The 72,089-nt window shown below is 47.4% G+C and overlaps 1 long non-coding RNA gene across 2 annotated transcripts; it reads right to left on the minus strand.

Annotated features, from left to right (window-relative positions):
* Nucleotides 1-14,736: 14,736 nt before the first annotated feature.
* Nucleotides 14,737-27,334, minus strand: LOC144230605 (uncharacterized). Of its 2 annotated transcripts, none has more exons than XR_013334823.1 (4): nucleotides 27,271-27,334; nucleotides 24,589-24,730; nucleotides 15,482-15,630; nucleotides 14,737-14,796 (listed from the first exon to the last, which is right to left on the minus strand). It is a non-coding gene; the product is annotated as an uncharacterized LOC144230605 (long non-coding RNA). The 2 variants fall into 2 exon arrangements; XR_013334822.1 differs by having other exon boundaries at nucleotides 27,146-27,334.
* Nucleotides 27,335-72,089: the final 44,755 nt, after the last annotated feature.

Genomic DNA, 72,089 nt, shown 5'->3' on the forward strand with positions numbered 1-72,089 from the left:
GCCTGACAAACAGGGGGTGTTTTCTCGAGGGGGCACCAACCGTCCTTTGCTCCAACTTGGTTCCCATTGTTTTTTTTTTTTGTTTTTTTTTTTTTTTTTAATTTATTTCTAGGAGAGAGAGAGAGAGACAGCGTGAGCAGGGGAGGGTCAGAGAGAGAGGGAGACACAGACTCTGAAACAGGCTCCAGGCTCTGCGCTGGCAGTCAGCACAGAGCTCGATGCGGGGCTCGAACCCACGAACCGTGAGATCATGACCTAAGCGAAAGTCGGACGCTTAACCGACTAAGCCACCCAGGCGCCCCGGTTCCCATTGTTAATGATACCATGTGGAGCTCAACAGATGCCTCTTCTTATAGCCAAAGTGCATTGCCTCTTCATTCATATATTTTATGCTTTTGATTTGATTTGCAGTTTACGTGCATTTCTCAGCTACAACATGCGCTGCTCCAACCACGCCCTGGGTACAAGGAAGCCTGGGTGGAGCGGCCCTATGCAAGGAGCCTCCTCGGGATGGAGACCTTGTCCTGCATGCATGCGCTGCTCTGGGGCACACTGGCAAGTGCCAGACACGGGTTTGCTCTGCCACTAATTTGTATTCCTTGTATCCGTGTCGGGGCTTCCACCGTGAAGGCACAAAGGGATGCCTGGCCCTGTGCTGCAGCTGCCGCCCGGCGCTGTCGCACATGCTGCCGTCGGCCAGCTGGCCACGCGGCATCGTGAGCGGTGCCTTCTCGCTGGACACGGGATTTCCCTCCAGGAGAGATGCCAGGCTCTCAACGGTAAGAGCTGCTAGAACTCAGTTCTTTCTCTCAACTACTTAACGTGGAACAAACTAGTTTCAGTGTAAAAATAATCCGTGTCAGTGAGTGTGAAGGCTTGTAATACGCAAGTGATTTCGCTGGACCAAGCTCTGTTTTTCGTGCACCGGAAAGCCAGTCCCGAGAGCAGCACGTGAGCTCCCAGCGGCTTTCTCGGTGCAGGTGGGTTAACCCGGGCTGCTGGGCATGGGGAGCGCTCAGACCGGGAGTCACACGCACCCAGGCTGGGGGGCTTGGCTCCGTCCGACGTCCAATTTTGCACTTTGCAGACAGGCCTCTGGAGCCTTCTCCATTCCATCTTCATGCTCCTTCTCTCCACCCACGCGGATCTGGGTTCCAAGCTCCAAGACTTGCTTTTGCTAAAGTCACTGATGACATGTGGTTTCCCAAGTGCATGCAGACTCCTCAGCCAGGAATCTCTGACTTCTCAGCAGAACCTCCTGCGGGTGAACCTTTCCTCTGCCTGCTCGTGGGACCCCACCCAGCCCTCCTCACCGGCAGCCCCTCCTGATCCCCCAGAAGTTTCTCTAGGTCCAGCCCGTGCCCCTCTCTTCCGTGCTCACAATACCCCATGGCATTTTGGGCTATGTCTGCAGAGGCCACAGAGTCCTCGCCAGAGCTGCTCTTCAGAATGCGAGACTCACGCAATCAGTGCTGCTCAATCCATTTCCCCTTAATCTCAAAACTCAAATGTCCCAAAGGGAACTCAGCTTTCCACCAAAACCTGTTTCTCTCACCATGTCCCCTTCTTCCAAGTGGCCCACCAGTCCCAGTCAGAGATCTGGACCCTCCCTCTCCTCTCCTGACTTCCCTGCAGTGAACGAGTGCCAGGAGATCAGTCCTGCAAAGACTCACCCCTGCCTCTCTGTCACCTGCAGGGCACGGCAGCCTCCTTTCTGGTCTCCACATCTGTCCATCTGTCCCTCCTCATCTCCTGTCTGCATGGGGCATCCTCACTCAGGAGAGAAAATTGCCATGTGTATCTCGATGTGCGGTGACTTTCAGCATCAGGTCTTCAATGCACGACACGCCCGCGGTCCTCGGCCTGGTCTGCGAGGTCCCCGTTGGTTACCCCGTCGGTGTCTGGCTTGACCCTCCCATAAGTCTCCTCCTTAGCTACTTGGTAAATTGGGTGTGTGCATCTCACCAAGTCCACTCCCTTCTTCAGACGTGGCTCTGGCCACAGGGCAGTCCTGGGGACATCTTCTGCTTGCCCAGCACATTGTCACCAGCAGAATTCTCAGCCTGGAACAGGCTCGTGTGCACATACACGCCCTCACACACCGACACACACAGTCATCCCTCCCAGCTCTGCCCACCTCTTAGTGCACAGCTGACATGTGGCTCCCAGGTGAGGGTCCCCGGGCTGCTCTGGGCGGGCCAGGCGTGGCTTCCTGTCCTGGCTCCCTGCACCTGTCCCCACACCATTCCTCAGCTCCTGGTGGCACCATTCACCATGGGCTCCCTGAGGCTGAGGCTGACTTGACATCATTCCAGACCAGAGCCGCAGGAAGGAGCTTTCAATCTGTCACATACGTGAAGGGACTGTTCACACATGACAACATGGGGCCTGCATCCCACAAGTGTCCCGGTAAATGTGCAGTGGGTGTCCTAGAACTGGAAGTGGCTAAATGGCCAAATTATGAGTAATTTATATGAGTCAATTATAATACACCCATGAGATGGAAAAATAACCTGACATTGGGCATTTTGTCCAGAGAGTTTTGAGTGACCTGAGAAAATGATCACAACAGGTTGAGGAAAAAAAAGAAAAATAAAGAACCAAACATATACTGCCTAGCATTTATTAAATAAATGCCAAGATAAAGCTTAATTTGATAAATACATATTATGACATATTAATGTAATACATCAAATAGTATGGCATGAGTACCAGGTACATAAATATCAAAGGCAAGGATCAAAATATGATTTTTTATTGCACTATTTTCATGATCAGAAGGAAGCACAAATATGTAGAGAAAGAAATTCTTAACAAAAGAAAACCTTAGGGTATATCTTTTTCTTTTTAATTCCGGAGCACTGATGCAGAAATATTATGTAACCCCGTCATCCCTGAATATCCACNATCCACACCTGTGCCCCACACACCCACACCCACACTTGGTATCTTTTTGGAAAACACAATTCAGTGAACCAAAGTCACTTTTAAAATGTTTGTATCTGTTGACACAGCAAATATTTTCTTCCAAGAAATTCATCCTAGAATATAGATAACATTTTATATAAAATACAATCCATATAGAGTTATTTATAGCTTCAGAAGCTAAAGTAAATGCAAGTAATAGTCAGATAAGGGTTACAATATAACAAACATTTCTTATGGTCATTAGAAATTGCACCTCAAGTCGGTGTGTGAGCCCCCTGCCCAACCCAGTTCCAAGATGTAGTAATGACAGAAAATATAAGAAGGAAAAATTAAAAAGATGAAGGCATACACAGACCCAAGGAAGGTCCACACCTCCTTGGACCCAGGAGAACAGGATGCCAGGCAGCGAAACAGACTCAGGCTGCAGCCCCCCCCCCCCCCCCCCCGCGCACACACGNCACCGCCACTAGAAACTGGGCACAGGAGGAAGGAAAAACCCGGACGAAGCTTGTGCCCAGAACTGAGCCCAGTCCCAGTGAGTGTGGTAACCCAGATGGGCCTCAGGTCGCACTGAGGTCCATGGGAGCCCACACTACAGCAGACACGCTGCTGGCCTGGCAGAGAGCAGGGGCCTGGACAGAACACTCCTCTCTCAAGACCCAGAATGCAAAATACCAAGAGACATTTGCACATACCCGGTGCTAAAAGAAGCAGGCAACACAGTCATTAAGGTGAAGATGCATTTGCTCCAGATGAAATTAGAACGAGAGAATATATGAACAAGACCTTAAGACCAGCATGTTTAGAACGCTCAAGTAAAGAAAAACCATCTACTTTTAGAAGGCAAAACGTATGAAACAAAAGGGAAGACTTCAATCAAGACTAGCCATGAAAAAAATGAGCCAGTTGGAAACCTTAAAAATGTAATGGACAGGGGCACCCAGGGGGCTCCATGGATTGGGCATCCGATGTCACTTCAGGCCATGGTCTCACAGCATGGAGTTTGAGCCCCGTGTGGGGCTCTGTGCTGACAGCTCAGAGCCTGGAGCCTGCTTCAGATTCTGTGTCTCCCTCTCTCTCTGCGCCTCCCCTGCTCACACTCTGTCTCTCTCTTTCAAAAATAAAGAAACATTAAAAAAAATTAATGTAATGGACAGAAGGAGTCTTCTCAACATCAGTGAATGAAGCCTAAGTCTGCTGCAGGCCTGTCTTGAAAGGGCTGTGAGAAATCATTTGTCAGCCTAGGTTTCTGCACCCAGCTAAGTAGGATTCAAGAATGAAGGAAAAATAAATATACCTTCAGATCAACAAAGACGAAAACTTGCCACTCAACAACCCTGATTGAAAGAGCTGCTGGAAGTGTGACTTCAGCAAGAATAAAGGCAAACCCGGAGGGAAGGGAGGGTGTAAGAAATATTGATAAAACACATTGGTAAATTTAATTAATTATTGACAATGAGAAATAATAATTAATTATATGTGTTTTGTACAGTGAACTCAACCTTCGGCAGCCTTAGTGAGGAAGGGGAGGGGCGGGAAGTGGGTTGCTGGGTCCTGAGAACATGCCTCCTCTTGCTCAAGAGGGAGATGGAGATCCGGAGTAACCCTGACACGCATGTTCAGCTAATGGCTACACAGCACTGAAGCAGAGGTGATGGCAGAAATAGGAGTGCAATCTGTCAGTGGGTTCCAGCAGAGGAACATACAAATACAGAAAAAAAATATTGAAATCCCTCAGGGAAGGGGCACCTGGGAGGCTCAGTCATTGAGCATCTGACTTCAGCTCAGGTCATGATCTCATGTTCATGGGTTCAAGCCCTGAACTGGGCTCTGTGCTGACAGCTCAGAGCCTGGAGCCTGCTTTGGATTCTGTCTCTCTCTCTCTGCCCCTCCTTGCTCACACTCTGTTGCAAAAATAAACATTATTTTTTTTTTTAAGAAATCCCTCAGAGAAAATAGAAAGACTACAATTAAATGTTGATAAAAGGGGCCCAAGAAGTAAGATAATCATGATTGTAAATGTGTCCCTTATTGCCGAGAATATAGTAGATTAAACCTACATATTAAAAACTTTTTAATCTAGATTAAATTTATATATATAAATTATATACATGTATTTATTATATATCTATATATATTTTCTACTATATATCCTATATATATTTCCTAAAAAATATATATGTATATATATATTTATTTCCTACAAGAGTTACATCTAACATTGAATGAACAAGGGGAACCTGGGTGGCTCAGTTGGTTTAACGTCTGACTTCAGCTCAGGTCATGATCTCATGGTTCATGGGTTCAAGCCTCACGCTGGGCTCTGTGCTGACAGCTCAGAGCCTGGGGCCTGCTTTGTATTGTGTCTCCCTCTCTCTTTGCCCCTCCTCTGATCCCATTCTGTCTCTTTCTCTTAAAAATAAATTTTAAAAAATTTTTAAAAATTTAAATAGAATGGGGAGCCTGAGTGGCTCAGTCGGTTAAGCATCTGACTTCGGTTCAGGTCATGATCTCATGGTTCATGGGCTCGAGCCCCGCATCAGGTTCTGTGCTGGCAGCTCAGAGCCTGGAGCCTGTTTCAGATTCTGTGTCTCCCTCTCTCTCTGACCCTCCCCTGCTCAAGCTGTCTCTCTCTCTTTCAGAAATAAATAAAACATTAAAATTTTTTAAATTTAAATAGAATGAACAAAAAATATTTTCAGTTAAAAAATGGAAAAACATATCTCAGAGACTGAAAGAAAATTCTTTTAATTGTATTAATACAGAAAATATAAAAATGTAAGGTGAAAATAAACGTTATAAGTCAAGAACAACGAATGAAGAAGATATTTCAATAAATTTAATTAGAAAATAGTAAGTCACATTTTGAAAAATAAAAGATTTGCTAAACAAACCCTAGTTTAAGAGGAAATCCTTAAGTGGCAATTAAAATTATAAAATAACTGGAATGAGGGGCCATGACACAAATCCATAGAGATATTTGGCGGATGTGTCAAAAACAGTATTTGGAGGTAAATTTATAGCCTTGAATACATTTATGAAGAGAAAGAAACATTGAAATAAGTAAAAAATCAAAGAAAGGAATAGTAATATCAAAAGCAAAAGTAACTGAAATACAGTAAACACAGAGACCTAAAGATGGTTCTTGAGAAAGACTAATTGGACATAAAGAAACAGCAAAAACTCCAACAAGAATGAATGAGAGAAAAGGAAAAAAAAGGTGCAAGAAATAAAGACGTTAAGAATGGACAGGAGGCAAGGCACCTGGGTGGTTTAGTCGGTTAAGCATCTGACTGTTGATTTCAGCTCAGGTCATGATCTCACAGATCATGAGTTTGGCCCTGCATCAGGCTCTGTGCTGACATCATGGAGCCTGCTTGGGATTCTCTGTCTCCTTCTGTCTCTGCCCCTTCCTGCCCCCTCCCTGCTCACTCGCTCGCTCTCTCTCAAAAATAAATAAACATTAAAATTAAAGAGTAGAAAGGAAGCTTAACTACAGACACAAAATGTTCTAAGCAACTTAATGTCAAAAACTGTGAAGGTAGACAAAATGTATAACTTTCTAGAAAATATCAATACATTAATAAAATGTAAGTAAATAAAAAGAAGCTTAGTAAAAAAGAAAAAAAAAAAGCCCCCCAAAACACTCTTCCAGACATTTTAGAGGCAAAGATAGCCTTATGAAGGAATTTTTCCAGACCATCAAGAACAGGTAATCCCAGGGGCGCCTGGGTGGCTCAGTCGGTTAAGCGTCCGACTTTCGCTTAGGTCATGATCTCGTAGTTCGTGGGTTCGAGCCCCGCGTCGGGCTCTGTGCTGACAGCCAGCTCAGAGCCTGGAGCCTGTTTCAGAGTCTGTGACTCCCTCTCTCTCTGACCCTCCCCTGCTCACGCTGTCTCTCTCTTTCTCCCAGAAATAAATAAAAAAACATTAAAAAAAAAAAAGAACAGGTAATCCCAACTTTACATGGTCATAAAGACTAGAAAATAATCCAACATCCACCTAACTAAGGTTTTTTTCCAGGAATGAAAAAATGGTGCTACATCTATAAGTATCTATCCCACATTAACAAGTTAACAGAAAAATAAATTTTAGATGTGATCATCCTAGTACTTTCAGAAGGTGAATAAACCACCATTCCTGTTAAGCAAACAATTCTTAACTAACAAGAAATAGGAAGAAACTTTTTTCAAAAATTTTTAATGTTTGTTTATTTTTTTGTTTTGTTTTTTGTTTTTTTTTAATAGTTTATTGTCTAGTTGGTTTCCATATAACACCCAGTGCTCATCCCCACAAGTGCCCTCCTCCATGCCCATCACCCCCCTTCCCCTCCCCTGTTTATTTTTGAGAGACAGAGAGATGGAGTATGAGCAGGGGAGAGGCAGAGACTGAGGGAGACACAGAATCCAAAGCAGGCTCCAGGCTCTGAGCTGTCAGCACAGGGCCTGACGCGGGGCTTGAACTCATGAACTGCAAGATCATGACCTGAGCCAAAGTCAGACTCTTAACTGCCTGAACCACCCAGGCGCCCCAGCAGAAAACTTTCTTCACCTAATGAAAGAGACGGTTCCTAAACAAAAAGCAAGCCTCATCCTCAGTGGCCACGTATTATCAGCACTTCCTTTAAGGTCAGTTACAAGGAGAGAATATTCCAGATGGTCAATGCAATATGAATACAGCAAAGCTTGAAAATGGAAGGAGTGGTCAAAAGGATCTTATCTGCGGATAGTGTTATATCTGTCAAATGGTAATTCATAGGAGACACCAATGGGCAATTATCATGAGAAATCACTCATAATCTGACAAATGTGAACCAACACAGAACAGTGTCTTACATGTCAGACTGACAAATATTTTAAGAACAGAAATCAGTGCTGTTAAGTGAACTCTAAGATGGTACTCAGGTACTCCCTAAGAGGGCACTTAACTTGGTGTGGCAATTCTGGAAAGTAACTTGTAAATAAATATTTGTCTTTATTTATAGGAGTTAGTGGGGATATAGACTTTCTGAGACAAGGAGTATGGTATTAACATCTTAAAGCTTGGATGCTCATGCCCTGGAATATTAGCAGGCACTTCTCAAGCCTTGTCAAATGAGTAAAAGAAACACGCACCAAAAGAAAAAATATTTACAGGGTTAGAATGCATTTGCTGCTCTGTTGCAAATATTTCCTCAGGGTGTGACTGATCTTTTCTCATGTCCATGGTAGTCTGTTCTCTCAAGGTCAGGCAGCTGGAGAACGGAGGAGGTGGGTTCCAGCCCAAGCGTATCCTAGGGAAGGGTCCATGCCCTCATCCACAACACTTCATTAGATGTGAGGGTGTGGGAAGGAAGGGGCCAGACAGGTAGGGGCCAGGGAGACCATGAGATTGCTAGTAGCCTCAGCTAAGGGTTTGGGCTCCGCGTAAGAACTCCTCCAGGTGAAGGGGGGCAGGGGGTGTAACAGGCTTGTGCCTGGCAGAGGAAGGAGGTTCTGGGGAGTAGTTTTAACTTAATCATTTTAAACAAGAGAATGGCAGACTCAAGTAGGTAGCAGGGAGGGAGGTGTGAAGAAGTGGATTATAGAGAATATTTAGGGCGGGGAAACTCTTCCGTCTGATACCTGAACGGTGGCTCCCTGCCATCGCACATTTATCTAAACCCGCAGAATGCACAGCACCGCGAGAGAACCCTAGTGTAAACCGCAGGCTCTAGTTAATCATAATGTGTCAATATTGCTTCCTCAGTTCTAACAAACGGACCACATTAATGCAAAGTGCTTCTTAGAGGGAGACCGGGGAGTGGGGCCACGCTGAACTCTGTGGTTTTTCAGTCATTTCTCTGTAAACCTAAAACTTTTCTTTAAAAATACACTCTATGTGGGGCACCTGGGTGGCTCAGTGGGTTAGGCATCCAACTTAGGCTCAGGTCATGATCTCAGGGCTCGTGGGTTCAAGCCCCACTTCGGGCTCTGTGCTGACAGCTCGGAGTCTGGGGCCTGCTCAGATTCTGTGTCTCCCTCTCTCTCTGTCCCTCCTCTACTCTCACTCTGCCTCTGTCTCTCTCTCAAAAATAAACGTTAAAAAAGTGCACTCTGCGAATTACAATTAAGCAGGCCATTCTAATGATAAAAGAGAGGCTGATGGGGCGGGGGTGGGGGGGGCGGAACCCAGTGGACTCATCTTCATGTCCTGTGCGGGGCTCGCTGCAGCTCCTGCTGGCACTCTTTCAGGGGAGCCCGTGAGATGGGAGCAGGGAGGGAGGGCTGTGGGATTAGGGTGGCCTGGTGAGCTGTCATAGGGACACTCAAGGAAGTCTCTTAGGAAGGGATGGGAAGCCTTGTGAAGGAAGGGTCTCAGCTAACCCCGCTCAGGGCGAGGGCTACCTGGGGACGCTGGGATCTCTGTGTCACGAGTGCAAATGCCAGAAGCACCAAACTGTGATGGGACCCACACCATGGAAGAGTGGAACCAAGATGGTTTTTGTAAGGACGGGGTGCCGCTTTGGCAGGGGAGCAGCCCACGCAGCACATTTAGAGCTGTGCCCTACTGCTTACGGAAGTGAATGGCATTCAGAGTCACTCTGGGCAGTCCCCTCTCCCACCTCCACCTGATAGAAAGGCCTGTTGTAACAGGGATCTTCAGTCTTCCAGAGATCGGCAAGAAAACTAATATCAAGTTCTGGAGGAGTCCACTTTCCCTTAGAGCCTCGTCTGTGGGGGGCCCAGGGGCCCTGGCTTGCTGTAACCACCTCCAGTCTCCCCAGTTTCCCTTGGAAGACTTTCCATTAGAGTTGTTTATACTTAAAAAAAAAAAAAATGGAAGTGAGTGGGTATTTGTACATTACATGTCATTCATTATTCTAAATGTAATTTTAATCAGTTCGACATGAAAGCATCTTAATATTCTCAATAATGGCACTGGTAACTTTAAATATTAAAACCCACATTAGGAATTCCCCTGCCTCTGTAAAAATTGCAGTATTTGCATTATGGATTGTGAGTTTGACCCAGTCTATACTTTCTGAGCTCAATTTTAGATGATCCTTAGTGCTGGGTCCCAAGCCCACAGCAAATGCCAGAGAGATTAGTGGTAAACAAGGCCCTAACACATCAAAATTAAATGTTCCTAATTATCAACTTTAAACAAATCCTCATCATGCAGAAGGGCTAATTCCTCACCACGTGTTCGTGGCACTCAGAGAAGGCTTTTAGGACACACAGCATTACCATAATTTTTTCGACTGGAGTCCTCACAGGACATGAGATGAAGTCGCTACCCTTAATTTTAATTGCATAGGCTGAATTCTTAATTAAAAACTGTACAAATGGATTTTATGCCATGCCAAAAGAAATCCAAGTTCATTAGTCGTAAAACCTTTTAAAAATTGATGCAAATATGTGAATTCCTTAAAAGTTTGAACTCAAAGTCCTCATTTTATGTTGAGTTGCTTTTAATCTAGAGAATAACGAAGTCAACATAAATTAAGGGTTTTTTTTCTTTCTTTTTTTTTTTTGGTTGGTTTCTGTCTTTCTGATTTTACATTTTTCCTTGTCAGATGAGATTCATTTTAAATTCAAATTCTTTAGAGATTTGTAAGGGGGGAATCCTTGTTGACCTTTTCTCCCTGGGTTTCACAAATGAAAGCTCATAAACCCTTTAATAATTTTGCTTATTAAGACACAATTACATCATCCTCAATGACAATAAAAATCAGACTTGCCAGCCTCTAAAATGAAGAAAAGCCTTCTCCAAATGCACATGATTCACTGTTTCTTGTAAACCTGTAGTTTCTAATTTAAGTATTTTTACTCCAAACTGCTGTCAAAGCCATGTACATTTCATCTTACAACTTTTAAACAGAGACGCTCAAAGAAACTGCATGGCTATTTTCTGTTGTTTTCAATGTGTTTCGCCAAGCAGGAGACCGTCTAACACAGTGGGCGTTGAACAAACACATATATATGTGGAACATGTGAGCACTGGCTCCCGCTGACCAGGAGGAGGCTTATCTCTTACAGACGGAAGTTCAGGCGGTTGGGAGTACGGAAGTTAGATATGACTAAATCACAGCCCAATGTTTCTCTGAACCGTCTCGGCAGTATTTGTTATAGCAGAAAACAGAAAACAAAAATTTAAAGATATGCATCTATACCTTACAGAGAGCGGTACTGTCCCGTATACTAGCCAGTGGTCCTATGTGATTATTTAAACTTAAATTGAAAGTAGTTAAAAGGAAATGAAATTTAAAATTTGATTCCTCAGTCAAACCAGCCACCTTTCTTTGTTTTTTTTTAACTTACTGAAACAAGATTTTATTTGGTTTATTTTTTTCTTATTTAAATTCGAGTTAGTTAGCCAACAGTGTAGTCTCGGCTTCAGGAGTAGAACCCAGTGATTCTTCTCTTACATACGACACCCAGCGCTCATCCCAACAAGTGCCCTCCTCAGTGCCCGTCACCCAGTTAAACCACTCCTCTCCCAACACTCCTCCATAAACTCTCAGTTTGTTCCCTGTACTTATGAGTCTCTTATGTTTGCCTCCGTAGCCACACCGTCAGTGCAGAAGGTTAAGCTGGGCAGCGTGGGCGCAAGGCGTTTCCTGCACTCGTGTGTGCTCCATTCTTATCTGTCTCTAGAACGTGGCTCCAGTCGTGTCCACCTTAGTCCTCACAAAACTTAAAACCTTAACATCATTCAGCTCCTAAGAAGTGTGCCTCCCACGTGAAGCCCTCCCTGACCTCTCCCTCTGTTTCTATCATGCCCTCACCCCTGCAGCGCAAGGGCTCTGCCTCCACCTCCCCAGCCACGTGGTGGCACTTAATGGAGAGGGGATTTGGGGCACTTGGGCAGCTCAATCGGTTGAGTGTCTGACTTGAGCTCAGGTCATGATCTCACAGTTTGTGAGTTCGAGCCCCACATCGGGCTCTGTGCTGACAGCTCAGAGCCTGGAGCCTGTTTCAGATTCTGTGTCTCCCTTTCTCTGCCCCTCCCCTGCTGATGCTCTGTCTCTGTCTCTGAAAAATAAATAAATGTTCTTTTAAAAAAAAATGGAGAGGGGGTTTTCACAAAGCATGTCTTATGTGAGGGTCACAGACCTTTCCTACGTCTCTTCAAGCCAATTATTCCCCTGTCTCTAAGAGCGGGCCATGCCAGACACATCAGGACGCTGTAGGTGTGACCTGTGTGTGACAAATGACCCTTGTCCCCACTAATGTGATGGAGCTGCCTCCCAGCCCTTCTTAGGTTAACAGACGAGGCTACGGACAGCAGCCAGCCCTGCACTTTCCTCTCCAGAAGCTCCTGAAGGTAAGTGGCAACACTCATGCCATCTGAGAGCAAACGTCTAACGATCACCAGCACTTACCTAATCAAGGATGAGTTTCATTACCCTTTCAAGGAGATTTAGCAGGAGAAAATGCAAGCCCTGGTCAGGGCCTTGAAAATCTGAGTGAAATTATGGGCCTACTGGGTAACCAGGGCAAATGTGCACATTCTCCCTCCCCATACTTCTCGAACCTCAGAGAGGCTGCCACATATATCAGTCAGGCACTGTCCCGATGCCTGTCATAAAGCAACAGCAATGTTTATGCCCGAGAGTCTGCAGCTCAGCGAGCTGCCCAGCTGCTGTGGACGGCCTTGGCTAACTCAGCTGGGCATGCTCTCCTGCCAGCTGCCTCTGGTGGCCTCAACTGGGATAAGGCTGCTCTGTCTCACAAGTCCCTCACCTTCCAGGGGGCTGGACTGTGAAGCCTTCATGGTGAAGACAGCAGAGTAAGGGAGTGAGCAAAAGCCTGCAACACCTTTGTAGAAGTAAAGCTCAGAACTGGCATGCCATTGCTTCTGCCATGTTCTGTGGGCTAACCAGCCTCATGAGGTAGCCCAGAGTCAACAGGTGGGAGAGCGGACTCCATCCCTTGGTGGCAAGAGGTGCAGAGTCACGTTGCAAAGGGCATCAATCCAGAGACAAGTGAAGGACTGTGGTTATTGTTCTCAATATAACAGCTTTATTGAGATATAATTCACATACCGTACAATTCACCCATTTAAAGGGTACAATTCAATGGTTTTGGTGTATTTACAGAATGGTGCAATCACCACCACAATCAATTTTAGAATATTTTCTTAACCCCAGAAAGAAATCCCATACCCATTAGCAATCACTCCTCATTTCCCTTCAACTTCCCCGCCACCCTCATCCTCAACAACCGCTAATCTACTTTCCATCTCCATAGATTTGAGGGTTGTGGCTATTTTTGCAATCCATCTACACACACAGCCTCTCCCTCTGAAGGACTGATATGAAATATGCTATTCCATGAACGAAAGAACTCTGGTCTAGTTGGATAAATAATCCAGTTTCTGCATCTGTTGCCCCAGAAGGGAGGTTGGGCTAATGGGTGCTGAGATGAGAACCCACGTCCCCTTGCCAGGTAGCCTGGATGTGAAACAGCCATCTGCTATCAGAACCTCCGTGGAGGGACCCCCGTACGTTTCCTACGCGGACACATCTGGCCTCAACCAGGAGCAGTCTGGCTTGAAATTCCATGTAAAATCTGCACGAACTTCTAGGTTAAGGAAAGTTCAACCATTTTTTTCCTCCCATTTCCCCCCTCTACTCTTCTCCCTCTGCAAAGGGAAACAAGAGTGTTGAAATGTTGCATGGAAAAAAAAAAAGAAAGAAAGAAAGAAAAGAGAGAGACGCTCGTGGTATTTCTGATCCAAGCAGAAGCAGAAAGTGCCAAGGGATCTCATGGGAGGACCTCTTCTCAATGATTTTCAGTTGAATTTTTACAGGCCCATGAGGTTAGGATAGTTAAACAAACTTTGGATAAATGCCGCTGGCTTTTTATTCATTTATGAACTAACCCTTCAATTCTTTTGAGGTTCAACCATCAGCACTTTCTTCAGAGCCTGAAAACAAAATGTTTCAATATGATTGGAATACACAGTGTTCAGAAAATGTCATAAGATGGAAAATAAAAGCCTGGCATTTCATTTAATAGAATTATTCAGAGACTTCTTCATAAAGTTCGTTTGCACAGAAATCCATTTGGGTCAAGCTGAGTAAATCAGCAAATTAGCTAGGCTAGTCCCTGACTTAATTCAGCAGCATTTCAGAATTCCAAACTTTCTGCCCAGTTGGCTCTGTCTGCCTGCGGATTTCAAATGTCTCACCATGAAGAACAGCCAGGAGAAAACTGTAAATCCGATCCTCTGAGTGAGAGAATCTACAGAAGACCCGCACTATCCTATCGTGGGCCCGACAAAGCCCTGGAACGAAATGGGGTCTTATGAATAATGTCAAGACTGTCTCCTCAAACTGACCCCCCACCCCCGTTTTCCTTCTGCTTCGAGGGGAAGGCAGCTGGAGCCAGACAAACTCAGAGACATTACATCAGGGAGAAACAGGGAGGGGAGAGGGATGGGGAAACAGGGGTTGAGAGGGAGAGAGAGAAAGAGGCGGGGAGAGAAAGAAGGAGAGAGAGGGAAACGGAGCAGGGGTGAAGGGGGAGAGAAACAGAAGAGGAGAGATATGGGGAGGGGGAGGGAGAGGGGAAAGTGAGAGAGAGAGAGGGAAAGAGAGATGAAGAGAGGTAGAAAAAAAGGAAGAGAGAGATTGGGAGGGGGAGAGGAAGAGAGAGGGAGAGGGGAGGGTTGCCAAGCCCTGAGCACAGTACATTGCGTCTGTAAATGTGCCTTTTTCCAGAACTATTCGATAGGGGGAAAGAAGCAAGGAGGGAGGAAAGAGAAGCGGAGATGAAGCCTCAATATAGCACCTATAAGTGTTTTATTTGTTTCAACAGAGAAAAGCTTCANGGGCAGGCTCCTCTCCCAAACCAGCCTTTTCTCTGTAAAGCTTTTGTTTCTTCAAAGGTGCCATAAAGCCTGAAAGGAAAAGCAATGAGGAGCTCGAATGTTATTCTTTTCAGATCTTTCTCCCTCTGTTGACTTTGATTTCCGACTGCACAACCCGCCCACCTTGGCTTCCCTCCTTTCCCCCACCCGCTTCGGTGCCGCGGATGAAGTCTATCAGCCCGCAGCGGGCTTGTCATTAGCAAGGCAGGTAATAGCCTACACAGAATGCATCTGGATGGATTCCCTTACACCTTGCAAAGTGACATCTTGTCCTGGACTTCCTGATTTCAAAGACGTACTTGAGACTGTCGTGCAGAATCTGGAAAGTGCGGGAGTCCTTGAGGACCCACAGAGTGTAACAGTTAAGCCATGTGCCAGAAAGAAAAAAAAAATGCATGCAATGGCAAAACCTTCTTGATTTGTCCTAGAATCTTAAACTTTACCTGAGAACTTTACACTCCTTCTAAATATACTTTGGCTCCTTCCCCAGGAAGAAGAATAACAGGGAAAGGTGACTCGTTAAGGACCACGTTTTCTCTTCACCCCTTCTCCCAAGGTTGGATGATCAAAACCAAAGTAAACACCTCCGTGCAAGTTCTGCTCTCATCTGTTCTTGCACTTTCTCTTCCTAACCACAGCCCCCTTTTCTTCCTGCATGTGCCAACCCCAGGTCCTTGATCTTTCTAATTCACCTTTGGGTTTGATATTTGAGTACCTGTGATTCCAGGCATTGTGCAAGGCACTGAGAGTGTCTGCATGAACAAGACACAGTCCGGGTCCCCAGGCATCTCCTAGGCCAGCGAGAGAAACTGCAATACCATGTGATACATTCTCACCGGAGGTGTAGACGCAAGCTCCCGGTGCCTAGAGAAGGAAAGCACGGACTTTATTGGGGAAGTCAGAGATCATTTCATGGGGGAGGGGTGATATTTTCACAGGATATTAAATACGAGGTAAGGGTTTTCAAGGCAGAGAAATGAGAGGAAGGTGTTGTAGGAAGAGGAGCAGGGGCATGGCCAGTGCAGATGGGGGGTCCGGGCAGCTCACACTGCTCAGGAGAGAGTCTGGCAAGACCAAAGCTCTGGGTCTGCTGCACAGAGTAGAGAATAAACCCAATGTGGCCACCTGAAAAGGGTCCTGTATTCCTGGAGAAGGCGTCTGGGCTTTTTGTACATACCTTAAATTTTTAAATGTTTTTTATTTATTTCTGAGAGAGAGAGAGAGAGAGAGAGAGAGAGACAGCATGAGCTGGGGAAGGTCAGAGAGAGAGAGGGAGACACAGAATCTGAAGCAGGCTCCAGGCTCTGAGCTAGCTGTCAGTACAGAGCCTGACGCGGGGCTCGAACCCAGGAACCATGAGATCATGACCTGAGCCAAAGTCCGACACTTAACCAGCTGAGCCACCCAGGCGCCCCTTTATATGTAGATGGTACTAATAGATGGCTGGAAGGTGGCTGCACTAGTGGGAGGATCAGAAGCCAGATCACCTGTCAGGAAGTTATTTCAATCACCTGAGCAAGGAAGAGGCCGATATAAGAGATTTCAGAGGTGAATGGACTTGATGCGGTGACTCGGGGGAGAAGGACTCAAAGGAAGGGATTAAAGCTGCCTGAGAGGTCTAGATAACACCAGAAAGTTAATAGTGGTGACAGTGCATCGACCATGAGACAAAACCATGGGGAAGATGTGAGGGACAGGGGATGAGAAAGGCAGAGAAAGTGACTTCAGTTTGTTCAGAGTCAAGATGGTTTTGTGATCCATCCACGTGGAATTATCCTGAAAGCCACTGAAGTGCAGAAATGATTTTGAGGAAGGATTGGGTCCTGGAGAGAAAAAAGTGGCATTTGTGAGCATGTCAAGCATAGCCTACAGTCTTCAGAAGACTGAAATGACCCAGAAACATTCCATAAAAGAAGGAACAGAGCACGAAGTATGGTGACAAGTCCCTGATATAAAATGCAATTAGATACAAGCCTTGTCCTCAACTCCTGTAAAAGGGTAAAAAGATAGGGGTGCCTGGGTGGCTCAGTTGATTAGGCGCCAACTTTGGCTCAGGTCATGATCTCACAGTTTATGCGTTCAAGCTCTGTGTCGGGCTCTGTGCTGACAGCTCCGAGCCTGGAGCCTGCTTCTGATCCTGTGTCTCCTCTCTCTGCCCCTCCCTCCTCTCAAAAATAAAATAAACATTAAAAAAGGGTGGGGGTGCAAAGGATTTGTACTCTCCAGGAGACAATGGATGTCAAACCAACAAATGCAATGAAATATCATAAGCCTTTGAAAAGGGTGAGCATTTACTGATTGCATTGGTGGCTTATAGTAGAGTGTTGAGAGTAGGCGTGTGGAGGGAAGGACGGGAGAGCCTCTCAGAGGAAGAGAGTTAGAACGGGTCCCTGAAGACATCAGGAATTCAACAAGCAGATGAACAGTGTGAGAGCAGCCCAGAGGACAGCAGGAGTAGAGCCATGGAGGTGTGAAGCAGTCACGTTCCTTTAGCTGGGCCTTCGCTGGGAGTAGAAGGTAGGGATGGGGCCATTGTGTGGGAAGAGGCCGAGGATAGCTCAGGGGCCAGACTATGGGGAATTTGCACTGCATCTTGTAATCAAGGGGGAAATACCAAAGAATTAGGCAAGATGGTAACATGGTCAGGTTTACAGTTTTGAAAGTTTGTTTTGGCATTTGATAGAGGGAGATTTGGAGAAGTCTGAGATGTAAAGAATGCAGACTGATCAGAAAGCTATTCTATCTGCAGAGGAGAAGGAACAATGACTTGAAATACAAGCAGGAGAGGAAAGAGACCACAGATAAGAAGAAGAGAAAGGAGAATCAGTAAGAATCGGCTGCTGGTGTGGCTGTTGAGGAATGAGGTAATTAAGAGGAAAAGACACCTCTTAGTTCCAGACTGGGGGCTGGTGGACATGGGTGTTGCAGCCCACGACAGGAAATCAAGGCAGAAAAGCTATTTAGGGATAATGCTGAGACAAGATGGGGAGAGAGAGAGAGGGGCTTGAGAAAAGTGGCCATCAAGTTCTGAGGTGGGAGGGCCTCCATATTCTCCATGTTATGGTGACCATTGGCATGTCTATGTTGAGCCCTTAAATTACTAATTTTTTACCATTGAAATGTTGAAATACAAATTGTTACATTAAAAATCATATATTCAAATCTTTATCTGCAGACGTTAACCCATCCCCAACTTCTCTCAAATTTCTAATAAGCACTTTACTGCTACAAAACCAACTAGACACAGCGACACTCACTGAACACCAAAGGTAATGACACAGGAATGTCTAGTCAACTATTTCATCAACCCATGCGGGAACCCAAATTCCTCTCCATATACTCATTCACATTCTAATTTGAACTTTTATCACAGCGTAAAATAATGTACTGGGCAAAAAGCACAAAATTTACAGAAATAGTAAGTCCCAGATATTCCAAAATTTTTCTGAACATAATAATGTCTTCCAGAGATGGAAACATGGATTATCTGCAAATAATTATCTAACAACTATTGTGTAATGGCATTACTCATCTCTTCTCTGGGATAATATCTTCATTGAAAACTACCATGTGTTTGCTAAGCAAACCTGTCACTTCTCTTAGCATATTTACGGAATAAGTTTTACGACAATTCTCTATTCTTCCCAAAAGCCAAGCCAAATATTTATTCCTCTAGAGTAGCTAACAAAGCAGGTACCACCAAAGTAAAAGACAACTGAGAATAATTTATAGTAGAGAGCTTGATTTTTTTAATTATAAAGAAATGATTAAAAATGCACACTTTATCAGCATCTATTTGTCTGGTGACCAATCCTACTAAAACTCTCCCATTATTAGGACGTCCACAAGTAGAGAGGACATAGTAAAAATAAAGGCAAGAGAAGGGGGTGAGTTTGGAGAGGCACAGAAAAGACAAGGCAGAAACACTCTAAATGCACAGCTTCAAGACTCCCAAGTGAGTCATTACCATTCTTCCATTTCACAGCTTGAGATAAGTCATTTTACCAGTTTCCTCTGTCGAGGGGTTCTGCTTCCATTTAGGATATAGAAAGCTTCAATAGGTCTTTGCTCCCACCCAAACAATGAGAAAAAAAGATAGGATAATCTATAAGTCTTACATTTTCTCGAGTTGATGTCACAAGGTGACTAAGTGCACTGAATTTTGAATGGTGACAAGCCTCTCCTAGGAGACATAAGACATACTAATGGTCCTACCTTCGACAGTGCATGGAAAAGAGAAGCAGATGCCATGAAAGCAAATGCAAAAAGAAAAGCTGAAATGTTAACAAACTCTCAGAGACCAAGAGTGGGCTACAATTAGAATTTTAAATCCTTGGGAGCCTTGAACACAAAGGGAGTCCACAAGCCCTCGCAAGCTCTTTCCACAGGCCAGTACTAGGGGCTTGCAAGAGACACTGGGGGAAGAGAGAAGACCTGTATAGGTTCTTCTCATTGGAACATATGCACTAAACCCTACTTCCCAGAACTTTCTCTCATATTAAGGAAAAATCTTAAACTGTGAGGAAGGGACAGGAAATCCCTACCTCAATCCAGGACAGAAGCAAAGCCCCACTGTCTCTATAGAGGAGGAAGAAACAAAATATATTTCTCCCTGCCCCAAACAGGAGCCTTGAAATCTCCTTCTGGAAGAAAGGCAGGAAACATTCCCTGACCAAAGACACTCTTACAGATACACTGCAAGGTCTGGCTGCCCAGTGGAGAGAAGCAGAAACACTAAGGAATCCCTTTTTAAAGTACACATGTACAGAGCCTTCCTAAGGCTAAGGCTCAGCCAGGAAAGTGGAGAATCACCCTCTAATCTTACCCTGAGCCTTATGCCAACGGTAGTCTTCCTGAACTGTGGAGTGTAGAAGTTGCTGAAAGTTGAAGATGTGACAGGGACACTGAAAAACCCTTGGGAATCCATAGTCTTGACAAGGAAAATGATTGCACCAGCCCATCAGTGGAGAAATTTCTAGTCTGCGGTGTACTAAATATGACCGTGGCAACAATAAAACCAGCCTACAATCTACCTAGTGACTAGATTGACTCAGCACCCCGCAATAATGACCCGGCAGAGGAGGAAGTATGCCTATTTTGAGCATATGTCAGTGTGGACTAGTCTTCTCCATTTAAGGTCCTTCATTCAATCAAAATTACAAAGCACATCCAATCAAAAATTACAAAACACATGTGTGTACTCACATGCGTGTATGCAAGCAAGAGAGCCAAAGACATTTCAAGAGGTAAGATAGTCAATAGAAACAGACCCAGAATGAACAAAATAGTTTCAAAAATTGAAACTAATAGGGAGCAGTCTCAAAATAACTCTAATCAATACATTAATGATCTAACAAAAAAGTAAATAATTTGCATGAATAAATGAGGCAAGTCCAGCTATGTGGTGGAGACTAGAAAACAGAGTCAAATGGAAATGGTAGGAAATAGAAAACGTGATATCAGAAATAAAGACTTCCTTCGATTGACACAATGGGACAGTAAAAATAATAGCAATAATAATAACAATAGTGATTTTTTTAAGCTAAATCAATAGAGGATATCCAAACTGAAGAACAAATAGGGGCAAAAATGCAGTAGAAACAGGGAAGAGAAACAGGACATGAATCCCAAGACATGTAGGACAAAATCAAAATGTTCTAACATCCTTATACAGTCTCAGAAGGTTAAAAAGGGAATGGGGCAGAAGAAATGTTTTAAGAGAGAATGACCAAATATTTTTGAAAATGAATAAAAGACAAGCAAGGTGTGAACCAAGAAGCTCAAAGAACTCCAAGAAAGATAACTTAAGTATACACAAACACTTTGCCACATCATGGTCAAACCATAGAAAAAAATTTAAAAATTAAAAATAAAACAGTGAAAATCTTGAAGACAGCCAAAGAAAAGAAATATTATATAGAGAGAAACAAAGATGAGAAATATCAGAGACTTCATGCCAGAAATTTTGAAAACCAGGAATAGTAATGACATTTTGAAAGTCAAATAATAATTATTTGAAAGGAAAAATAATTATTAAGCAATAATTTTATAGCCAGAAAAATATCTTTTAAAAGGAAAGCAAAACAAATCCTATTTCATAGGGAGCAAAAGCTGAGCAAATTTATTGTCAGAAACACACCACAAAAATAAATAAACAAACAAACAAATAAATAAATAGAAGTTTTTCAGACAGAAGCAGTATTACACCAGACAAAACTTCACTTCCACACAAAGACATGCAGACCTCCAAAAAAATTATAAAAATGTTAGTAAATATAAAATATTTTCTTAAGACTTTTAATTTAATTAAAGGATGTTTGGCTGTGTAAGGCAAACACAGTAAAAATACATTATGGGTTTATAGCATATGTAGAATTAATCGTATAACAACTTAGCACAAAAGATGGGAGAGAAAAAATGAAAATTAATTGTTGTAAGGTCAGTATGTCCTACTTGAAGTCATATAATAGTATTTCAAGATGACTGAGATAAGGTAAAGGTGTATATAATAAACTCTAGAGCAGCCTGTAAAAAATATAAAAATAGTATAACTAACAAACCAATTGTAGAGATTAATTTGAATTATAAAAATACTCAATCCAAAGGAAGACAGGAAATGAAGATTAAAAAAAAAACAAAAAATAGGCAGGATAAATATAAAACTAATAGCACCCATCCATATTAGTACCTTACCCAACTTTATCAGTACTTACATCAAATGTAAATGGTTTATACACCCCAATTAAAAGGCAGAGATTGTCATATTGTACAAAATAAAAAACAAGACCTAACTTTATGCTATCGATAAAATATCCATTTTGAAATATAAAGAGACATAAGGGTTAAAAGTAAAAGAATGGAAAATAAATATCAAGAAACACTAATAAAAAATAAAATAAAGCTGAAATTGCTATGTTAATATTGGGTAAATTTTGGTAAAGAATGTTACTGGGAACAAAGATAAGCATTAGGTAGTAATAAAGAAATGACTTCACCAAGAAGGCACAAGTTTATTAGATGTGGATGTAGTTAATAATATATAAACTAATACATAAAAACTCAGGCACCTAGGTGGCTCAGTTGATTAAGCATCTACTCTTGGTTTTTGCTCAGATCATGATTTCATGCTTTCATGGGTTCAAGCCCCACATTGGGCTCTGCACTGGCAGAGCAGAGCCTGCTTGTAATTCTCTGTCTCCCTATTTCTCTCTGCACCCACTCATGCTCCTCTGTCTAACTCAAAATAAATAAATAAACATATTTTTTTTTAAGTTTAAATACATAAAATTCACAAAACTGAAAGGAGAAATGAAAAAAGTCACAGTTACAGTTGGAAATTTCAACCCTAATATGTTATTAGAAAGTATGCCTTCATACTGCCCTCTAAAGAGCTAAAAGTCTTATTGGAGCTGAAGGTATTGCTCCTGTTTTGTGTATCTAACTCTTTGGATGTGTGTGTGGAATTCCAATGAATGTCAGAGGAGTGAGGCACAGGATTCCAGGTGGGGAAACATCAGGAACCACGTAGTCACATTGTATGTGTCCCTGGCTTCTCCAGTACTTTCTGTTCCATAATAACTTTGGAAGATTTTGGCTCCACTTTAGCCTTTGTGTACCTTAAATGGTTATATGGGATGCTGAGAATGAGCTATACATTTCACACTTGGAAATGATTGATGATAATACACAACAGTAACCTAGACAACATCAGAGCACCACACAGCCCTCAGGTTAAGCTTCTTATCTGTCTTTAACTATCTGAGGCACATTGGTTTAACCATAATCACACCAAGGTAGGTGGAAGATGGAGGGTGGAAACTGGCAAGAAATCTCTTATTAACTCATAATTAAAATACTTGTAATAACAACAATAATAACAGGTAATGCTAGAAAGTGTCTCCAGCTTCCAAGAACAATGAAAATAACTGTGCATTGACACCTTCAATCCTACCCACAGCCCTCTGGGCACAATAAGCCTCATTTTCAGGGTGGAGATCATGAGGCTTGGGGGTGTTATGCACCGCCTGCCTGGGGCCACTCCACTGTTAAATGGTAAAGTTGAGATTCAAACCCAAGTTTGTCTGAAAGAGCAAATCTCGCTTAAGTATGGTGGTGAAGAACGATGAATTTGAGGCCAAATATTTACTGGGCATTCCCTTTGCTCAAGAAGCCAATTAGAAATTGTTAAGGCACGTGGGCTAACAGTCTTTATGGGTTAGTCTGGTGGCGATACCAACAGCCTCTCACTCATGAAGCCAGCTCCCAGAACCATGATCAGAGGGCACAGGTAATTGGAAGGAGGTTGCTGATGGTCATTTCAAAGGGCAAGCAGATTAAAATCTACTCTTTTGCTGTCCCCCAAACAGTACTTGTTCTCAGGGATAGAAAAAAAAAATATGTATATAGCCTTTAAGTTGACTTCACCATCTGTTTTGAATAATTTCGCATAATGTGAATAAGCTTCTAATTCATCATCTCAGATTAATATCGGAATTTTTAAAAGGAGATGCAAAGATTGAATTCAGTCCTCCTGGATCAGTAAGAGAAACTGGGGTGGAGAAGACACCATTTTTCCACTATCATTTACTTAGGGGATAAATGAGGCAGAATCCAGAGATTTTGGCCTGAGGCATTGTTATTTACTTTCTGAAAGATTGTGGTTTGAGGGTGATGGGCACTTGAGGGTATGAGCATGCCAAATGCTACCAGGGAGGGGGTATAGTTGTGCCCTCTGCTCCTTCTAGGCATCCCAGCAAGGACTGGCCAGGAACTCGGTCATCCCAGGAGAGAGCTTCAGGTGACCCTGCAGGGTACATTCTGAATGTCCCAAATGCAAGCCCCACACTCCACGCCTGCCCCTGGCTGAACACACAGCCTTGCATGTGTTTCCTATCGGCAAGCACACACCCCACCACAGTGCATTTGGAGACCTGGCCTCCGATACCAGGACTGACGTGAGGCTGTGAACAGTCCGGACTGTCTCTGATATATGACGTGAGAGGGAAGATGACTGAACAGAGCGGGCTGCTGCAAGGATTACCAAGCATTCCATTTCCAACTTCCTGCCTCCCTCCTCTGGCAGCGAGGACGGCCTGGCTTTCAGATGGGTCTCGGCGGCGATGCCGCACATGTGAGAAAGGCTGGGAGGGTGTCTCTGCCCTAAACCGCTCAGTTCAAATATCAGCCTGAAACAACCCACTTAAAAACTCTATTGAGTTTCTATGTATTTTTGTTTCATAATTAATACACTCATTAGTTTTGACAAAATGTGCGTTATCGATATGGTGACCCAACTTAACCAGTTAGCAGCATTGCATTCCAAGTATAATAAGCAACCATCTGAGTAGTTATGTCATCTGAGATCTACACCCCTAACTAGAATGACACCTTATTTATTTTCTTTTATCCTTCTAGTATTCTGGTGAAGAATATATGGTGGTGGTGGGCGAAAGAACTTGGGTTCTGGAAGGAGCAGAACATTCATTGTCTCGTGCAGGCATGAAAATGCTTGTATGTTGAAAAGCCCACCAGCTGCAGGAGGAAAACCAGATTCTAATTAACACTGCCCCAAATCTCTCTTCTTTTGTTTGGCATCTTTTTTTTCCCTTTCTCTCTCTCTCTCTCTCTCTCTCTCTCCCCCCCCCCCCCCCCCTCNGCACAGGCATGGAAAGTGTGCTCACAGGAGAATTTTAATTTATTGATGCTTCTTGCCCCTACTGTACATTCCAGCTCCTATTTGAGGGTAATGGATGAAGCAGATGTTTGACACCGCAGCACCTCTTCATAACTTCACTCTTCAAAACCAGTTTTACAAGTACTTACTCGCATGGGTTCCCACTGACACAGGAAGCTGAGGTCATCGTGAAACATGAGGCTGAGGCAGGAGCCTGAACTCATGTGCTCTGCAGCTGGGCCCCCATCTTCTGAGCACGTTACCGATTTATGAAGCAGCCATAATTTTCAGCTTATGGACAAAGAAATAAAAGTGTTGACACCGTTATTGTAACATCTGTGAAGGGAAAAATACGAGCCGATTTCTAAGTGCACAAATGATCCCGGAGTTATAAAGATTCTTTTATGCTTAATTGTATTCATTATCAGCAGTAATTATTTCTAACACAAGCAGTTTCTTCCAATTTAATGTCAACCTAAAAGGTTAAGACCTTACAATAGAGTCATTTCTACCTCGTGATTTGTCGGGTCTGCAAAGTTGGGCTAATTGGGAAAGCAAGAATTGCTTCTGAGAGCTCTCCTGCCTTGGTCTCCACTCGCCTGGGTGGAGCAGATCTCTCCGTTAACATCACCAAAGGGTACAACTGGGCAGGGTCCGAAAAGGTTCCTGGGCTTGCACTCTGAACCATAGCTTTGTCAGCAGTGGGGGGACTACGGGAGGTTCTGGGTCTGCACCCTGCTCCAAGCATCCTTGTAAACAAACGTCCGTAATTGCTGGGGCTGGTGTTGAGGGATGCACTGGAAGAAAAGAGAAGGCTCTGGAATGCTCTGGTGTGACACTTACGGATGAGAAGCTGGCTTCAGCAGCGGAGACAATGAGAGCATGTCTTCCTTATGCCAACAGGACAAAGCCCTGGTGATCCAAGTCCTTCTGTTTACAATGGGCAGAGGTGACATTGGATCCTCAAGCTTAGTCCAACACTGAATGTGGTCTACCTGGTGGCTCTGTCTCCAAAGCACTGTGCGATGAAGACAACTAGTAGTGTGGGTGGTTGGTGGGGCCCCCATAATGCTGGATAAGTATCTAACGCCGCGTGCCTGTGTGCACACGTGTGTGTGTGTGTGTGTGTGTGCTGGAGAAGTTGGAGAAGGGGCATAGTGTGTTCTGTCCTAGCTTTCCAAATATCTTCTGAGTAAGCTCAAAAATTTTGCCTATAAGGCCTATTTGGGGGTCAGGGGGATACCCTGGGGATCTTGCCCTGGCCACACTGAGGCAGCAGCTCTACCCTTGTAGAATACAATTCAGGAGACTGAGGTGGCTTCCTTAGCTGCATCCATCACCTTTCTGCATCACCCTCTTGCTTGCTGAAATCAGATGTCAAAATACTAGAAACCTGACAGTCTCTCTTCAGCCGTTTAAAGCCAGCCATCTCTTTGCATTACATGGAATAAATCCCAGCTTGTTTTAACTTAAGAAGGTCCACTGTCAGCCCTGTAAGATGTCAAGCTTATGAGAGGATGGGCCTTCCTTTCTGGTGGCCCTATCCACCCCATTGCTTACATCAGCTCCCGGCAGTGTAAGTCTTACCTTCGCTTCAGTTTCCTACAAAACATTGAGGCAAAGCCTGAGTGTGTGCCAGTGTCCTACAGAAGGTGAAATCTCCGGCCAGGAAGAGTGAAGGAAGAGAGGATTGAAGTAGGGTGGGAAGCAAATGCAAGGTGATACGTCACCTCCCTGGCCCTGCTTTGCCATAAACTCCGAGCTACCCAACAATGGCTTGACAGGCGCACCCTCCAAACTAATGAGATGTCACCAGATGGACTGTATGGAAAAACCATGCCCAGAATGGCGTCTGTCGCAGGGAACGATGCAGAGGAACTTGCCCTTGCCTCCCAATGGTCCAAGTGCTCCCAGCATGGAGCCAAGTGCACTCACACCTGGTTTCATCACCAGAGAAAGCCCTTCACGTTACGATCCAAAGTCCATCTGTCTAGTCAGGACTTAGCATTTAGACATGTGAGGCCACAGTGATCTGTGTTTAAATACCGATGACTGTGGGCTCCTCTGTCACTGAACCTGTGTCATGGGTAGAGAGACATCATAATCAACGTGATTATCACTTCTGCCAGGTTGACCGAAAGACAGTACCGGAAAACAAGTCTGTGCCCTCAAAAGCGTGAGGCTGAGCCTTTCACAGTACAAGACAAACGACCCTCTCTTTGATACCTGGTGTCACCTCTAACAAAAAAAAATTACAATAATACGATCATGATTCACTTCCAGGAAGTCATTTGGATGTGTGCCGATGAGAAATGTCTGCCAGACCACAGTGCATTTGCCTTTCTTCTACCCACCACTCCACAGCAAATTCAGGTCAGATAATTAGCACTTGTCTCTATGCCTTATGCTTTCTGAATTTCTGCAGCACCATGAGTAGGAGGGAAAAGTTCTGAAACCTTCCATGAGATTGTTGTTGCCATGGAAACCGCTCCCTTGGAATTCTCATACTTATTCCCAGTTGGTGAACAGGAGATATTCCAAACCAAATACTGAAAGAGTTCTAAAAGCCAGGCAGAAGACAGGAGGGCATGGGGAGGTTGGGAGAGTCCCCGGAAGGTTGACAGTAAGGATAACGCAATCAGGGAGGAGGAGGATATAACCTTCCGTCTGCCTTCTGTCTGGTGAAGATACATGGACGCCCCATACCTGTCCTTGTAAGGAGTCATCAAGGAGCTCCAAGTCCAGCCTCGACATGGCAATATGGCTTTGTGTCTGCACGATGCTTGCAGAGCTGGACCGACCTCGTACTCTCACCTTCCTTTTCAACTAACCTGCTGCATGATCTTGGGTGAGCCATGCCCACTCTTCAGGCTGAGGTGCCTGCACCTCTATAAACGAAGCTTCCGGAATGGCTATGACCCAAGGTGTCTCTCTGCTCTAGGGAATTATGATGCCATCAAACGCAATGGCGGAAGTTCTGGTCATGGTTGGCGGATCTGGGGTCTTCTCCAGTAGTGGGCCCAAAACTAAGATCTCCAGTAAGGTTAGGTGTGAGAGTGCCCCGTCTCACCAGTGCTAGGTCTCTCTTCAGAGGGAGTTGGTGTTTGTGGTTGACTATACTTGGTTTCATCAGAAATCATTGTCAGTACATTTCTTCATTTGTTTTCAAATCGTTTCCAAGGATACTGTGAAGAATAAGGACGGTGGATGGAGGCGAGAACATTTCTGTCCTTATTATGAGTGAGGAGGTCCGACGGGTATGGCAACTCTAGTCTCTCAAATGAAAGGATGGGATCAGAGACGTCAAATGGCAGGAAGCCTCAAGGACAGGACGTGTGTGAGGCACTCCGCCCCACGCCTCCTGTTCCGTCCAGCGCCAGCCCTGGGTCAATATCCTCTCAAATCAAGAGGAAAACAATACTTGCCCAATTGTCAGGCACCCTATTTCATTGCTAGGAGAAGCCTATGGATTTGAACTTGAACCTTGGCCCTCCTTGGCTTGTGGGGACTATGTGGCAAACAATGGATTGCTGCCCCAAGGAAACATGAAAGTGTGTTACATTTTTAAGATACATTCTTGCTAGGTCAGACTTAAAGAGAAAGACTTTGAATCTGCCCTCCAGGCTGGGGAGGGTGCAGGGTGAATGGCAGTCTCCAGAAAAGAACAAAGATGGAAAAGGACAGGCGAAGTGAGTCCTCCCAGAGGAGGAAGGATGGAGCCATTCTTCCAGTCATCCGCAAATCGTGGAGGAGGAGAGGGGGCCCAGCAGGGGGTGTGGACTTAGAGATGGTTCACTCAAGGAGGAGGGGGCTCCGGGTCCTCCCCCAAAGCCACGTGGGTGGCCGTTCGCATCCTTTCTTTCAGTCAGGTGAGCCCAACATTCTGTACGGGCGTAAAGGGTGATGGTTTGTACATGAAAAGCAATTTCTCCTTGAGCAGGTATTAAAAGTCAAATTTCAAAATTTCAGTGTGTGCATGTGTGGGAGGCAAAGGGAGAGGAGAGAAGGGACTGAGATGGCTGCAGGGTTTAAGGGAAAAAAAATGGGGCCCTAAAATATGCAAATGTCGGGTACTGATTGGAGCACATTTTCCCTGAATTGAAGGTAACTTATACTCTGGTGGTGCCAGACTATTCAGCAAACGTCTTAGGCTATTTGTGTTTTTTTGTTTCTGATTTTTTTTTTTAATTTTTAACCGGTTCATTCATATTAGGGAACAAAGCATCCATATTTTAAGACGGATTTATGAATATATCCTGCTACAAACCAATGTAGCATTCAGCCCCCTCCATTCCATGCCGATTTAAAACACCGACGACTGCCAGGAGCCCTCGGCTGAGATGAGTTTGCGGTTTTGTTGTTTTGTTTTGCTTTGTTTTAAAATACAGTACGAAACGATTTTAAGTGAAATTCCCAGGAACATAATTTGGGGCAAAGACAATCGAATGCTTAATGAACTCTATTCCCGAGCCTGCTATCTTTATCCCCGGTCGTGTTCTCCGCTTTCGTGACCCCGCACGGCAGAGGCAGAGCCGGGCGGGCGCTCCTGGTGGCTCCTGGAGGAAGGGGCGTCTGTAGCTGTGCAGCTCGGTGCCATCCTTCCCCGCCACCCGGAGGCACTTCTGGGCTGGCGCGGGGGACTCGCGCGGAGACATCCCGAGCTGCTCTCCTCTTTCTCGGAGAAACGACTTCTACCTCCTTGGCAGGTTGCTAATAAACATTCACAGCAGGAAGGAGGCCCTATCTGGAGCCTGGAAGCTCATTTATAAGAAACTCTCATGAAGTCATCAGGGTCAAAGTTGACCTTCCTGTTATTAAACTTGGCTGAGAATGTGCCTGTGGACTTTGGCAGCAAGTCAACATTCTTCATCTAAATGGAGTCCTAGGAAAAAAAGGTAAGGGTGCACCTTCAATAAACCGCGGGCAGCGAGGATGCCGCAGGGCGAGCAGGGACCCCGGCCCGGGCGCCTCTCCTCTCCCGGATGCCTGCTCTTTCCAGGGTCCTTTCTGTAGGTCAGCCAGGCACCTGCTCCCTTGGGTCACACAGTGGCCGCACCGCAGGCCTCTGAGCACATGTCACCAAGCTGACGGCCTGAGACAGCCTTGGCCTGGGGGTCCAGGATTGTGGGTGTGGCTGTGGCGGGTCGCATCTTGTCGCCCAGGTCCCAGGGCTGCTCTGCCCGCCGCCAGGGTTCTGACTGCAGCCGCCGCAGGACTTCGCAGTCATCATGCTGACGTGCCACTCACTGCGTCCTGCGTGTTTCCTTCCTGGGAGAGTCCCTGGGTCGCGTGTGTCCATTTGCACCAGTGAGCAGTGAGGCCTGGCCGGTCCGCCGTTCCGGGAAGCACACACGATCACAGAGGCTTTATTCTCTAGGTTAAGTGGGCTTTTAATTGGTCCCAGCCAGCGCGACCCCCCCAGGCTGTGAAGCCCCAGAGGCATTTATCATCCACCCTGCGACGGTGGTTTCCAACATCAGGGTCTCCATGGGAAGAAGCACTCAGGGGGTTTGTTTTTCAGCTGGAGCTGCTGCCGGCTTTCTGCTGCTTGGACCTCAGCTTTCACCTTCTCCTGGGTCCTCCTCCTTTCCTTCACCATATTGAAAAGGCATTTCCGAAATTCTTAATGTTTTAGACACATTGTGGGATTGGATTGTGAGGTCTGCCAGGGGGAGGGACTGGCCTGCCTCTCAACCCGGCTCCGTTTCCTTGAGGAACCTTCTATATTTTTACAGCTGCCTATATTTTCCCATTTGTCTCTCAACTCGCGGCAGCAAGTAGGAGGTTTTTATTCCCATTTCTCAGGTAAGGAAGTGGAGGTTAGGAGAAGTAAGCACAGCCATGCAAGTTTAGCAGCCGGGACTGGAGCTCGGGCCCGACCGCCCTGCTCTGGGGCGCCTGCCAGCCGCGGCCAGGCCACCGTCAGTCACCGCTGTTAGCGGTTTGCCCCGCAAAAGGGCACTGCTGAATGGTGAGCCCGGAGCTCGGAGACCCCAGCGCGCAGTCTAACAGTCTGCAGTCTTTCTGTTTTCTTTTCCTTTTCGAATCGTCCTGCCCTTAGGTCATCGGGAAACCTCCGGGCAGGGCGGGTGTGCGTCCTAACGCGCACGTGCTCCGGGGCCTGTGTGCACACACCTCCGCCTGCAGCAGCAGGACGGGCGGGGGCGGGAGGTGCGCAGGCAGCAGGGCCGGAGGGTGGGAGGCCGTCAGCTCCCGGGAGCCCTGAGAGGCCTCAGTGAGGGAGCCAGACTCACGGAAGAGTCAAGTCCACAGTGGTTGTGACTGAGAGCGAAGGGGAGCCTCAAGGAGGCCGGGCGGCTGGGTGACCGTGGTCAGACTCGGCAGGTTGAACTTCACCCTCTGGGCCCCAGGGAGTCACCAAGGACTACACAATGTGGTGGTCGCACATTTAGCTTTGTGTCTAGGGACTGTGTCCCCCGGAGGGAGGAGAGAAACCAGGTGCAGCAGCCGAGGGCGAAGGCCCGGAAGGGAAAGGAAACCAGGTGAGAAACTGGCAAGTCACAAAAGCCAGGGGCTGCGGGCCTGGGCCGGAGGCCTGACCCGAGGAGTCTCTGAGGAGCATTCACGGGGAGCTTTCTGGTTTGGGGGGTGTGGGGGATGTGGCTCTCGGCAGCCTGGAGAGGAGAGTCTCAGAGGAATAGAATTTTCCGGGACATCATGGGGCTAGTGGGAAGGAGTCCCAGGTGTACGGAGCATGGGGTGCCCCCAGAGCGTCTGAGACAAGGGGCGTGCCTGGACATTTGTACCTAGAAGGCAGGCCACGCACGGGTGTCGCTGTAGAGGAGGCAGCAGGGATCTCCCCAAGGGCCAGGTGGAAAGGGAGGGAAGAGGAGATGCGGGCTTGTGTGGAGGTCTAGGAGGTGAACAGAGCCCGACCTGTGCAGAGGGGCGGAGGGGCGGAGGGGCGTGGTGCCGGCCAGGAGTCGGAGGAGCCCTGAGGGAAAGTCTACCATTTTCCTTTATACTGAAGTGCAGGGAAGCCAAGCATCACTGTGTCACTCCGCGAGCCCTGATGGCATTTACCTCCGACTCGCACCCTCCTGCCCTGCAGCTGAAGGCACAGCCGAGATGCGCAGTGGTGCCCTGAGATGGGAGATGGGCGCTGTTGGGCTATACCTCCCTCCTCCTCTGCGTCAAGCAGCTCCGGCCACTGTGTGAGCAAGACACAAGCAAGAGAGCTTCCTCAAAGGAGCTCCAGCCTTTGAATCCTCCGGGTCCTGTGGCTGAGCCGGCCCCGCGCTGCTTGGGCAGAGGGGAGGCTGGGGACAGCTGGTGGTGCGTCCTGCAGGAAGGGCACCTCCTCTTCCTCGTCCCTCGTCACCCCGAAGAGGGGCCTCCACCCAGTGAGCACATGTCAGAGAGCCCTCCGCTGCCAGCCCACGGGCCCAGCCAGGCAGCCCTGCTGACAGTCACGGAGGCCCTGCCAGAAAAATGTCAATGGGCGACATTGCTCCTGGCAACCAGAGCTCACTTGTCTGAAGCCGCTGCCATCAGAGGCGATTTGCCTCCTGGATGAAGGCGCTGTCTGGATGAGAGGGACCCGGAGCAGCTCCCTTCAGAGTGACACACCGCCGTGACAGTGCGGCAGCGTGATGACAGGGTGCACCTGTAGCAACGTGGAAGGCGTGTGCACAACTTGGTGAGGACACCGCGGGCAAGGAGGCCGGGGGTGTAAGGAGGAGGTGGAGGCATAGGTTTGGACTTCCCCAGGTTGTCAAAGGCCGGTGCCCTAGGCTCACCTGCTCCTGGAAATGCTCCTGTCCTTTCCTGACGCCGCCCGCTTCCCCCACCCCCTCCCCACAACACTTGCAGCCCCTTCTCCACTGCTTAGAGACCAGCCCCTTCTCCTCCCTCTGGGATGAGGCTGGCCCTTCATCCAGCTCTCTGTTCCTCCTTCACCCAGACCTGGATGGAGCCCAGAGGTGCTGCAGAGGGCTTCTGGAGAGTGCAGAGGACACAGGTTGGGTTATTTTTATTTAGATCATGGTGGGAAAAAAAAAAAAAAAAGATTGTCCAGTCTGAATAGTCAAACCATCCTGGAATATTTGGGGAAAATTATTTTCTCGAGGATCAGATAAGAAACAGGCATGAGACTCCTTCACTCAGCCCATGATGAGTCTTACGGCAGAGACAAATCAGCACGAAATAAAAGTGACAGTGGCTAACACGTACATGGTGAAACTGTCAGAAGAATTGAAATCTTTTGGCAGACCCACGTCTGTAAAACTGATCTGGAAAATATTGAAATTGAAAAATATGATAACTGCAAATAGAAAGTATATACTGGCAGAAGCTAAAATTAGTAAAATATGTGGACAAAAATACTGATCTGTGAATCCTAGCTTGACTGCAGAATTTACATGGAAGAATTAATTTTGATGAAATTAGAATTAATTAGAATTAACTTGATGAAACTAATTTTGTGAAATAAGTCCCTAACTTTCTATACAATGCCTACATATTTCAAGTGTTTCTATTTTTATTTTAAATTGATCAAACCAGATTTGTTCCAGAAAATACTTTCTCCACAAAAACTCAATATTGGGGTGCCTGAGTAGCTCAGTCAGTTAAGTGTCCAACTTCAGCTCAGGTCCTGGTCTTGTGGTTCGTGAATTCGAGCCCTGCATCCGGCTCTGTGCTGACAGATCAGAGACTGGACCCAGCTTTGGATTCTGTGTCTCCCTCTCTCTCTGACCCTTCCCTGCTCTGTCTTTCTCTCTGTCTCTCAAAAATGAATAAACTTTAAAAAAATTTTTAAAAACCCCTCAATGTTGATGATTTTTTCCAAATGTTTCCATTGATAAAGGGTTTTCAAAGTATTCCAAGAATGGAAAATACGAGGACTAACCAACAAAATTGAAATACTGTAAACCAACTCCCGGTTCCAGACAAGATGAAACAGCTAAACTTCTCCCTGATCCCCTGCACTAAGTAGAGCTAAAATCCATTGACATGGTATGTCAAACAAGTGTATGACTGAAAGGTGTAAAGAGCAACATAATTGGCTCAGGCTTGAGAGCCAACAAAATGGTGAGAGTTCTGGGTTCTTGGTTCACTTCCTATACGTGCTGAGTGAGGCACTGGTGAATTGTTGAGTCCTGAAATCTTTATAGACACAGACAGAAAAACAGGCCCAAGGAAAGCTTTTCCTCTTCAGCCAAAGGACCAGGAAAGGAGTATTCTTTGACATTATGGCCAACCATGATGGACAAATAAAATTTTTGATAAATTAGACTTTATCAAAATTTAAAACTCTAATGCTACAAAAGACTCCGTCAAGAGGATGAAAATTCAAGCTACAGACTGGGAGAAAGTATTGGTAGAACATGTATCTGAATAAGGACTCCTGTAAAAAATTCTCAAAACTCAACAATAAAAATACAAATAATTCGATTAGAAAGTGTACAAAAGACAGACAGTTCACCAGAGAGGACATATGGATGGCAGATAAACACATTATACCATGTTTAACACCATCACACATTTGGGAAAGGCAAGGCACAGTCACGAGGAGGAATCACTGCACATCTATCAGAATAGTGAAAGGTAAAAGCTGCGACGATGCCAGATGCCATCGCGGATGCGGAGAGACTGGACCTCTTACTCATTTCTATGGGAAATGCAAGTCCACAGATTCTCTGGAAAATAGTTTGGCAGTTTCTTAAAAACCTAAGCTTATTGGATGGCCCAGTAGTCACATTCCTGACCATATATCCAAGAAAAAATGAGAACTCTGTCCACACAAAAATCTGGACAAGAGTGTTCACAGTAGTTTTGTTTACAAGAGCCAACACTGGAAATAACCCAAATGTCCCTCAGTGGTGAACGGTCAAACTGGTGTGCACCTATATCGTGCGCAGAACAATGAAACAATAAAAAGGAGCGACCAACAGAAGCCATAACTCACATGGGCCTCAAGGGCAGTATGCAGAGGGAGGAAAGCCAATCTCAAAAGGTTTTATGCATTAGGATTCCACTTAGGTACCATTCTTGAGCTAAGCGGATTGTAGAGACGGAGAAGGGACAGGCATGGATATGATCACAGAGCAATAGCACAAAGGAGATCTTGCTAGAGGTGGAGGAGTTCTGTGTTTGACCGCGGCGATCACGCCAACCCACACGTGTGGCAAAACCACATAGACCTACACACATGCGCACACAGAAGTGCATGTAGGACAAATTCTAAATAAGGTCTGTGGCTTGTACCAAAGTCCATTTTCTGGTTTTGCTATCGTACTCTAATTCTGGAAGCTGTTGCCATTGGCTACAGCTGGGTGAAGCAAACATGGCATCACTTGTTTTATCTCTGAGAACTGAGAATTATTTCAAAATAAGTAAATGCAAGGCTCTGGACCCATACGCCCAGGGTCTCAAGCGGTCATGCCTTACTTACCTAGCTCAAAATTTCTCTCACCTGACCCATCTTGGCTCACTCCCAAAGCCAATCTTGATAATTAATAAGTAGTGTTTTTATATTGCTAATAGTTGCTGTTTTCCAAACTTCGCATATTCCTTTGAACCCCTGTTGTTTTACATACGCCATTTTCTTCATTTAAAGAACACCGATGCCCCTTTGCAGGGGAGAACAAGAGCTTTTTTCTTTAGAATTTCAGTTCTAAACTCATTTTTCTGCTGCATCCATTTTAACAAGAATTAAATATATTAATTATTATTAGCATATGAATTACCTATTAATAAGGGTTATATGACTATGTACTTGTATGTACACATATATAGCCATTGTGGGTCATATCACATGCATTACAACTGAATCACAGTTCCCCTTGCAGAGCCATATTCTTTTTTTTAATTTATTTTGAGAGAGACAGAGAGAGTGTGAGCAGGGAAGGAGCTGAGAGAGAGAATCCCAAGCAAGCTCTGCAGGGTCAACACAGAGACTGATGAGGGGTTCGAACTCACAAAACTGTGAGATCATGACCTGAGCGGAGATCAAGAGTCAGATGCTTAACTGCTTAACTGGTGGATGGAGCCACCCAGAAGCCCCTGCAACCATTTTCCTGACAGTGAAAGGCAGAGGAATATGCCACCCCAAAATACGCCTCCTCGGTTTAAGGATTATTTTGAGCTGATTATTTTGAGAAACTGCAGGTACAGGAGAAGCTCTGAAAAACAGAAGTTACTCTTTTGTAAGAAAATTCATATCAAAAAATCTCTATGTGAGTCTTCCTCTCCGCATCAGGAAGAGAAAGATGAATCACAAGAAACCCTTATTTACGGAGAAGGTGCCAGACTTCGCTGGCTTTTCCTGGTGTCCCCTACTCCAGCCCCTCCCCCATCTTTTGCCTTCAGCTAAAGGTGCTGTTTAAGGAGGTGGCTTGTGCCACCTTGAAGACTCCTCCTCTGTTTCCCGGGCACCTCCCATGGCTCCATGGAGGTAGGTGTGGTAATCAAGCTTTCTTTGTTTTTCTTTTATTACCTGTCTTCTGTAGCAAACAATCTCCACCAAAAACTCAGGATAGAGGGAAAGCTACATTTCCTTTCCTACAGTGGGAGTCCATGTGTAACTGATTCAGAAGAGAGAGAAATTCCCAAGAATCTAAGTACTTTGTGATCACGTGTCCAACCTGAAAGCCTGTGTACGTGTGTACTTATATAGGTACATGTGTGTAATACTGGCTGTATATATTTGTGTGTATCATAATATGACATATATGTTATATGACATATACAATATGACAAAATATGACATATATATCATATGTATATCATATATACATGATACATATTTATATCACACACACACACACACACTCACTTGGTCACAGCATCTGCGATGCTGATGGAGCGATCTGACTGCACAGCACCTGTCTCTCACCTGGGGACGGTCGCAGCTCCCTCGGGTCCCTGGGTCAGAGGTGAGTGTGAGTGTGTTGTGCCAGTGCCACCAGCTCCTGGTGTCCCTCAGCCAAGGACTCTCTGGGATTCCACCCAACGCTGACTCCTGCTGCCTGTCAGGGCAGAGCTCCCGGCAAAGTACGCTATTGGACTCCAGGCCCAAATTCCTTCCTTCTCTCTGTGGATTCTGCATCTGGTGCCCAGAGTCCCAGCCTCTGGCCACAGTGGAGGGGAGTAGTCGTCCCCCGGCGGGGCAGCGGCTCACGCTCTCTGCCCGCCACCTCCCAGCCCGGTGGCTCGGCCTCCCTTGAGCTCTGCCAGGGAGGACCAGGCGACCGTCCACCACCCGGGTTCGCAGGGTCTGTGCAGGTTCGCAGAGGCCTCGCCTCAACGCGCAGGAACCCCTGCCTTCAAGAAGCAGAGGGGAAGACCCGCTGAATGGGGCTGCTCTTTCTAGGGAAACTCTACTCCCGGTGCTGAGTCTCCGATTACAGCCCTACATCTTCAATCTGGCTCGAGTGTCTGAGATGGATGGAATCTGCTGTTAGCCACATCCTCTGTGAGTTCTGCATGTGGCAACCTGTCACATACTCGCTTCAAAATTTTAAATCTGCCAAATTGAAACTGAAGGGAGAAAGTTTCCACTGTAATATCTTGTTAGTGGTATCCTTTACCAAATCAATGTTCCAAGGTAAACTCCCACATTTCTGAGGCCTCAGAGTCCCTTCCACCTTGGGCATCTCGAACGTTCTACACTAACCACGGGCCCTCTGGTCCCTAAACCAGATGCAGAAGCAGCCACTGTTGGCCTGGCAGTAGCTCACACACCCTGTGAACAGCATCAGCCACATAAAGCTTTGTTGGTCCTGGGCACCTGGCCTTTCAGAGTCCTTTGTGGCATAGAAGTCTTGGGGGCCTGCGCTGTCCCTAGGATGGTAGAGGTTCTTGCAGGTAGACGGCTGGCAACTCCAGGTAAGCATTTGGACTAGGGGCGCCTCTGCCAGGTCCACTGCTCTCTGAGCTTGTGTTGAAAGACGATGGATGGCCTTTTCCAGAACCCCTCTCTTCCTAGGGTATAGTTTACACGTGTAGGATGTTCCTACTTCATTCTTCTTTGACCCTGGTGTTCCTTTCCAATTGTTTCAACAGCTTAGGTATGCTTGGTTGTAGAGTTAGAACTTTTTAACTCAGGGCAGCAGAATTTTATACAACTAAAATGACTCAAATGTCAAGTGTGATCATGAGAATTTCATCATTTCTGCTGTAGAGCAGAAAGAAAGGTCCATACTCAGTCATTTTCATTCTCTGACTCTAAGTGTTGATTTGCTTATTTTGTGAAAGGCACTATGGGGACGCGAGGTTTTGAGGAGAGGTACGACCCAGGCCATACCCTGGGCCAGCGCTGGGCCTTCTGGATGCCCGGGGTGGTGCCCCTGGGTGGCAGAATCTCAGAAGCACGTGTCCAGGATGACCCACACGAACACACACTTTAGACTGAACCTACAGCGAGTCTTGGTGCTTGGGCCATTTCAGATGCTTCATTACTGACCTGCTCCCAACCAGGGAGAAATGTAAGAAACTTAGACTTCAGGAGGTTGGCGAAAGCTGGCAGAGCAGTGAGCCTCCAGTAGGCCCATGCAAAACCTGGAATCCCACTCTATCTAGAACGGATGGATCCTGGATTCTACCCAGCATGGGGTGGTAGGAGGGGCCTGAGGATCCGTAATTGAGCTGGACCAGGCCTTGCTCCAAAAAGCTGACCATCTGGAAGGAGAGACAAATACCAGCCAAGCACAAAGCACTGCCTGAAGTCATCTGAATACAGCAGCACATTGAGCAATTAGAAGTGTGCAGACCTCCGAGCCTGCGGGTGGAAGAGGAGACTGGAGGAATCCTCTGGGCTGGTCGTGGAAGATCTGGGCAGCCATGGGCAAATCATCTACCCCCATGGAAGCCCTGTTTCCTTGCCTGTAAAACAGACACATGGAGTTTCACCATCACCTCGCACGTCTTAGATTAGGATTAACTGTGATTCTGTGTAACATGCCCAGCTTGGTGAGCTGCAGCAGGTCACCCAGTGACGGTGAGTCTGAGGAGCAACTTCATGGGACTGGAAAAGCCAATCCCTTTGGCTGGTCTCAGTCACATATCTTGAGCCTCAGGAAGGGCAAACCCAAAGGCAAATGGTAGCCAGGGGCCTGGTAATCTCAGGCAGCAGAGGGTGTGGGAACATCGCCATCAACGATGACGGCTGGCTGTCTTGTGTGGAGTTGGTTACATCCTGGTTCCTAAAAGTTAGAGGTTACATATTAGAATCACTTGGTGACATCTTGATTTCTGTATTCCTATATTTGTTTCTGCCTCTATCTATCTATCTATCTATCTATCTATCTATCTATCTATCTATCTATCTATCTATCTATCATCCATCCCTCCACCCATCCATCACCTCTACTGTCCTCCCTTTCTCCATCTCAATCTCTTCCTCTCACTCTGTGTTTATCTTGCCCATCCCCAGGCCCCACGCCAGATTGACTGAATCGGAATTTCTACAGTGGGAGCCTGAAAAGGTGCATTTGTTCAAACTTCCTTTGGTAGACACTTAGGGGATTATCTTTCTTATGGGAAAGTCCCCTTCCCCACCCACCTGGATGGCAACCTTAGAAAAGTCATGGCCACAGCGGGTTTGTCCGGGCTGGGTGTCTCTCCCCAGCCAATCAGACATATTCCGGGAACTTCTGATCAGGAAAGAGAAGCCAGTCCCTTAACACAGGCTGAAGCTGCATGTTGTCCAATGTACCAGCTGTTGGCAGCCATGTTTCCTCTCCATCACCAGACACAGAGGAGGCTGATGCACTCATAGCATGAAGGACAAGCATAAGTGACAGATGGAGACAGTCCCCAGGGTTTCAGGCATGCATGAGGACCAGCCGCATCCCTGCTCCTGGGTCCCCAGAGCTCATAACCAGCACCCCCACTGCTTGGGTGCGGTTCCCACCCCCTGCAACTCAGGAACTTCTAGTCAGTTCCAGTCTCAAGCCTCCTTGGAAATCACCTCCAGAGAGAATTTTGTCAGGTATCTTTCAATCAGATCCTTGGAAAACACTGTTTGAAATCAGTCCAATCGCCTTCAGAATGAGTGAGATGGTTTAGTCCTATTATTTGTAAACTGAGTTCTTCTCCATAGCTGAACACAGTTTGGAAACAAATGTTCATGGCTTCCATGGATAGACGATAGGTATAAATAGATGACTGATAGATAGATAGATAGATAGATAGATAGTTAGAGAGAAAAGAAGGAAGGAAGGAAGGAAGGAAGGAAGGAAGGAAGGAAAGAAGGAAGGAAGGAAAGGAAGAAAGGAAGGAAAAAGGAAGGAAGGGGAGAAAGAGCAAATGATAAAGTCTAAAGTAGGACTGGTCCAGTTAAAGCCTTGGCTCCATTCTCTTCCCCAACCNGAAAAAGGAAGGAAAGGGAGAAAGAGCAAATGATAAAGTCTAAAGTAGGACTGGTCCAGTTAAAGCCTTGGCTCCATTCTCTTCCCCAACCACTTCAATTTGCTGATAGGGAAACAGAGGCCTAGAGGAGCAGGATGTATCAGCAGCTTGACATCAGATGGGAAGTAGTGGTGTGAAAAAACCAGAGCTCAGACTTCTGTGTTCTAGAATAACCATCTCTAAGTCAAGGATCAAGATGATACAATGGGCTACAGGAAAAAAGCATTAAAATTCTATTTATATGTTTTGCATTTCATGTTTTTGGACATTTTATTTTGTGTATGCTCTAGAATATATATAATATATAATATATATACCATACACACACACACACACAAACACATACACACACACACACACACACACACACACACACACACACACACTCTCATATGCCCATGCTGGGGACAGTATTCTCCTGGCAGAAGTGAGATCAAAGTATCAAAGTGTTAGGTGACCAGTGTCACATGCTAGTCCTTGCTGGGTGAGTTTCAAAGAGCTCTTAACACCTGTCCGATGTTTACCGGACCTTTTTCAGGCCTAACTCGCCCCCGTTTGCAGGTGGCTCTGTTTGCCAGTGGCCAGTCTGGCCCTGCTCAAAATTGGAATGTTCACTACCCTGTGAAATAGCCCTGTCATGAGAGGAAACTGGTCGCTACTTAAGGAAAACTGAAAGAGCAAAAGCACTGAACTCTACAAAGTTAAGGTGTTTGGGTTCTGAGAGATCTGCTTTGATGTTCCAGAACAAAACCAAGACGCCGAGGAGCCCTTCCCTCTTCCGGGCCTGTAAGTCAGAACCACCTGTCTGGTGTGGTGTCTGCTTATGCGTGGACAGTTGTGAGCATTTGGCCTCAGGGCGCATCCCATCCATGGACGTGACCCCACTCAGTGGAGGCCAGGCCCTCGCACCCGCCCGCGCCGTGCCCTGTGTGCGGCTTCCTACATTTACAGGACACTGTCAGTTAGCATTTCAGCGTTGATTTGAAATGTGCACTTTAAGTGCCCCCCACCCCGGCGGTTGGTGTGTGTGTTTCAGACCCAGCCCGCTGCTACACGGTTCTGGGGTGGCCTGCTCTGTGGCATGTGGCTTCGTTTACAAGCCTGGGTCCTTCTGACCAGCAGAGCATTGGCCCTGGGTCCTTTCGCTGAGTTTAATATGTTAATAAACATGTTTTGAGTGATCCCCGCTCCCTGATATCTGGCACATTAACAAGTAAGTGCTGCTGGGGGAATAGAAACCAGAGTTATACCGTCAGAAATCATATTTGGGGGAGAAATCCTTTCCCTCACAATTGCAAGCTGGATTTTTATTTTAATAAAAAACAGAAGCGACGACGAAGAGTTCCGCCCTCCCCGGCACTTATGAACGGGGCACCACGGACGCGGGAGCTCACCTCTGGAGGGAAAGCGTGGAAGATCAGGGAAACTTCTGTTTGCTTTACTTCTGGCAGCAAACTAAAACTGCAGTCTCTGATGAGGAAGAAGGAAAGGGTCCTAGAGCAGAATGACTGGGGGAGACGTGCATACCAGGCACAGATGAGCCGCCACCACCACCACCACCACCGCCACCAAACAGTGAAGTCCAAACTCTCACCTAGTTCTAGGTAGAGATTTTTGGGTTGTGTTTTTAAGAGAGTGAAAGCTGCCCCGCCCCCTTCGTCTGAGAGCCTTCTCTTGTCAGAATTTCCGCCGGTGCCTGGGTCCACACGCACGTTTTAGGAAAAGTGTCCAGGCTTGGAGACACGGCATCTCCTAATTCACACTCGCTGCAAAACATAGCCGAGGTGGCCCAGCCTGGCAAGGTTACGTCATCCCTCTTGAACAAAGGCCAACTTTTCACTAACCAGAGCCACCCGAGGCCAGACTGACTTCTTCAGATCTTCAGGTTGAAACTCCTGTTTATTTGGGTATGGCACCAAACGAAGCGTTCTCTTTATGTTCCAGCAGTTTCTGGAAAACCAGCTGTTCTAAATTTGGTTTAAAACATTTGTTAAAGTCACCAGTAAATGAGGGAGAAGGAACCAGGCTGACTTGGCAATAGGAAAAAGCTCTCAGGTTTCCTTAAACAAGACAGGCCTTCCTTCAAGATCGGTTTTATATTTGAGGTTGTCTTTGGGGGATTTGTCTCCATGCAGGCCAGGGGGGAGGGGTTGTTCCAGCCTGTGCCCCCCCCGAAGCGTGCCTGGCTAGCCTGACTCGGAGAGCGAGGGCCCCACAGCAGGCCTAGTTGGGGGTGGGGGAAACGGGTCTGCTGAGCACTCAGAGCAAGGCACTGGAGGAGCCCAGGGGCCCTGGGCCAGCTGCACGGCACGTATGAGACTGTCACGCCCCTCGCTCGTGCCCACAGATCCTGAGGTTCGAGACCACGTCCACAGACAGCATGGCGAGTGGGTCCCCGGCAAGCAGCAGCGGGAACTGAATTTGCCAGTGAGGATCATGTCCATCACTGCAGTGAAATCGTTTGTCTGGAAGACACAGCGGGGCCTGGGATGGCAGGCCCCCCCCCCCCCGTCACCCGAGCCCCCCCCCATATGTCTCAGGGAGCTCAGGACTCCATCCGTGCAGAATCCCGCTCTGGAATGCTGCTTCCAGGAAACGGGACAATAACAAATGAGCCTCCCCCATGCTGCGATCCTCGGATTCCTGGACCTTCCTTGATTGCAGAACATGGAGCAGAATCATAGCATTTCTGCAAACAGTGGAGAATCTGAGCTAAACGTGTCTCCAGAGATAGAGTTTCTGAGTGATGGCAACATCTTGCTCCCGCAGACAGAGTGCACCCCATAAGGACTAAGAACTGCCTTTGAAAAAGTGCTTGCGATCAATTCTTCACCTATGTGTTGAACAGAACACCCACCCCTACCTACATCTCAGCCGGGATGCCCTTCCTCCTCGTGCAATCCGCCACATCCTCCTTCTGAGGTCTGTCTCGTGTCTCAGGAGGGGCTCATTTTCCAGATGCTCTAATCTGCTTGGGCCCCAGCGACCTGTTTTTGCAGATGGCGCTATGCGAACTCTGCCAGGGACAGCCCTCCTCTCTCAACCTAGACCGTGAGGCTCTCAGGCGGACGAGGGTGCTGTTGGCCCTGTGGGAACAAGGCCACGCATCCTGCCCATGGGGATCGCAAGTGGGTGTGGATTAGTGGACACTTCCAGGAAACGCTTTGCCAGATCCCGCAGCGGAAGCCTGGAGGGCGAGAACGCTTTTTCACACAGCATTATACTCTGTCACAGTGAAAAAGCATTTCCCAAGATCCAGAGAGGTGTGTAAAGTGAATGCTGAGCTCAAACCAGAACCATATTGCAGCCCTCCTGACATTTCCAAAATAGTGACCAATAAAAGTTGCTATTTATGCGTGCCCTGCTGGTGACACTATTAAATCTTTTGGCTGTACTGTTCAGGGAAGGTTACGGGCTGAAAGCGGTGTGAATTGGAACTGTGTCTAAATTGGAATTTTATCTGGCACCATTTGGCTTAGACTTGGATTGCTAACCTTCAGATTTTAGTCATACTAGAATTACACAATAGAGGGCTCACTGCTGTGTGGCAGTTTTTAAACGTTTATATGAAGAGAGAGAGAGAGAGTGAGAGAGAGGAAGAAAACCTTGAGCATGCTGCCCACACATGTATTTTGTTTGGAAAGAACCATTTCCCAACGTGGGGGATAAAAAGAGATCTAATTTATTAGCATTTCAAAAATCGTCATGGCCGCAGAATGGGTAAACAGGGCAATCATGATTAATCTAAATTGAAAAGGCACATTTTGTTTATTAGATCCCTCAACTCTCCGAGCTCCACTTTTTTACAATAGTTCAGATTTTTTTTCTCCCTACCCTTCAGAAGTGACAGAGAAAAATCTATTTCTTGGCTGAAGTAATCTCAGATAAATTAATATCATTTTTCATATAAATTTGTTTGGGGAAACTTGAAACTATAGCATAACCTATTGATTTCATTATTTGAATTAGGTTTAAGAAATCCTACAGCTGTTTGCTGTCACAATTTAAACCTAGTGTCCATTTTCAGCTGGGCACTTAATATACATTTCGCCTGGTCACTCAGAAATGTTCTAATGTAAAACTCCATGTTCCTGAAACATAGGCTCGGGCTTCCTCTGAAGCTTTAATGGCAGCAGAAGGGGGTAACAATTAGCAGTTTTGTTTTCCTGGGCTTGAAAGTTTTTCCTGGGCTGCTTCCAAAAATTGTGTTCCTCATTGTTGACCTTTGTGGAGTTTGGAATCAATGAACCACATTGCCTTCCATAGGAGTGTCAAGCGCAGAATAAAAAATTGCATCACATCATTTTTCTTCGTGGCCAGATGAGGTCTGAGTGGAGGATACAAGGAACAGGAAAGAGAGAACATCTGAAAAATTGGCTCGGCAAACTGGAATGTGATTCTGCTCGAAGGGGCCACTTTTCCCCCCTTTCTTTCCAGAACAGGCAGGTTGTAGACAGATCTGGGTCTTAGCCTGCCACCCCAAGGGCCCCAATGTCAAGAAATAGTGATAGAACACCGTTCATTTATGCAACATCTGTAACACATATAGCAAATTATTAATAGCTCAATGTGCCAATCTGCCACTGTGCATTTCTGACATCGTAGGGGCCAGGAGCACGGAAGTTTTGCAGCTCAGAAATGAAAACGGGGCTCTGGATGAAAATTAAACACAGGTGCTTTGAGCTTCCCTGTACGAGAGGGAACATCACGGACTGTTTCGGGGGGACACAAAGAGGCAGTGCTCCCAGCTCAGCTGAAAGGTTAATAGAGCTAATGCGCTGGGGACACAGGCATCAGTATTATTTACACCATGCTGTGTCACTTCACCCTCATGTCTGGGACGCTGACAGTGCTGTGAAGGGCCAATTATGCCTCTTGCAGCAATGGAGGGTGCTGCGGACGACCGGGGAGTGGAGGCCTTTTGCTTACAAAGAAAACAAAACTGAAGCCACAGCACAGATCAAAGCCCGTGGCGAGTGGAAGCTGCTTCTCATTCAGCGCGTGCCAGCCCCCTCATTATTAGCCACCACTCCGAATTTCTGAGGCAGAAGCTCCCTCCTCCACCACAAACCTTCACCTTGGTTTTCCTTTCCCTCCTTTCTTTTTTTCAAATCGATAACAGAACCTTGTGTTCATTGCTTACAAATTAACACACGGCAAGCATCCTTGTTGGTTTTTTTTTTTTTTTCCCTCTTTCCTAGAATATCACCATTGGAAGCTCTTAACTCTCTGCATCCCGTACCGCTGCGCAGACACACACGGAGCCCTGGTTTTGAAACCCCGTCGCTCGGCATCTGCAGATGCGAATGAAGGCCACGCCGGAGCTCTTTGCATATATTTTAGCGATGTCCCCTTGACTTTAAGTCAACCTCAAAGGCACTGCCCTCAGAATCTCAGGGACAGGAAAATGAGGATAGTGAAATTAACCCAGGAGAGCCTTAACTCGGTCCCCAGTTTCCACTCTGACAGGGATAAGCCCAACGGCAGCTTACAAAGGATTATTTGGTGATGTGACAGGAGGCAACTATGTTTCCAAGCCCAGCTGTAGGAATATGACAACTATTCGCGTCTGTTTCTTTTGTGTCTTTTGCCTCGACTGCCTGGAGTTCCCCCTCTGCCTGATGTGCCGTCGCGATCCGTCGCCGGCTTGAAGAAAAGCGGAGCTGGTCGTCTCCAGGCCTGGGCGTGCGGGTGAAGATGAGGCCCCCAGGCACGAGCTCTGCCAGTAGGAAAACTGGGGAGGGGGGGAGGGCCCTTGCCAGACCTTTCCGTGCAAACTATCCACACTGAGCTTGAGAGACTCAGCCTGAGCTGAGGGCAGTGGCCACCTGCCCTTCCAGAACTTTGCCAGCTCTGGGGGCCGGATGGGGGCCAAGGCAGCAAAGAGGATTGAGTAGATCTCTGTCTTCATCCATTTTTTAAAAATTTTTTTAATGTTTTTATTTATTTTTGAGAGAGAGAGAGAGACAGAGAGAGTGGGGAAGGGGCAGAGAGAGAGAGGGAGACACAGAATCTGAAGCAGGCTCCAGGCTCCGAGCTGTCAGCACAGAGCCCGACACGGGGCTCGAACTCATGACCTGAGCCTCAGTCAGACGCTCAACAGACTGAGCCACCCAGGTGCCCCTGTCTGTCTTAATTCTGAGACGTTCAGGAACCTCCCCGGGGTGGGGGTGGGGGGTCTGAGTTGGTTTGGGTTACTCTGACAAAATACCACAGACTGAGTGGCTTATAAAACAGGAATGTATTTCTCACAGTTCCGGAGGCTGCAAAGTTCAAGACCAAGTACCGGCAGATTTGTTGTCTGGTGAGAGCCTCCTCCTGGTTCTCCCTGTGTCCTCACGTGGTAGAAGTTGCTGGAAGCTCTCTGGGGTCTCCTTTATCAGGGCACTGATCCCCTTTGTGAGTCCCCCACCCTCACGACCCTATCACCTCCCAAGAGCCCAACGACTCACACCTCCCACTGGGGATTGGGTTTCAACATATGAATTGGAGGGAGGGGAATAAATATCAGTCCATTGGAGAAAGGGTCCTTGTTCTCTGCCTTGTTTGGGACCCTGGGAGGGAGCTGCCAGGGACATCCTGCTTCCAGTACCTTCTCAGCACCAGCGGGAGCCAGAGAGGCCGCACCGCCAGACTCTGACATCCTCACGGGGACGACCTCACCTGGAGAAGCCATGGGCGCTGGAGACCACACGGACTGCAAGGCCGTGGTCAAGGCCGTGAACCTTCTCCATCATACCCTTCCTCAGACCCCTGGGTGGGAAGGAGAGAGGGAAGGGGGGACAGCTTTGGAGGGATTGACTGTTCTTCTCCAAGAGCCCTGGGACCTGCCTAAATCGCTCCTTTAAACCACAGGGTCCGAATTAGCTTAAGACCGGACTGGTTATTTACCCATGTTTCCTGCTACTGATCAGCATGTGAGGGCTGGTGAGTGAACCAGATTACTTACAAATAAAAGGACTTTATGTCTCTCTTCACACGAACTGTAATGTGTCAAATTTCCGGAAAGCTTCACAGCCCAGCAACCTGGGGATCCGCTCCCTCTGTCTCCTTACCGACCACGCGGCAACATGACTCAGAGGGGATTCTGAAAGGAAAACTGCCAGCGCCCAGGAACGGCAGAACCGGCGTTCTCTGCGCTTGCGCCCGAGGCAGGGCTCCCCTGCGTCGCCCAGGCTACAAGGAGAGAGGCAAGTGACGCCGACGCGCCTTGAGAACAGCTGTGTGCCAAGCACAGTGCTAGATGTGGCAAAAAGTGAAGGGCACCCTTGAGGCTCAGCGGGGAGAGAGACCCCGGACAGGAGGCTCAGCTGGCTACCCCTGTAAGACAGGGGTCTCCTCACACCGGGGTGAGGGAATTCGATTTATTGGCATATTACGTAACATGATTTTGAGTTTATTGCATATGTAAATATATTTATATAAATATATTATTACTTTATTTCGAGATTACTGTTAGAATTTCCTTTGCACTGTCTCTTCTGTTTCAAGGCCTCTATGTATACATATATATACATATATGTGTATATAAACATGTGCGTACATACATGTACACTGCTGTTTCTTTAACATCCTTTGTTTTTGCTGCTTTGATCAAGTTACTAGCCATCCCTTCTGCTGCTAATTTGGACGTTTGCTCTTCCGTTGCATTTCACTGTCGGTCACCTTCTGTGCTGGGCATCTTGCACTTGCCCCCAGCCTGTCTCCGTCCCTGTGCCCTGTGTCCAGGGGCTGAGCTGGATGGAACACATCATCAGGCTCCTTCGCTCCAAGGTTTCTGGCTAGCTCTGGGCAACCAGGGCCTTGGCTGGAAATTGGAAATGGAGGGGAGGGTGCGTACACTCGGCTCATGGGTTCCACACATTCACCTGCAGCTGCCCAAAGGCAGTTTGAGTCTTTTGAGGAAAGACCTCAGCTCCTGCCAAGAAGCCCCCTCCATACTTTGGAGACTGTTCTCCCAGCTCTGCGTTTGGCTCTGCGTCCTGCTAACCCCGTTCCCTCGTCCTTCACGTCCGGGCTCGGGAGCTGCACGGGAGCTCCCGCTCCCTGGGGCCCCACAACCGCCCTGCCTGTCCCTCCCCGTCTTTGGAAACCATCGTCAGACAAATATTTCTCTCAAACCACGTGAAAACAGCTTCTATGTCTTTCTCCCAAAGAGATTCTATTCCTCCATGTCTTCCGTGACCCCTCAGTGGCTTCCCTTACCCTCTCCTCCCGGATGAGGCCCTGGGAACGACTTACTTCTCTCTTCACATCTCCCGCTGGCTCCTAGGTTTGCCGGGTAATTTATTACTTTATTTCAAGATTATTATTAGAATTTTATTTGCACCGTGTCTCTTATGTTTCCAGAAGCTCGTGAGTCTCCAGATGACACCCCCATCACGCATTCAGTTGTAAGAACACGGCACAGGGCGCGTCGACAGCAGCTCCTTCTCAATCCTTCTCGTCAATCCTCTACCTTCACATCTCTGTTCCGATACATCCATTTGGGCGTAACATTTTTTTTTAAATTAACAGTTAAAATTATCGTTTTGGATCAGTAAGAATAATGCTATTGTCCACAATCTTTTATGAAGACACTCTGGACTCAGTGTGGAGAGTGAAAGCCTGAGACAGGCTATTTCTCACCTTTTTTTTCTTTATTCCCCAAACTACCAAGTAAACATATCCCAACTGTGTACACCACATGTGATTGGAATTATCCCCAAACTTTGGAGTCTGGACATTTGATTCAATGTGGCCCAGAAAATTTGAAGAGATTCCTCACTGAACACCAGACTCACTTTGCCAGTCGTCTTTGATGCACATACTTTACTCAACAGTTGGAGAGGTGAAATCATCTCTCAGGCTGGGAGATAATGGGGAATGGATTCTTAATCCATCATTTAGTGCTATCTGGGTCTGAAAAATAAAACAAAGAAACTATACTCTGTTTCAGAATTTGGATGCAATTGGGATGATTCTCAATACCATGTAATCAATTTCTTTGGTCTGGTTTTAATTTTTTTTTTAATTTTTTTAAAATGTTTTTGAGAGAGAGAGAAAGAGAGACAGAGTATGAGTGGGGGGAGGGGCAGAGAGAAAGAGAGAGACAGAATCTGAAGCAGATCCAGGCTCTGAGCTGTCAGCACAGAGCCTGATGTGGGCTCAAACTCACAAACAGTGAGACCATGACCTGGGCTGAATTCAGACTCTTAACCAAATGAGCCACCCAGGTGCCCTAGCTTTTGCCTGGTTTAAAAGGCCAGGTTTAGGTGGTTTAAGAAACCAAATATTTCGTGGGGACATCTCTTGGGATCATGCTAGTCCAAATGGCTCTGCAGGCACATTGTGATCTCAGCCTATGTCCCTTTCCTCTCACCCTGCAGCGTATTTCGTGTTCACTCCGTGTGCTCTCCACCGAAAGGATGGGCGTGTGCACAAGGCCTCCATGATGACCACTCGGGGTCAGTGCGAAGACCCCTGCCTTTTGTGAACGAAGCGGGGTCTGAATTGGCATCAGAGGCAACATGTTCAAAAGTCTCAGCACAAAGTACACTTTTCAACCTAATCAAAATCCACAAAATAAACACTGAGCATATTAAAATCTCTCCGGTAGCATCGATTGCCATGATAAACAGCCTTGAGCACTTCCCTAGCATGTCAGAGCACGCTCACGCAGTGCTGCCCGTGATGTTTCCATCCGGCTGTAAAGCAGGGTCGCGGCTCCTGTGCACGCCTGCCGGAAGTGTCCCTGACACAAGCCGCCTCCTATACCACGTGGTGTGGCAGAGCGGTATGGTAGCCAACGGAGCCCGCCACACAGTCCACTTCCCTGGCTGTTACTTTTGTGGCCCACGGCGCACGTGCTCCGGCAGAATTGCTTCCAGAATCCTGTCCTGTTTTCTTCAACTTGAAGGGTGTGGTTCTGAAGGGTTTTGTTTTGTTTTGTTAATGACTAGTTTTGGATTTCGATGGGATGCTTGGACCACTCAATCACTCTCTAAAAATGATTCAGCTATATCACAATCATAAGACACAGTGCAAGCGTGACCAGAAGAAGCAATACCGTGAGTGACAGAGAAGTACACGGGGGCACTGAGGTCCACACAGGGAATATTATCAGGGCAAATTCTATCCTTACAATGCTGCACAAACCATCAGAACATGAAGCGGCCACTATCAATTCCTAATCCTTCTAACAGTTCACATTGGTGAAATGGACACAGTTACGATTGCATGATTATTTGTCTCCTGAAAGCATGGTTTTATAACTGGCAGCAGCGATCTGGGGGCTCTACGGACCACAGGTGCAGGTGCAGAGACAGAGCTGCCACGGCGCCCCCTTCAGATGCCCACCTTCAGTCTTGCCTCTGGTGGAGCCGTCCAGGGTCAGCCTGCTGCCACCACAGCCTGCTGGACCCCAGGTCCCAGGAGCCATGCTGGCGCTGGGCTTGCCGAGGTGCGCTGTGCTGCCGGGGGGCCGGCGGGGTCAGCTCCATCGCTGCCCATCGGGATCCAGATAGGTTTACTTATCCCTTCCCGGCCATTGTCTCTTCCCAGCTCAAATGGGACTCATCTCTGGAGGCCTCCTCTTGAGAATTCCTCCTGATAGAATATCACTTCTCTGGCAGAGTTTTCAGGAGTTGCTCAGGATTCTCACAAATGACGTCTGGGGCTCTTACTCTTCTTAATTGACTTTCCCTAGTTGAATCCAGAGCAAAAACTACATAAGGTTTGGTACCTTAATAAACACTGGCACGTGTTGCAATATCATTGTCCTTCTGTGGGTAGAAAAAGAAATACAATATATTTAAACTAAATACTGTGTTTGCCCTAATCCTTTGGAAGTGTCCTCCATGACATACATGATCTTTGGCTTCTGCTTTTGGATTATAGATTAAATTGGAAATCTGTTTCTTATACTAAAATGATTCCAGTGGGAGAGGGGGGCATGTGTTCTCTTGCAAATCTTAAGTCACTGTGGCATTGCCAAAATCATTAGAATAACCTAGAGAAGGTCAGAGAGACACCTTGTTCTCTCACATCCTCTCTTCTCCAAAACCCTAAGTTATGTTCCTCCCCAGCCCTGGACCCTGACCCTCCTGTGGCCAAGTCCACCCGGAGATGGGTCCCTAAGCAATACCTGTCACCCAGGATCTGAACGGGAAGAGACGGGGCTAGAAGGGGCAGGAAAGCCCCAGGATGAGGTCAGGGAACAACTGTGACCTCAGAGGAAGGTCTGAGGAAGATGTGGGGCAGGAGCTGAGGAAGGCGGAGATGTGGGGATGAGGAGACTTGAGAGGAGGCCAGGGAAGAGTTTCTGACTCACAAGAGCTCCTCGTGGCCCCCGGCATCCTGGAAACCCGGCTGGGTGTCCAAAAAGGCAGCCTCAGAAGTGGGAGAAGGCTCGGCTCCATGCTTTCTGGGTCCCGCCCGAGGTTTTTATGACACATTATCTGGTTTGTCAAAAAAACATTTTTATTCCGTGAGAAAGAAAAACTTTGGCAGAATTGTTTAAATTATTAAGGCTCAGTCCAGCAGTTTCCAAGGGCTTTTGAACTCAGATTCTTTTACAGTTTTATAATCTCGTTCTTTTGGAAACCTCTCTGAACTTGCTCCCAGTCTAGGAGAATAATGGATTACCGTTCCAAGATGTTTTTATGACAAGGTGACTTCCTCCCGGAGTTCGAGGTAAATTATGAGGTTGAAAATCTTGTTGCATCATGAAGGCTCTAATATTTCATGTTCATATAGAGTGCTTTACAATTTGCAAACTCCATTTCATACTTTTCTCATTTCATCCTCCCAAACACACGAGAGGAGGTGGGAAACATCATCTTTCTTTGCCGCACAGATAAGAAACTAAGGGTCCAGGCAGCCGGGTGCCTTGTCCGGATCCCTCAGATAATGGGCCTCTGTTTCAGGGTCACTGCTCCGCCCACTAGGACCCCCAGCTCCTTCACCACATGTGCCCCACGACCATCAGAGGAGAGGCAAGGTGAAAGATCTTCATCTAGTCCCCTGTGTCACAAACGAGGACGCCAGGGGCCAGAAATCCCCCGGGCCTGCCACCCTGCGTGCCTGGTCGGTGGCTTGTAGAATCACAGGAGCCCAGACCAGAGCTCCAAGCCCACGGTACATCCAGATCCTCGGCTCCTGGCTGCACCCCACCACTCTGATAGCTCCTTCTGAGAATGGCGGTGTGCCGGGAGAAAGTCATCCGTTTTACTATGGCTGGAGATCAATATCAAACCTGGAAATCATCCTTATTTTTTCCAGCCTTTCTTCCAATGCCTAAAAATAGAAGCACATCTATGCTGTGACTTTACTGTGAAAACTCCAGCCTCTGCTTCGTCAGGGTGGAGATGCTACATTAAAACCTTAGGTCCAGGTCGGGGACATGCTCATCTGTGCGTGGTGGGGACGGGGTTCTAAATTTCCATCCAGCCACTCAAGGCTTCTGGTACCAAAGTGAGGGGAGGCAAAGGAATCATTCAGATAGCGCTGGTCCTTGCGCTGTGCAGAAGGTTGGTGCCTCATTTTTTCTCAGTCCCTTCTGTCTTTCCTTGTCACAGATCTACTTATAATCAGTAACATGTTTGCAGAAGCAAGGTTTTTAACAGTGCAGAAAAAAGTAGTGTGATCATGAAGAGCATTATGAACTCCCATTACTTTAGTTTAGACTATAAGAAAAATGAGGGCATATAAGCCTATATTAGAGAAAAAGATGTAATATTCTATTACTGGGTTTATAGCTATATATAAAATCCAAGTACACTGCTCCCAGCCTCTCATCCTCTGTTCCAGCCACTAATAAATGGTGAATTCTTTTAGTTTAAAGATTGTGACTCTCACCTTTAAGCTTTCATAACTGTTGGAAGGGAGAAAATTAAAGCTACATAACCCTGTCTATTATTTTCCAAAAGGAAAAAAACCCACAAAATTTAAATCTTCTGCAAAGAAGAGGGACATTTCTTTAATGAGTATGACATCCGTAAAGGTTTGCTCTCTCGCTGCTAACTGAGCCTTGGTTTGGAAAGGGCCATGAGCGCACACAGGGGCTGAGGCGCTGGGCAGGCACAGCTCTAAGAGGAGCCCACCGGGGTGGACTCCCATGCAGGAGGCAGGGGTCTGGGCCACGGCGACCCAGCGCCACTTGCTTGTTGCAGATAAGACCCTTCAGATATACCAAACAAATAAGACCGCCAAGAATCTTTTTTTTTTTTCTTGTTCCTAACTTTCCCATAAAAAGATTCAGGTAAATGTAGCATGACGAGCCAATTTAAGCCAATTTCAAAGTTATTTGAGTAATTGGTTATTAAGATAACAGTCTCAAATTTCAATTCAGCAATTATTGTCTTAAAGACACAGACCCAGGCATCAGGAGGAAAGTGAATGTTTTAAAGGGAAAGAGCCCTCGTTTCCTGGGGATAAAGACATCCCCATGAGCGAGTCCTCTCAGTGAGAGAATCTTTCCTCTCCGAAATGGGTCTCCATGCACTTCAAGAGGAAGTTTCCAGAATACAACAGAATTGTGCTTCTAAATGCAGGAACAAAAATGCCCTTTTAAGCCTCGATTATTTGGAAGATCCAAGGCCACATGCACTCACGCTCAGACACACACATGTGCGTGGGTCCTCACCCTGAGTTGAGACCCACAGAGGGACTTCCTCCTGTGCCCCAGGGGACAGCAGCACAGCTTCACTCCAAGTCTCCTGATGGAAAAGATGGTTTTGGCAGAGGATCTTGGTGGACGGCCAAATCTGCCTTTCTAATGATGGGTGGAATTACCTCCAAAAAGCCTTACAGTAAAGAAATACAAAATGCTTTGCTGATTCCCAGTTAATCAACCCCCTAGGATGGCTGTGTGTGACCAATTATTATCAGCTACCAGATAATCACTAAGGCCGGGCTGCGAGGGACTGGCTTTCAGGCACTGGTTGCTCACAGGTTTTCAAAACACATGGGGACCCTTGATCCTGGAGACACCCAGGAAGACATGCATCAAAGAAACAAAGAGACTTTTTAAAGAATGCGAAGTGATGGTAAGAATTATCACTGACCCTCAGTGGGCCTTGAGCATCTCTTGGGTGCCAGGCCCCGTGCTTTATTATGAGTCCACTCATGTGCTTGGCACAGATATCTCCGAGGGAAGGAATTTTAAGTTGAGGATACTGAGATTGGGAGAATGAAGCAGGCTGCCCAAGGTCCTGCTTCAAATGCCAAGCTCAAGGTCATTGGGTTGGACTGACACTAGAGGGCCTTAATCTTAAGAGACTATTTCAGGGTCAAGCAGGCAGATGTTGTCATACTTTCACCCATTCATCCATTCGCTCAGTATACAGACTCTCACTGGAGACCCACACTGGACAGGAAAGGCTACTTTGAACTAATAAGGAAGGTCTGCAAAAAAGAGAAGTACTGTAAAACCTTGGATTGCAAGTAATTTGTACTGTGAGTGTTCTGCAAGAGGAGTAAACATTTCTAATAAATTTTAACTTGATAAATGAGCGACGTCTTGGAATATGAGTAGGACATGATACTGAATGTCACATGATCACAACTGAGCCAATGGTTCTTGAAATTCGCTTTGATATATGAATGCTTTGGATTACAAGCATGTTTTCACAACGCATGATATTCACAAACCAAGATTTTATCCTATTTCAAAAATAAACAATGACAATGAGTCAATTCTATTTCCAAAATCCAGTCAGATGGGACTAACTGCAAGGTCCTCTGAGCCTGTCACTGCAGGAAGCAGGCCTTACCTCCTCGGTAGATAGCTATGGCCACGCTGTGCTTTGCCGAGTTCTCCTTGCCCTGGGTCAGCCCTCCAGGTAGGAGGTGGGCTGTACCAAAGAAGGGAACGTCTTTGTGCAGTAATGCACATGGCTGACCCAAATATGTCTGCTCTACAAATGAGGATCTTCAGTAGCTGAGCAGAGCAGAGCATGAGCACAGACACTGGAGGCGATTAAGAGCAGGAAGAGGCGGGGTGTGGTGTTTTCACCCGACTCCCTTCATCCTGCCCTGGGAGCTGACATGCACCACATTTGTCATTAGAGAAAATTATTTTCAAGTGGGCCATTTAAAAAAAAATAGTAGAAGGTCCCAGTCAATTCCAAACCTTGCAAACGCATGCACCCATGTGTTACATTCACTATTCATTCTCCTGATTTTACATCTCTTGGAGTTTCTTTGATTTAAGCAGTTCCAGACAGGGGTTCCACCGTGTGAAATGTAGGACACACATTTTCTGAGGAAGGAAGTGGATAAATATCAGAGACTCTCCAGGGGCACAACCAGTGGTCAGCGGTCGGGAGTGGAAAAGATGTAGGTCATTTATGGAGAGTATTTGGTCTTTACAATACATGTCTCCTTTTTGAAAAACAATGTCTTTGCAGCATATTAGAATCAAAACATGCTTCAAATATCATCTGTTTACTCTATTTCCAAGTCTTGATTGGCCACACAATCATTTGTTCAAAGACTTATGGAGAGCGAGGCTGATCAAAGGAAATACATACAGCCTGAAGTGACTCGAACAGCAAATGGGGTCCCATCCCTCCCTGCCTCTTGTCACCTATGGAAGAGGTCCATGGAGCCCCCAAACCCCATAGACCAGTACAGAAACCCTGATGCAACGCCTTCTTCATCTCCATAGTGGGGAAAGCAATGCTCTGTAAGAGGAAACAAAGTCCCCCTGACCACAGAGCAAACAGCAGAGCTGGGTTTGAGCCACAGGTTGTTCCCAGGTGGGGGCTCTGGGTGTTGGTAACACCACTCTCGCACCTTGTCATCTGTGTCTGAGGAGCAGCATGAGGCCAGGCTTCCCCAGGATTCCAGCCCTGTCACCCCTGTCTGCACCTACTCTCTCAAGCAAACGCATCCAAGCCCATGGCTTCCATGAACACCTATCTCCTTACCTCCTCCCAGACCCAGGTAGGCATACACTCCTGCCCATGGGCACCTTCTCTCTGCACGCCTCCATGTCCTGCCTTAGGATGAAGGCACTGTCATCTGAGCAGAGACCGAGGGCTCACCCTCAATGCCACTCCCAAAGGATGGGAGTTTTGAGAGCTCACAACCTCATCCTCAGCCCTTGTCCTGAGCAACCTCACCTTGTCTGTCCTGGCTATGCCGGGGCCTCTGGGAATAAAAATCCTCAGGCCTGAAGAAACTTTTAAAGACCAGTCCCACATAGTATCTTATAGGAGCCTCATTTGATGCCTGAGTTTTCATTCTCATTTCCAAAAAGAGGAAAAATTTGGCCCCAAGCAGAGCTACTCCAGGACATGTAGGAGTCCTCTGGGTAGCTTGGGGTCAGCCCTGTTCTCTGGTACCTTTAGCCTGTTTCCATCTACTGCAAGTTTTGTCTTCTCTGACGAGTGAAGTCGGCCCCAACACTTGGTGGAGGTGGAGCCCAAGGCTCTGTCCAGGCAAGGAGGGGGCTTACCTGACCATCCTCTCCCATGCCTCCCACCAGACTTTCCAGAACTTTCCCTGCTCTTCAGGCTGCTCTTTGCAGCCTCCATCTGCCCAGATCAGGGTCCCCTCCAAGGCCTCTGGGAGAATGTGGGGCACATTCCTTGACCACCCACAGACCCTGAACCATCTGTGCTGAGATCAGAACCGACTGTCAGTCACGAGAAAGCAGTAATGCACACAGTTTAAAAAAACAACAAATTCATCATTTCAAGAATATCATATATCAAACAGTAATTTAAATAGCAACATGTCTCTAAATTAATTGAACAGCAACAAAAATGAATGGTATCTATGTAGAATCATATAATGTCTAGCCTTTAGGATAGGCTTTTATCCCCCTGGCATAATTCTCTGAAGATATATCTAAGCAGCTATATTCCAATCATTTGTTCCTTTTTATTTCTGAGTAATATTCCCTTGTATGGATGTACCACTACTGGTGTAACCATTTACTCCTTGAAGGACATAAAATGCACGTAGTGTACACAGAAACTGCCATTTTCTGTAGAGTGGGGTTCATACAGAAGCCCAGGCAATGGGTCTATGTGCTCCACACCCAGAACCCTGCCCCTGGCCCAAGGAGGCATCTAATTATCACCATGGACAGTGGAGTCATCATTCAATGTCCACCTATCATGCAGTGTATGTTCAAACAGGCTGGCCTGAGGCCATAGTCCTATATTTCATAAACTGTCTTCACTTCTCTGCCTCAGGCTGCAAGAAAGAAAAAACCCCAAATGGGACACATCAAGTAATATGATCATAAGGCTTAGCTTGGGTTACTTTTAAGGTATGGGGAAAGTGGATTATCAACTTTTTATTAAAAACATTTACCATCTCCATGGAGAGATTAAAAATAAAAAACTGGGGCTAAGGAAAGACAAATGGTACCAGGTTTGGCAAAAAAGAGTTAATATCCTGTCAATAGAAACTCTTGGAAGATTTTAATTATGAAATGAGAAGGTGATCCAGTCAGCCTATATTCCAATAGAGCACACTGGGCCTTTAAATTATTAAGTTCTAAAAATCGTTCTCTTTTTCCCAGTCTCTCATGTGCTCTTAAACTAATTCTCGGCATTAGTGTATTTGGCTCTAAGTTGGGTATGTGCTCGGCCTGACAACGCTCAAAAGTGCCAAGGCATAAAGTTTGTAGCTCACCAGAGAATGCTCCATTGGTTTGCCATTTGTTTAAAGTTAGACAGTCTCCTTCTAATTGGATTCAATTACGGGTGGTTTACAGGCTTTGTACAGAGACAACAGGCTTCCAGGGGCTCCAGAAGGCTTGTACAAGGTCTAGTCGGGTCTCCCAGACCCCAGGGTTCCTGCCACACAGGACAAAGAATAAGATGCATCTCTTGTTCTGTGTCCCAGGCCTCTGGACATCTGACATCTCCTGTGCATTATGGCATTAACCAGCAGAGGACAACTGTGTCATCTTCCACTCCAGAGACCAGGGGACAAGATGCAAAGGCATTAGAATGTGGATGGCCCATTAATGGGAAGCCCAATGGAAACAAAAAAGCTGAGCCTCTAAGACACATAAAGCTTTTGCCAAATGCAAAGACAATATTATATAGAAAGCCTCTGGTGGTTCATTTCTGTGCTTATCACTCATTTCTGATTTCATTAGAGCAGACCCTGGCTGATCTGACAAGGATTAGCTGTTTTGGTCAATGACAGAAGCAGGGACCCATTCAAGCCAAGAGAGTACACTTCCAGAATTAAAGTCAATCTGCTCTTTTGAAAGCCAGAGAAAAAGCAGACATGGGACGGGTGACAGTAATCCTAAAGGCAATCCCGAGAAGCCCAGAGAGGGCAGGCCTGGCCCAGTGGATTGCTCTGCAGATGGTCCATGCCCGGCACCATAGGGCTGCCAGAGTGCAAGGCAAAGAAGTGCAATGCAACATGACTTGTCTGCTGGTGGGGTCTTCCTGGAGGCCACTGGTTATGGCCAAAGCAGGAAAGAGGGCCTGTAGAATTCCCCCTTCCTCACAGGTCACTGGGACATGGCCCAGTTGGGAGGACATAACCCCACTGCATACACACAGATGTTAGAGGGACATGATCCCCACTAGAGGGACACCATCCAGTTAGAGAGACACCTTCTGTGGTCTATTGGGTGGATGCCCAGAAGGCACCACTGAGACGGCCCGAGGACGGGAGCAGGCGCTGCAATGTGGCCAGCACGCCATCGGCAGGCGGCGCGCCCCACTGCTCCAATGTGGTTCCCACCAGCACGTTCCGGACCGTTAACCAGTGCAGTTCTGGTCTCAGGCTCTTCCTGTGGTGCCATCCTTCCTTGGGTGGGAAGGAAGCACCACAGGAACGGTCTCTAGCACCCTGCTTGAACTGGGAACTGCCCACAGGCCAACATCTTCCCCGATAAGCGGCATGGCAGTGTCCAGCCTGCATCTCTTTTTAAGGTGTGGAAAGCTCTGGAGCACCTACCAAGTGCCCAGAGAGTCTTCCCTAAGCTGTGAAGGACTGCAGAGGGAGGGGAGGGTGACACTTTCTGCAGCCAGCTGCCCAAGGTGGGAGGGCCTGTCTCCCGGAGGCAGCCCGAGAGGCCCAAGGTGGGCATCCGCAGCAGAGGGTCCTTGGGCTCCTGAGGACACAGGACGGCCCAGCTCAGCTGCGCCTGCTCCAGGCATCCTGGGACCCCCGGGGGCACCGGATGGGATCTTAAGAGGAGAAGTGACGGACAGGAAGTAGAGGCAGCCTGTGTGCTGAGGCTGAGCATAGCCATGCAGGGGGGCCGGGCCTTCACCACGTCCACTTGGCCACACTGTCCTGCACCACAAGGACGTGTAAACAGACCCTCCTACCTCACTGCAGCAAAGATGGCTCCTCCCTCTGAACTCAGGTGCTGTTCCAGAAACAAAGTCTACAGGGTCTTGGACCTGGGGCCAGAATCCCGATCAAAATCCTCTAACCCCATTGAGTAACCCTTTCTTTAATATCAAAATAAATGTTTAAATATTTAATAGTTTAAGGGATGGCATGTCCAGTGTCTCTCAGCACTCAGACCCACTGCAATCACCTCTTGCTTCCAAATTGTTCCAACAAGGATGCAGGTGACGTTAACTGGTAACTTCCACAGAGGGAGCAGGCCTGAGCCCCAGCCCGGCTCCCGCTCTTCCACTGCCCCGGGGCTGGCGTGATTCCCATCAGCTGCAGCCATGAGGAACTGCTGTGTCCCCGGAGAGGAAGACCCGAAGTCACAGGAGGTGATCCACCTCTAGGGTCACCATCGTGGCACAGCACTTAGGACATGGCTGCTGTGGGGGCTAATTAGTCCCCGGGGCTCTGACGAGTCAGTGGCCTGCCTGGAGCTGGCCAGCACAGGGGGGCTCAGCACCCCTTGGCAGCCGCCTTCTCTCCCAGGTGTGCTGGGGCCCAGGTGGCAGCCCCGGGGGGGAGAGAAAGCTGCAAAGTTGTTGCCGCTAAGTCAACCCCATGAACAATGGCAATTATCCACACTTCCAGTGTGGGCAGCGACTCTGGGCTGATTAACAGGGACAATGCCTCTGTTCTTGGCTGCTTCTTACCCAAGTCACTCTCGGCTATTCCAGGGTCTTCAGGAGACACCAGTGGACCCAGAGGGGACAGCATCCCATGGAAGAGGCTGGGCATTGCGAGGGACACAGTATAGACGCTCTCCAGCAGAGACCAGGTCACCTCCAACAAGGATCATTTCTGCTCTGTGATGAAGGGTTGGTTTCTGTGGCCTGAGAAGCATATACACGTTCTGGAGCCCATCCTGGGCCCATTCTGTGACTGGGGCCTCAGCCTTCTCACCTGTGAAATGGTATGAACAGAGCTAACCCCATGGGACCAAGAAACAACTTCCTTTCCGTGCCCAATAGGTGCTCTTTATTTCTGAGTCTGGGCAGCCCACAGGGCCCATCCCTGGTTTCCCACATTGTACCCACTATACCTGCTGTGCTGTTTGTGGCCAAAACCTATGCTCGTTCATTCATTCCTATCTGTCCCTTATTTAGTCACCGAACATTATTGTGACCAAAACAGACACTTCTCTCCTTGTGAGCTTAGGGTCCGGCCTGAAGGCATTAGGTCAAGAAACTGTAAAAGCTGAACAGTGGGGTTTCAGTTTGTTTTTATTAAATTGAACCCAAAAATGCAGTCTCTGATGCTGATTCACATTCAGCAAGAAAGACTCACTTCCCCAAGTCTGCAACAGCGCAAATCCGGGAGACACTTTTCTGGAACATTCTATGATAATATCTAAAGTCATAGAATTGCACTATCTATTGATGCAGGAAGAATTCCAAACTTGTACATTTGTCCTGAAGAAGTAATTGTTTTAAGAAAAACTCTGTACATGGTGATTCTTTGCCACATTATCTATGATCATAAAAAATGGGAGGAAATCCTGATATCCAACAGAGGATAGTATGTTGAAGTGATGGAATATTGGTTGGCCGCTAAAACCATACTTATGGAGACTAGGAACTAATTACACTACAGTGCGTTAAAATTCACAGATATCAGTTTCTTCTGATTGGAAACAAAGACTGGAATTTAAATAGAAACATGAAATCAAATATTTCAGTTGGACAAAGAATGACTACTTATGTTTTTCTCCTCTTTCCTTTTCTTTCTTTCTTTCTTTCTTTCTTTCTTTCTTTCTTTCTTTCTTTCTTTCTTTCTTTCTTTCTTTCTTTCTTTCTTTCTTTCTTCTTTCCTTCCTTCCTTCCTTCCTTCCTTCCTTCCTTCCTTCCTTCCTTCCTGCCTTCCTTCCTTTCTTTCTTTCTTTCTTTCTTTCTTTCTTTCTTTCTTTCTTTCTTTCTTTCTTTCTTTCTTCTCCTCTGGTGTTGTCATCAGAGATTTCTACTGGGCCAGTGAGTAGGGGCTGTTCAGACACCCAGCACTGACCAGAGGAGAAGGCCTTTGAAGGCCGAGCACAGCCTGCACCCCTGGCATAGGGCCGAGGAGAAGAGAGCCAACACCCTGCTGTGTGTGCACAACAGCCTCAGTGCACTGTATCCCTACAGCCATCATGCGAGGGGGTATTTGCTCCCCACGTGGATAAAGACCTTCCTAACTGTATTGAAAGGTGGGTTTGCACTCCGAGAATAGTATTTGCAGATGCAGATTGTGGATGCAATCAAGTTAAGATGAGGCCACTAGGGCAGGCCTTAGTCCTATATGACCAGGATTCTTATAGGAGTAGGGGAGAGGTCAGAGAGGAGTGGCTGTGTGAGACACAGACACATGGCCGTGTGCTGACCGATGTGGAGGGTTCGTGGACAAGCCATGACCATCCACAGACACCAGACTGAAGGAAAAGGAGGATTCTCCCCTACAGGTTTCAGAAGCAGCAGGCTCTGCTGACGGGTCGATTTCAGACTTCTGGCCTTGGGAACACGAGAGAATAAATGTCCGTGGACATCAGTCACCAGTTTGCGGCACTTGCTTAGCGAGGCGCTAGAAACAAACACATACTCGGAGTATCAGATTCTTTGTCTTTAACAAAAGGAAGTAGTATTTTCCTCTATAATCAAGTGCACCTTTAAGCTTTAGTCCCTGAACTCAACTGCTTTGGCCAGGAGCCGGGTCGCTGCCAGCAGGATTCTGAGCAGACCGGGAGGGAACAAAAAGGAAGACCGAGCCTCCTGGGCAAGAGGCCCTCCGCCAGGAGCGTTAAACCCTCTTCGGAACAACCTGTTTTCTCAGTCGCGTGGAGAAGTCACCTCCAAGTTGCTGCACATAGTGCGGGGCGTGAGAGACGATTCCAGGGGGCAGGGGACAGGGAGGAAACCATTAGAGCTTCTTTTTGTACATTTCTAAATTTCATTCATTTAAAAAAATAAATGAATTTTAAAACAGCTGTAGATTTACCGAAGAATTGTGCAGGTGGCACAGAGAGTTTTTATATTCCCCATGCCCAGGTTCCCTATTATGAATCTTCCATTGGTCTGGTGCATTTGTTACAATTAATGAGCCAATGTGGATATATTATTATTAACTAACGCCCCTACTCTATTCAAATTTTCTTAGATTATTTTTTATCCCAGGATTCCATCCAGGATTCCCTGTGGCATTTAGTGGTCATGTTTCCTGAGTCTCCTCCTGGCTGGGACAGTTTCTCCCACTTTCCTTATTTCCCATGACCTTGAGGGTTTTGAGGGCTGCTAGTCAGGCATTTTGTAGGGTGTCTGTCATAGGATTTGATGCTTTCCTCATGGTTACATTGGGGTTGTGCATTTTTAGGAGGAAGACCACAAAGATACGATTATCATCCCATCAGATCAAAGATCCATTCTGTCCACATGACCTGTCAACGTCAATGTCCACTTCATCACCCAGCCGAGGTCCATTTGTTGGGAATCTCCACAGTCAGCCTTCTCCCCTTGCTCATGGCCTTCTTTAAGAAGCACCATGTGTTGGGGCGCCTGGGGGGCTCAGTCGGTTGGGCGTCCGACTTTCGCTCGGGTCATGATCTCGCGGTTCGTGGGTTCGGGCCCCGTGTCGGGCTCTGTGCTGACTGCCAGCTCAGGGCCTGGAGCCTGTTTCAGTCTGTGACTCCCTCTCTCTCTGACCCTCCCCTGCTCACGCTCTCTCTCTCTCTCCTAGAAATAAAAATAAAACATTAAAAAAAAAAATTTAAAAAAAAAAAGTTTAAAAAAAAAAAAAAAAAGAAGCACCATGTGTAGCCCGTGCTTAATGGGCCCAGGTGATGCTCATCTCCTTGGAGGCAGAGTAACTATATAAATTGCTTGGAATTAACACTGGAAATGTGTCTGTTCTGCCCTATTTGTTTAGGTCAGTATGGACCCGTGGCTATTTATTTTATACATTGGTTATAATCCAATACACTTGAATGATGGATTGATTTGGCTATCAGGAGTGCTTTCATTTGTTACCTGTGTCTCTTTGACACCAATGAGCATTTTTCAGCAGCTTTGTTGGGGTATAATTGCTATATAGCAAAGTGCACATATATAATGTACACAATTTGATGAGTTTGCTTACCTGTATACACCCTTAAACCATCATGACAATCGAAGTAATAGACATCTGCATGACTTCCAGAGACTTACTTGTGTCCCTTTGATTTGGCTTTGTGTTTTGTTTTCTGGTGGTACAAACACTTAACATCAGATCCACCCATTGAACAAACTTTATGTAATTTATTTTTAAAAATGTGTTACATTTGCTATGCATATATTGCATAAAGTGAGGTGCTGGGGCCTGAGCACAGTAGTTTTACAAGTGCTGTTGGACAGTGAAAGGTTTGGAGATAACTGGCCTCGGGGATCACAGACCGTCACCTAGAGCTGTCTGTCATGCTGAAACACCAGGTGTTTGAAGTTCATTTCCCTGTTTCTCTCTTTAAGCAAACTGCATCTGGAGTACCCAGTCAGCTTTGCTGAAAACCATGCTCTGTAGGCACCGTGAAATGTGGAGCCCTTGCAAATGCGAGCATGGCACCCTGCACCCAGCACCCCAGCCACAGGATGGCGGACACGGGCATTGTCTTTTCCAGCCAATTTATATGAAGATGGGAAACTGAGCCCCGGGGTCTGGAAGGGAGGGGCAGGGAGCAAGAAAGGAAGCTGGCACCATGGAGCGAGCGCTTCCTCATGATCTGACTGCAATCACACTTGGGCGGACCTAGAAATGGGGCCATCCCAGGCCGGACGCGAGGCCAACGTCACACAGAACCCTCGTCTCTGAGTCTCAACGTCTTGGGTATGAAGTTGAAGAGCAGCATCTGTCCTGCTCACAGCACCGTCAGGGGATCACTCTCCACCAGTCACACAGCGCACATCCACACGTAGAGGGTCATCCTCATCATTATAATCCACACCAAGCTATTATTAGGATGACGTCATCCTGCACAGCATACTCACACAGAAATTTGCGGTGTTATCTCTGGGGAGGCCTCTGGGGGCTGGGGGCAGGAGGGGGCGCCCAAGCTCATTGTAAACCCTTGTGCAATGCTTGAGAGCTGTTGGGATTTTTTTAACCAAATATATCTTACTTTTATAAATGCTAAAAAGAGAGAAAGGAATCATACATAGGTAGTTAGACCACGGTTAGTCTGAAAACACCGACTGAACTCCAACGAGGTGCTGATCAGTGTGCCAAGACCTCCCTAACCAGAACAAGCAAGGCAGACAGAGCCCTGTCTTTAAACATCTCTGCTCTGGGTGACGCCGATGGCTCTGCTCTGAGCAGGCACACTGATGCCTCTTCATGTCACCTGTTGTGCAGGTTGCATCACGGGTGGGAATCCACTCCGTCCACTCACCTGTCTTTATTTTGTTCCTGAGATGGGTGGAATGAGTTCAGCACATCTTTTCAGCACGTGGCACACCCGACCATTGCCTGTGCAAGACTCCATCCTTTATCTCATTTCCACTGAAATTGGTCTTTCCTCTTCCAGGTCTGCCCCGACCAGAAGGGTCCACTGCGGTATCCTCTATCAATGCACATTACGTAGGTGTGTGGCCTCAAAGGTTGTCTTGCTTATGAATATGTGTTTAACTTATACAAACGGTGTTGTGTTGTAGCTTGCACTCTGTTTCATGTCTATTCCACTGAGCAGTACGTTGTAAAGATTTGTCTATCTTGCTCTTTGTGAATCTTTCCATTTCCTCCGTCCCCAGCTCAGGCCACCTTGATGTGCATTCACCATGTCACATTTACCCAATGCCCCTGTGACATTGCCCTTCCTGCCCCCTTTCTAAATAATATTGTCCAGAGAATGAGACTTATAATTTCAAACAAAATCTGAGCCATTGGTTGTAGCCAAGTAATCTGTTGCCTTTGGAAACTAACAAAGGCCACCAACATGAGGCCGTCCATCTCCACAGGTACAAGCTATCTGACCTCTTGGGCATGACCTGAACCCAGTACCTCTGAAGACCCGCCCCTCCACAGGGGCCTGGCATGGACCAAGTGGGAAGGGACGTGCTCCCTGCAGTGCATGTCCAGGAAAGAAGAGGATTTCCCAGCAGCCACTGGGCTCTCTGCCCAAAAGTTCCAGCCTGGGAATATTCCCCCCCACCCCCACCCACCCAGTAGAAAAGGATTCAGGTGACTTCCATGCTGTGGTACCAATAATTCCATGTGAATCTGAGTCTGCTGGAAATAGCAAAGGATGGAACAGAAAAAATTAGCATTTGCAATAAGCGTGGGTTTACTGTCCCAATACTTGCGAATAAAACTCCGGTTCCTTGTCGTACAGATAACATCACCCCCTGCTGGTGTGGAATCCCCCCTCCTGCCTATGCCATGAGGGTGCAGTGCGGTCTCTTCCTTTGCTTCAAATGTGCAGGACTCCCCATCCAGAGCTTCAAGGTGCGCCTCATCTTCTTCCAGAGCAGAGGAAAGGAGGGATGCCCAATTTACACACGTGTGACTCTGAGGCGGGATCTTAATTCCATCTCACCTCCGATTTAAGTAGACCAGGTGCTTGGAGCTTTTATTCTGTTCTGTTTCTGACTCAGTGCCACCTGTCACAACCTAACTTGTCCCTGGGAAGCTGTTCACCAGTTAAGGAAACTGAGGCAAGGCCCCCCTGTGAGGATGTCAGCACGATGCCCGGGAACCTGCTGGTGAAAAGCACAGCACGGAGCCGGACCCCGGCCTCCCTCCTCTCGTCTAGCAGCAGTGTCTACCGACATGGTCTTTGTTGCCATCGGGCTGCGAGCTCCAGCCTGGACGCCTGCACATCCTCTGTCCCTGCTACCGAGAGGGGCCCAGGGCAACGTATATTTTCATGGAGCAGAAGGAAACGGAACCACACCCGATGATAAGAAGACCTGGGGACAAGCAGGAGCCGTTCTATGGCTTCTTGGTTTACGCTCAGTTAGAGAAGGGGCAAACAGGCAGGATGTTGGGGATTAGAGGAATGGCCCTGGCTCAGAATCCCCTGGGAACAAGGCAGCAGGATCCCAAATGTGACTTGGCCAGAGTCCTCCTCGGGCTTGAGAAGGAAGTCACCCCCACACACTGGCCCCACATGCCGCAGGGTGGGGCGCTCTGTGCCCAGGAGGCCTTCGGGCCGCTGAGCCGCCCGGCCCGCATTCGCCTTCTCCTCTTTACAAATACCGCGGGAGCTTTTCCTAACCCAAACCACATCGACCCGCCCGTCGTAGCGTCCCCTTTCCCTCGGAAGCTGGAGGCCCCACGGACCCCCCCGAAGGGTGTCTGTCGGAGGAAAGGGGGCCCCACGACATGCAGGATGCATGTCCCTTAATTAAAGTACCTGATCCTGACAAGACATTTTGAAATATTCATTAAACCAATTTTTATTTAACCTGCACGGACCAATGAAATGCAACCCCCACCGACTCCCGGATGCTTGTCAGGGGAAGTAAATTGAACTCTTGACGCGGCAGAGCGATAGGTCAGCAGGCAGACTTCTCTGCCTTCACCCACTTTCCTCAAAGCGCTGGAAGAGAGAGGGCAGCCGTCAATCGGGCTCTGTGGCAATCATTAGAGGTCTGCAGTGAAGCAGAAAAACGCTGTAATAAACAGGACCTGCTGCCTCCTATTACCCCATTCATCCTCCCCTCCCAGTGCTGGCTCCTTCTGGCCTTGCTGAGCGTTAAATCCCGGTCCAGCTGTTTGACCCTATTACGGGAACATGATAGGCACCCCTGTCACTTCAAGTGCCTGCAACAGTCCGATGCACCGAATCTATCTTCCCGACAGGTAAACCTATGGATAATTTATTTTTATGTGCTTTCAAAGGATGTTGACAGCAGTCGGGAGCGCCCGCCGCGCAGGCTCTGTTTCCAGGGCCGGGGGGGCCCCCTCCATCCCAATGGTCACTGTTAATGAGCACGAGGGGTAGATGCTAGGAGGGCGCCCGGGCGTGGGGCCCCGGCACCACCAAGGTCCAAATCTGGGCCTGAGCACGGTTCCGAGCCTGGATCAGACAGCTGGCGTCAAAGTCCCGTTCAGAGAAGCCACCGGGGCAGCACCCAACGGGNGGGTGGTGGACAAAGCCTGGTCCGCGGGCGGCTCCGAGCCGCACAGGGTGGGCTCCCCAAACACGTCCCCTGGCGCAGCGGCTCCCGCTTAGTGGCACCCGGGCTGTCAGAGACCCACTTCCAAGGATCTGCCACAAACTGGAGAGACAAGGGTTAAACGCAGGCAAGGGGGGACTTTTAAACTTCCTTATCACTCGTGCCACAGAAAGTAAGCACACGCTAAAAATGTCACCCAAGGAGGGTCCCGTGCCTTCTCCGCAAGGCGCCCGCCGGGAGAATGACTTCTAAGTCGCCCTCCGCGGACTGCCATTTGACCGCGCACCTTCACAATGGGTGCCATTTAAGTCTACGGAATCCAATCAATGTGTCAGTTAAATTGCTACTCATCTGTCGAGATTAAGCGTCCGACTATTACCTCAGATTTAGTAGAAGTCTTAGATCCTGGCACATTTCACTGGAGCCATTAGTAACACCTGGAATCATTCACATTAGTTTAAGATCTGGCACCATAAATTCCCAGCCATTAATGATTATTCTGACTCCTCAGGATAAATGGCTTAACGTTTTTGATAATGAAAATATACATTCTGCAGTAGTTCCTTCTTAAACCCACATTACCTTTGTAATGTACTTCATGGCTGATTGTGACGGACGGTGTTGTAACCCTTACAAGGATTTTTAGTGTGCTGTAAAGTGTCAGAGACCTGTACCCATTTAGGAAAAAAAAAAATTAACGAGATATTTATTTAGCCACTTGCATTCGGAAATGTAGTTAAATATCTTCATCGGCATGTTCGGCGTGGAGGGGTAGGGGCTCTCGATCTGCCTCCTTTCCGCCCCTTCCCCCTGCAGGAGCCGGCGCAAAGGCATGCTCTACACAAAGGCAGGGCGAGAGACAAACTTCTATCAGGTACTATCAAAAATAAGGGGAAGATATCATTGTGTGAGCCCGGTGTGTCAGCTTAGTTATAGCCGAGAGAGATTATTTAAATATCTCAAATAAATCTTTTCATCGCCAGCACATTCATCTCTTTTAAGTGCTCATTAAGGTGGGGTGTGACAGTCTTAGAAAATGAAACACTAATTCTTTTTCTCTGAAGCCTGAGTGTACCGTTCCCAAGGGCGGCTGTAGTTTAGGGGGATGTTAGGGCGAGTGCGAGAGGGGTCCCTCTTCCGCATTTCGGTCCAAAAAGTGATGGGGGGGGGGGTTTGTTTGATGCCACCGTTCTTCTTGTTCATACCCTGTGATCTCTTAGATCTGAAGAAAACGGATGTCAGTTTGTGGTGTTTGATAAACGCTCCCCGGAACGGGGCTGCACTGACCTTGCCCCATCTCAGCTCAGCATAATTTGCAGTCAGCTTGTCTTTGGTTGAATTTAGACTAAGTTTCCCAAAGACAGAGACTGAAGGATGCGAGTGGAACTCCACACTCCCATTCCCAAGGCAGGTTTTTCTCTTCCTTTTTTTTTTTTTTAAGTGATAAAGAAATTGTGTCTAAAAATGTATTCTAGCATTAATCTGCCACTAAACTCTAATAAATATGTGCATTTGGGTCATACAGTTGAAGACGTTCCTATTTCCAGACGCTCGGAGGGAGGTGCTTAGGACTCCCTTAAACAATAAAGGTTCATAAAACAGTGCCTACGAACTCCATAATGAACACGGAAATGGTTATTGATTCACGTTAGGCCTGATTTGCTTATATTGAACTTGGGATTCTGCACGCAATCTCAGAAAGCAGTGTCCAGGCCCCAGACAGGCAAGCTGGAGGCAGAGGACAGGTCAGAGCCCTTCACCCGCATGGACGGCCCTGACCTGGGGTGGCTTCTCAGAAGCTCTTGGTTTCCCTCGGGGGTCCCTGTAGTGTTTCCCCAACCTGGGCTCATTGCGGCTCTGGGACACACCGCGGAAAACGCATGGAAACCTCCGCCAGATTCTGTCCAGGACGCAGCACACGCTGCCCAGCACACGCATGTTACACACAGCAAGGCAGAGAGAAGACACGGAGACACATTTTCAGCCAAAAGGTTTACCTGGAGCCTGAGCCCGACTCCCAGTCATACCTGCCGGCAGAGGGAACAGAAAGGATAAAAGGAAAGAAAAGAAAGGGGGGGGGGGGTTGGAAAGAAAGAGAAGGAAAAGCCAGAATAACACCCACAGAGCAGTAAAGGCTGAAAAGATAATCTTGGTTCTTGCAGGAGAAGCATAAAGACCTGGGGGAATGAGAGGTGAGAGGAGGTTTAATCCAAAAATCTAAAAATCATGGAAGTGTCACTGAGAAGGTGATTTGGGCGAGGACAGAGATTCGGGACCCTGGCGGGGACCGTGCAAATAAGGCCTTCGTGAAACGTCATACCTGGAGCGTGCTAGGTTCGCAGGTGGGCGCGCAATAAATAATAACTGATAATAATGATGATACTCAAATTTAATTCCATGTTCCCTGGGAAGCTCCCCAGGGCTTCGCTGAGCACATCCACCCGGGTCCCGGCTCCTTTTCTTCAGTGGGAAGTGGGCACGTTTGCACCACGTGGCATCTGCCCTGGGTCGGGGGGGTGGGGCAGAGGAAGGCGACCTCTGGGGACCTGTACTTTGCACAGAAGCCTCTGCCCACGGTGCTGTCCCCTGCTGAGGGACAGAGAGGACAGCCGTTCTGGGACATCCCCAGGAGGCGGAGGCTGAGAGACATGGTGCAGTGGGACGGGGTGTGAGCAGCTCCGCCTGGAGGAACATTCCAGAGCTGAGCGGAGCCAGGACCTGCCCCGGGGTGTGGGGAGAGAGGGCTGCAGACTGCAGACCAGGGCCAGGCTCATCTCGAAGGGGGAAATCGGGAGGCCTCACCACTCTCCCCAAGCCTCGGGGGGACCAGAATCACAGAGCCACGCCAGGCTGAGCTGCTCCCAGGACAGGGGACGGCCCCAGGGCCTGCGGCAGACAAAAGAAGGCCACAGCAGCAGACAGCAGGGTCCCTCCAGGTGAGCTCAGTGACAGCCCTGTCCCCAGAGGGCCAGCGGGAAGTCAGGAGACACAGGGAGTCAGGAAAGCCTAGTGAATGGAAACTAAAGAAATAACAGAGACAAGACACACGTTGGGATGGGGGGAGGGGGCCCTGTTGGGGCTCGAGGGGGGAGACTGGTTCTCCAGTTGACACTCCGGTATTTTTAAACAGCATGAAAACGACGAATTATAAAAGCAAGGGTTTTAATAAAAAGATGCTGAGAACATTCCAAACCCTACATTTTCTTCTGCTACCACAACTGAGCTTTTTTTAGTAAAAAAATTCTTTGGAAGGCAAATTTAAACATATAATGAGCGGCGGCCCCCCTCCCCCACTGTTCGGAATCTAAAATGCGCCCACATCCACCATTTCCAGGTGCACACACCTATGCACACATAGTCGCACACACACACGTCTCCTGTTTTACATGTGTACCACATACTCACACACACGTACATGCGCATACGTCTGAGCAATGTATAGAGCGATTTTCCCTCTAAGTGGTCCTTCCGTGATCTCCGGAAAACACGAAGAAGGGGCCCATTGGGATTTGGACTGGGTTCACCCAGGTGAATAATGCTTTCAGTAGCCGGTGATCTTTTCAGACAGTGTGCCCTAGAATTTTTGGAAGGTGTGGAGAATTTGTAGAAATAATCATTATGAGGAAGGAGATGATGGGGTGGGGTGGTTCGGTTTCTACTAATAAGTGCTTCATAATAGCTCAAAAAATCTCTGTCAGGCCTCTGCCTCTTTCGAAATGCAAATGGGTGAGTGCTCTCTGCAAAGCTCGCTGTTCGCGATACACAGACAAGGGTAATATCTACTCCGTGTCACTCCAAATGATATGGAAACAACCGAGAGCGTCCTGGCTGTGGATAATTACAGAAGAATGACAGGTTGATAATAAGTTCTCATTTAGGAATCTCTCAAACGCGGGAGGTGTGGGGCGGCTTACATGCCACGATTCTGGAGCTCCAGCGCCGTCTGCATGAGTAAGCAGGTCTTGAAAAGGAATTTGGGGCTGCGGCGTGTGTGGGGGTAGAGGGGGGCTGTACGCAAAGATTTCAGGCTTAAACCCCCTAATTTTATTAACCTTGAAAATGAGCCGGCGTCTGAGCCACGCATGGGGGTGCAGTCATCCGCAGCGGGAGACAGGTGGGTCGGGCTGTCCCCACGCACCCTGTAGCCATGCGATGAGACCCAAGGAACCAGGGCCACGAGTGAGCCTGAGACCCTCCACAGCGGTGCCTGGTGGGCGGTCACGTCCCTGGGAATAGTTGTTCACCAGAGGCCCTGCTGTTTTTAGGGTAAAAAGAAACTCAACCAAGAGATGGTAGGAATCTGTCAAGTTTATGGTAGATTCAGGTTTGAAGCATCGCGTTATTGATGCGTATTATTAATTACCACAAACGAGGAGGAGGAATATTTAAGGACGGCAGCGACATGGTGGGCGGCTGCCTGGCCGTGCTGAAGCAGGGTGGGTTAGCCATCATTCACGGGTGGCCCTGCGGGGAGTGACATGTGTGGGGCACTTTGGCATCAGAGTGGAGGCCTGTGCTGGAATCGCCCAAGTCCTCGGCCACCTCTATCCACCGGCACAGCTGCCCTCCCCAATCCTAGGCATCAACACAGAGCCCCTCGGAGCCCTCGTGGCCACAGGAGGACCCTAAGTCACGGACCGTGCTGCCTGCAGTGCGGCTGACGCAGTGGTAGGTAGGGACGTGTGGAAAGCACCCTCCAAGCCATTACCTTCCACTCACCCTGGGCCCTGCCCCCTCCGGTCCTGAACACCTGCCACCCAGGTGTGCCTGGCAAGGAAGGCTGATTCTCCCACAGTTCC

This window comes from Crocuta crocuta, unplaced genomic scaffold (assembly GCF_008692635.1).
Source record: "Crocuta crocuta isolate KB4526 unplaced genomic scaffold, BGI_CrCroc_1.0 scaffold466, whole genome shotgun sequence".
NCBI classification, from domain to species: domain Eukaryota; kingdom Metazoa; phylum Chordata; class Mammalia; order Carnivora; family Hyaenidae; genus Crocuta; species Crocuta crocuta.